The sequence below is a fragment of the Thamnophis elegans genome, chromosome 5 (genome assembly GCF_009769535.1).
Source record: "Thamnophis elegans isolate rThaEle1 chromosome 5, rThaEle1.pri, whole genome shotgun sequence".
Classification (NCBI taxonomy): Eukaryota; Metazoa; Chordata; class Lepidosauria; order Squamata; family Colubridae; genus Thamnophis; species Thamnophis elegans.
In genome coordinates, this window is record NC_045545.1 from 45,498,090 (window position 1) to 45,570,178 (window position 72,089).

Here is a 72,089-nt window from a genome sequence, read left to right on the forward strand (position 1 = left end):
CATTTCATATTCAGGACCTGGATTTTTCTATCTCTTTGTGCTACAGAATTATCCATCAAGATGGCTACACAGAAGAAGAATGTCTGGAGTTCAAAGCAATCATATATAGCAACATACTTCAATCCATCTTATCAATCATCAGGGCCATGTCTACTCTAGGCATAGATTTTGCTGATTCAGGCCGAGCGGTGAGTGTTACCCATAGCACACTGTACTTGTAACATGTGTTCTCCAGAAAGCAATGACAATGGCTACAAATCAGAATGCAATACAAGAAGGCTGGTTGGAGGTGTCAAAAAAGTGAAAATTATGGCATAATTGAAGTCTTTATTTTTTTAATATTGCCTCCTACTGCACATACCTAGCACAGAGCAATTATTTTTTCCTTTTACATAGGAAAAATGTTTTCAATTTGATCAGGCTGAGGTTGATGTGTGGGTGTTTGCATATAGCTGAGATAAGGAGACCGATTTAAACATTTTAAAATTTGAGTCCAAGAGTGATTACAGGATGTTTAAATGATAGTCCAGAATGCACATCATGCTGTTTCACTAAAATTTATTCCATGGTTTATACATATTTTCTGTATAGGTTAAAAATAATAGAAAACCAAAGAATGTACCTTTATTTTTTTTTAAAAAAAAACTAACATTGGAGGACATTCTAAAACAGGGATGTCAAACTTGTGTTGTCATGGCATTGTCATGTGACATATCACAACTTTTTTCCCTTTCACTAAACCGGGCATGGGCTTGGCCAGCATGTGACTCATCCGGCCCATGGGACACGAGTTTGACAGCCCTGTTCTGGAAGCTTAAAAGATGTATTGTGTTCAGATGCAATATATAAGGATAGAATACACAGAGAGAGAGAGCCAGCCAGCCAGCCAGTGTTCCAGAACAAGGGTATCAAGTGTGCAAATAGTGATAACATGCATCAAATACAGGTGGTTTGTGGAAAACAACCACACTCAAAACTGCATTTTGGTACCAATACAACCAGTACTCAAAAGTTTATGCCACACAAAATCTCTTAGCCTGGAACATACCATAAGCAAAATGAACACTGCATTTTAATATAGTGTAGTATGAACTGTGTAGACTAATATGAACTTAGACAGTGTGGTTTGCTCATGGTTCAGTGTTCCAAACAACTCAATACATTTGATGGACTGTTTAAACCATGATTCAGTAACCATAGGTAAGTGTGTTGTACAAACACAGCTGGTCACTCTTTTGGCTACACAAACTAAATAGGTGTGCATAGCGCCACCTGGTGAAAAATGTTGGAGAGCATTATTTGTTTCCTATCCATCAATGTGCAAGAGCTGATTCATAGAACAATTATACAGCACTGATCGGAGTTATTCTCAAAGCAGTCTTACCTCTTACAATTCATAACAGAAGTAATGTGCTTTAAAAAAAGAAAAAAAGGGGGAAGATACGGCTGAAAATGTATAGGACATCAACTAATCAACCACATAGTACTGAAAAAAATGCCACTTTGGAAGAAACACTACCCAGTTGTGCCAGAATAGCAATACACAATAGCACTTCATTAGGGGAAATACTTTTGGTGGACAAGCCAGGACCAACCAAAGTTCTCCCATGATGAAAAAAGCTCATATATCATCATTTGGAGCTGGATGTATTACTTTCTTCTATTTTTTTTTTCTGCCAATACAAATAGTAATAGCACTTAGACTTATTGTATATACCACCCCATTGTGCTTTACAGCATTCTCTGGGTGATTCAAAATGTCAACAACAATCTGGGTCCTCATTTTACCAACCTTGCAAGGATGGAAGGTTGAGTCAACCTTGAGTCCCACCCGGATCAAATTCCAGGTAGTGGGTAGAGTTAACAGCCTGCAATAGTGCATTTTAATCGCTGCACCACTGGGCTCACTGTTCTTCCTTCTATCTACTTCTTTGCATTGGTGTTTTCTAGTTTGATGCATTCAGTCACCTAGTATTCAGCCCTAGAAAAACCTGATACAAATACTGTAGCAAAGCACCATAATTTGAGAATACAATAGAATAACAGAGTTGGAAGGGACCTTAGAGGTCTTCTAGTCCAAACCAATCCAATTATGCAATGGTCATGTAAAGCCTGTCTTTGCAAGCTAGAACTTCACAAGTGAAAACCATGGACTATGGTGCCCTCATAACAACATGAAGATGAATATTGAGCCTTGAATTCCATATCCAGCCCCCAAGGAAAGCTTATGGACTGTGTTTTCAATAGGATGAGCAACGGCAGCTGTACAGTTTGGCCGATTCGATTGAAGAGGGTACCATGCCCCCAGAATTGACGACTTGTATAAAGAAACTATGGGCTGATGGAGGAGTTCAAGCCTGCTTTGACCGAGCAGCTGAATATCAGCTCAATGATTCTGCTTCATAGTAAGTCTGAGCCGACTATTGCATCTGTGAAAGATTACCTTATTGGGAAGGCAATTAAGCCCCCTCAAAGGATTGTGATCATCAGATTGCACAAATAACATATCAGCATATGGTATTGGTGCAATCACATTCTCACAACCCTTTTGTTATAATGAGATTGCAACTCAATAATATGCAACTTGATAAAAGGAATTTCTCCTTGCATAGATTGTTGTCTGTGCATGCTCCAAAAATGATTTGGAGAAGTGGCTCAGAACATGTGGAAAATTAGATCAGTGTCTCTTTAAAGCAGACATATGTATATGTATTTCTTAAATCCTGCCAAGAATACTGAAAAACTTGTCCAGGCAGTAGCCAGGAGTCCATAGTGACTCAAAGACATTCCCCCCCACCCACACACAAAAAGAACCTTTTCAGTCTAACCTGATTTAGAGACAGAACTCTGTTGAATTTGGTTGACAGCATTTTTTATGCTGTCAGTCCCCATATCCTCCTGAACCATCTTCCATAAGTTTGGCAGGAGAAGAGTTGGGGGCAGAAACAATATACTGTGGTAAAGCAATTCCACTCCTATTTATAGGGATGGTCCTAGAGTGTGTCTCAGTTCCTGGACAGCTTTTTTGTAGCATAATAGCAAGATTTACTCTAATCCCAATTAGCAAGTTTTGCTGATCATGTTAATGCTCTACTATTATGCCTGAGTCAAGAGATGTGGTATTTGTTCTGGAAAAATGGATGCTATGGATGAGGATCAAGAGGATTGAACCCTGAAGAATTAGGGAGTCTTATCACTTGTGATTATAGCTGTATAGTTTTTGAGTTTCCTGGAGTCATTATTGCCATGGGATCCACACGTGATTGCTTGTGGATCCCAAGCAAAAAACATCTGTTAGCAGATTGATTGATATACCAACTTTTCCCTGCTCTATATACCCAGTCCTTCTGTGAATGTTGTGTTTAGCTTTTATTTATTTTCCTTTACTCTGTCATGTTTTTAAATGAATGTCCTATTTTATTCTGTTTAATCTATTGTGTATGCTATAGTTTACTAATTGTTTTCAATTTATAATACTGTAGAAAGTAAAATATAAATAGTAGTAACTACACACTCCCTGATAAGATGGATAAGGTTGATCATATTTATTCCGACATCCTCTATCCTCATTAGTCAACTTATTATAGTCCTAAACTGCTTTTGCACTAGTGGCAGATTTTGTACTTTTGAAAGCGTGTTATGTGTGCTTTCAGGAAAAGGCCTTCGCAATGAGTACAGAGAGAATCTACTACTGGTTCCAGCAGGATCCCCAACACTGATCAGAACTTGCATGGCTTTCTAAATCCTCTTCTGAAGATCTGTATTTTGATTTCTCAGGGAATAGTTGATTAAGATAAAGGAGAAAATGTTTTCTTAGATTTACTTTCAGTTTTCAATTATTGGAGTGTCATTATTTTGAAGTCAGTTACCTAACTAATAATTTGCAAGGTAGGAGAGAATTCAGGGAGGAGACAACCAGTTAATAGTATCTTGAATGAAGTTAGTGAACATTTTGAATAAATTATCCCATAGCCCAAGGACTCCTTATTACTCATATCTGATTTAGAAGAAGGAAACATGTACTGTAAGGAAGCCTGCTACTTTTCCATGATATGATAATCTTCTTTAACAATCTCAGTTAACGGTGTCAGTGATTGCAACTCCTGACTACATCAGCCACTGAATTTCATTGTGCACTTGGTTTTGGGTATACATATCTGCAATATTACACTTACCTGATTGATCAAACATGATTCAAACTATTTACTTGCATAATTCTGTACTAATATTCAGTTCAATTTCAAAGGGGAATTTAGCATTTTGGGCGCAAATATTGCTACAATATATAAATATAATATGGGTTGTATACACCTCCAAATTCCTACTGGACTGGCTGACTAAAAGTTGAGTCTCTTTTTCCCAATTAACATTTTGCATCAGAAGTCTACTAAATCCTTTCAGGCTTCATTCCTAAGCTAATACCTTTCATATGTAATGGACTATAGTTCCTATATGACAACAAGCTTTATCATCTAATACATTTAGAAGGCACTGGATTGACAAGGGCTGCATTTACAAAATGTTGGTGCAACTATAAGGGTAAATAGAGTCAAATATATTAGATAAAACAATACATAGGAAAATAAATGATAAAAATAATCTGTTAGCATTAACAATAACTTGCCATTGCTATGCAATCCTAACAAAACCTCAAACAGCAGATGTTTGCCATTTCTGCCCTTGCTACATTAGCCAGGTGTTAACCAATGCTTATAGTACATTTTCTTTAATGGTATACAAAGGAAAGCAGAATATGTTGAGATTAAATAGTAGTAACTTCAGTTTACAGCTGAAAGGCTGAGCGCCAAAGAAGTGAAGCCTTTGAACTATGGTGCTGGAGAAGACTCCTGTGAGTCCCTTGGACTGCAAGGTGTTCAAAACAGTCAGTCCTACATGAGATCAACCCTGACTGCTCTTTAGAAGGCCAGATCCTGAAGATGAAACTCAAATACTTTGGTCACCTAATGAGAAAGAAGGTATCACTGGAGAAGAGTCTAATGCTGGGAAAGATTGAGGGCAAAAGAAGAAGGGGACGACAAAGAATGAAGTGGCTGGATGGAGTCACTGAAGTAGTTGGTGTGAGCTTTATTGTACTCCAGGGGATGGTAGAGGATAGGAAGGCCTGGAGGAACAGTTGTCCATGGGGTCACAATAGGTCGGACACGACTAACAACAATAAATTAAGTTTGATATTTCTGGAAGATATACGAGTTCAAAATCTTTCTCAGGCTATTAAAGCTTTAGGAAACTTTGCATAGTTCTATCAAATTAAAATACAGATGGCATATAACACATGCTATTATATAATCCTATGCCATGCTACGAAATTATATTGCATCTCATTCTTCTGTAGCTATCTTAATCAGCTGGATAGGATCACTGCTGCTGGCTATCTTCCCAATGAACAGGATGTATTGCGATCCCGAGTTAAGACCACAGGTATCATAGAGACAAAGTTTTCTGTCAAGGATCTTAATTTCAGGTGAGCAAAATCTCTCAATATTTTCCTTGCTCTAAAATGGTAACTTTTCTTTCTGTTTTCGCTAATCAACTTTCAGAATGTATAAATCCTATTTTAGTTCTATTTCACCTTTCCTCTTCTTGTATGCTCAGGGCATTTCAGCATCCACAAGTCTTTTTCCCAGACTTTTTATACCTAATGTGTAAAGCAGATCATTAGCAACAGGGCATGCTTAGGAATAACATTAATACCATGCCTCTTTGTGCCCCTAGAAAAAACTTAACTTTTCAAGGTGTTTCTATTTCTACTTTGATATGTATTGTTTCAGGGTTTTTTGTTAAATATTTGACTGAAAAATGGGAAGTACTTTTCTGAATTATAGATTTCCCCAAATTTGTGTCTTCTGGATGATTTCCAGTTCAGTCTCATAATCTCCAAGGTCCAGGAATTTTGGAGTTGAAAGCCAGCCTACACATGTGCAAATTGTGGGAGGCTGAATGCATGCAACTATCTTTGCCACATGCCACATGCATCTTTAATCAGTGTGATAGACTGCAAATGTGCATCGCTCTAAAGTTCTAAACATCTGTCCATTGAAACTACATTGCTTTGGGAAGGTTTTTCCCTGGTTTCAAATGTTCCGACATCGTTGTTACATGCATGTTTCTTCTTTCTCCAGAATGTTTGATGTAGGTGGGCAGAGATCAGAGCGTAAAAAGTGGATCCACTGCTTTGAAGGGGTGACCTGCATCATCTTCTGTGGCGCTCTTAGTGCCTATGACATGGTCTTGGTAGAAGACGATGATATGGTATGTTTGTTAGCTCATAATGTATGATAACAGTTGCAAACATGGTTCTGCTCTGAAATTCATCAGGCCCATAAAGACAAACTTAGTTCAGTCATCTTTTCTACTCCACGCTCATAAAGAATGCCAGTTTTATAATTACCTGATTACAACTAGAGAAGGGAAAATTAAAGGAAGTTTAAAGGTAGCCAGTGAAGTGGTTTTTTTTTTAAATTGTGCTGTTCTCATTCAAGATCAAGTAACAAAATAATCTGGAATAAGAATTCAATTCCTAGTTTTGCTTAAGGAGTTGCTGCAGGGATCAATTTTTGTCCAGTTTCAGAAAGTCTTTGTCATTTAAAAATATTGATGGACTAGATGATGATCTAGACTCTAAACCAAGTATTCCCTTTGTTATTTGGAACAAACATTGGAACAAACATTTGTGAATGTGCCTCACAGAGCCAATTTAAGCTGGCATGATCTCTTCATCTCAGTGTTTTCTAAACTTCTAAAAAGTTGCTTAGCCTTTGAGATTAGGATGGAGCATTTCCCTTCCTGCATTAGAATTAGGAGTGACAAAGCAACAGCTCTCAACAGCTCATTTTTATCTTCCAGCTAGCATTATAAAAACTGTGATAAGATGCACCAGGTTGCTAAGAAGATCTAAAACCAATTTTGTGATATCAATATTATTTTGTAATCCAAAACCAAAGTGCACTGGGGGTGGGGGGGATACAGCAAAGGGAAAGGCAGGGGCTACTCCCTTGAGATCCAACACACTTGTTTTGTCTGGATCCAACCCACTTCTTGCAAATTGTCTGAAATGTTGTTTTAATGTTAGCAATTATATATGATGCTGTTTATTTCTTGGTAGTTTTTTGCATTTTTCAATGTGAGATGTTAATATTCTAAACACAAACTACACAGCTCTTAGGAAACCATCTCTAGGAATTTGACTTTTAATGCAATCACTGCTTCCCATCACCGTCGATTGCATGCCATTTATTTTACATATTTATTGAAATGTTTATTTTTGCTTAACTTAACAGTCTATTTAATAAAATATTAGGTAGCCTCGGGTACCAGTTCATTTTAAACTTAACTTTTTAAAGTTCTTCTCTTTAGAACCGCATGCATGAATCTTTGCATCTCTTCAACAGTATATGTAATCACAAGTTCTTTGCTGCCACTTCTATAATTCTTTTCTTGAATAAGAAGGACCTCTTTGAGGAAAAAATCAAGAAAGTACATCTCAGCATTTGCTTCCCTGACTATGATGGTAAGTTAGAACATTTCCCTCATTTTCATGAAAGCCAAAATACTGTACTTTTCGGACTGTAAGATGCACTGGAGTATAAGATGCGCCAAAATTTTGAAGAGGTAAATAATTAAAAAAGTTTTTGCACTCTGTAGGCCTCCCAAATCCTCTGCATGCCTTTTTTGTGTGAAATGAGCAAAAAATAACCTGTTTTTCACACACAAAAAGGGTGCGCATATGCTTTTGGAGGCTTGCAGAGTGCTCCTGGGGAATGGGGGGGGGGCAAAAATGGCCCTTTTTGCTTGTTTTTTTCCTCCCCAGCCCCCAGGAGCACTTTACAGGCCTCCCAAAGCCTATGCATGTCCATTTTTGTGAAGGGGGCGGCGTTTCAGGAGGCCAAAAATACTGTATTCAGTGTATAAGACACACCCAGATTTTCACCGTCTTTTGGGAGAGAAAAAGGTGCATCTTATACTCTGAAAAATAAGGTAATTTGCTAAAAGAGCTAAATGAGAAAAAAGCTTTTCTCTTACCCCAGTGTACAGTTGACTGGGACAGTTTCCCAACTAAGTAACTTCCACACATGGAATGGATTAATTATCAATATTCCCAAACAGCATGTCCAGCAGTTTCGCTGGCTTGAAATTACAGCAGCTCAATACATTTGGTGAGGATCAGATTGAAGAAAACCTGTTAAGAACATAATTAATGCCCAGAGTTGTTGAATATGAGATGGGCGGCAAATAAATTTCGTAATAAGTAAATGATATTTTATACATTCATGAACAAAGTGCTAGGTTTGAATTTAATTTACTATTGAAACGCATCCATGCAATAAGAAATTCCCATACAGCTTATTTAATTGATTTAAAATTGTTCTATAATATAACACAATATAGAAGGTATTACACTTAAGAAATTTAAGCTTTAAAAGTGACTACACTTACATTCTAAAGGCTTGTCAAAGAGAACTACCCATTTCAATGTACATGTTTCATTACTTTCTATGCTGTATAACATTCATATGAAAGAACCTGGGAACATGAGCACTTTTATTGGGTTCTTTCTGCTTAAGAACTGATTAGAACAGTTGTTGGTCGACACACCAAAGTAATGTAACCCTAATATCACATTAACAAATCATATTCTGAGATGCAGATGGAAATGCATATACCTGGACTGAAAGATCTGTGGGATATTTCCATTGGTGCAAGAAATCTATTAGTGATTTTACCTGCCCCTTCAATAACTAATCAAAGGTTGGGAACAATATAGGCAAATTGTTATATTTACATGTTACGTTTCCTTCGGGAACTCAAGGCAACATACCACTTCTTTGTCATTTCCACCAGGAGAAAATGTTAGATCTAAGGCTCTTCTTGTAAATGAGTAACTTGGGATCCAAACAATAAGTGATACTTTTTAGCACTTGTTTAGTTTATATTTTCCTGTTTCTTTCTCCCAACAGGCCCCAATACATTTGAAGATGCAGGCAATTACATCAAGCTTCAGTTTCTTGATCTAAACATGAGAAAAGATGCAAAAGAAATTTATAGCCACATGACTTGTGCCACAGATACACAGAACGTCAAATTTGTATTTGATGCAGTAACAGATGTAATCATCAAAGAGAACCTAAAGGACTGTGGTCTCTTCTAAGATTACAGCTTTTTTAAAGAAAAGGTAATTATATTCAATTATCTGTTCCTAAAGTAGGAATTAGGCAGCAAGTATACTGTAGCATTTCCTTACCTATGCTTGTAACTATACTTACTTCTGAACATTAGTGCTTAAAGTCAAATGTGCATAATAACTAAATGCAAACAGTAGCCAAGTCAGCTGGGCTACATATGTAATAGGAAGTAGCAGTTAAATTGCAACAGGATGCTTGCATTAAAACTATGCAAGTACTCTGCTATTTCAGTTCTTTTGCTACAATAATTTGCAATAATTATTATATCACCATTGCCAAATTCTTTGCTTAGCAATTATTTCTAAAACAGGTTTGAAGATACTAATGCAACAGAAGAGGAATTTTAAGGAAATCACAGGTGATTTCGAAACAACCTCATGCATTACTATAAGCAAAATCAAAGTTGGTGCTCAGTACAGGACTTGGGAGTTTTTAAAAGTAAATAGTCTCTCTTGAATAAACTTATAGTGACTACATGGTCACATCCATGTGGGGTGGGGGGGGGAGAAAGCAGGATTGAAAAGAAGGAAGTGGTTGGCCCTTGTCTTATTTCAGGATGTGTTTTTTTTCCCAATATACCTGGGATTTCCTAGTAGCCACCCCAGCCAAGAATTAGCCATGTACAATTCTATTTAAGCTTTTTCAAGTGCTTACATGGTATTAAATGTATAAGGATGCAATTATTTCCAAAACATCTGCAGAATCTGTAGATATTGGCAGACTTCACATGCCATGACCACTGAACACAATTAGTAGGTTAGGGTTTAAGCTGAAAAACATTTGAAGGTATGCATGCAGGTATGTATATACGTATGTATATACATAAGGTATGCATGCATGCATGTATGTATATATGTATATACATAAGGCATGCATGCATATATGTATGTACATAAAACATATATCTACATCTTTGACATTCTTTTGACAACTTGTAGTTCAAATGTAATTTGATTTCATTATTTAAAATATCTCATCTTCATCTATCAGGAATGAGGGCTTCCAGTGAGCTTCACCATTCTGCTGAGCAGAGCCAACGGAGCCAGCAGTCATTCGGGAATCTATACTTCTCCATAGAAGATAAACAATTCTAACAAGATAACAGTTCCCACCCAAGACAAACAATTCTAACAAGAACACGCCATCAAAAAAGTTAAGAGTCTCCAATCTATGAAAGTGGAAAGTGTTACATACGGGCAACAATGAAGTCAAACTGGTTTACAAACAATGAATTTATGTCAAACACTGATTCTCTGCATTTAACTATTTATAAATAAGACATAATTCTTTCACAGGAAAAACACAATCAGTGTTTTGGGGTCTTATTTAACAGAACTGTTCATTTTAAAAACAATGGTGTGAATGTCCAAGTCTAAAAACTGTACATTGTATATAGAAATGAGGCATTTTCAAAATTTAAATCTTTTAAAAATAGATCAAACACACAATGTATTTGCAGTTGTCTGAAACAGGTGCAATTAGAACCCAGTGTCTTAAAAAAAAGTTTTCTAGTGTTTAATTCAGTGAACCTAGAATGGGTCTGTTCCCCCATGCTCATAGAATACAGCAGTGTTTTAATACCTGCTGTGAATACATCTTGTCTACCTGTCTTCCTAATCCTGTGGTAATGAACATACACATATACAGCTTCAACCCACTGATATCACAGGAGCAGATAACTTCTCAACACCCGCATAGGGAACAGAGGGATACAAAAATAAAACAGTTGTATCAGGTGTTTCATCCTCTTTAGAGCTGTATTGTTTCTCAACATTTGTAAACAAGTTGTATTGTTAGACAAGGTACCACTTGTGTTAAGATGCACTGCAAGTAATTGCTCATGCAGCTTCAAATAAATGTAAGAGATAAAAAATAAATTTGCATTAAAAAGTATGGGTGCATAGTTGAAAAGTAATTTCTTCCATTCCTCTTCACATTCCTTCTCGCCATAAACATTCCTCTTCACATTTTCTTTTGAAAAATATCTGCTGTGATTCATATACCGTTTACAGGAACTGAAGTGGTGGCTCAATACATTATTAATTTATACAATATATTCCCCAGATTTGAATACATGTTCATGCTTGTATGAAATCGGTCTTAAACTAAGTAACCTGTAATATGCTCTCATTATTTTTTTAAAAATGTACAGGTCACCTTAGATGATTGATTTATTAGATTCATGCATTTATGAAGCGTGTTCTCCCACTTGTACACTCAGAAACCTAGTAAGGTATTTATTTATAGCATCTTATTTATGAGTAGAACATTATCACGTCTTTTGCTAAAATACTTTTAATAGTAGCAAGAGACCTGGTTTGGTGTAGGATGGGAAACTGGGAGACAGAGTTCTAGCCATGCCTTAGGCAAGAAAGCCAACAGGGTGACTTTGGGCCAGTCACTCACTCTCAGCCCAATCCACTTCACAGGGTTGTTATTATGGGGGGAATAGGAGGAGAAAGGATATTAGTTATATTTATTGCCTTGAGTTATTTACCAAAATAATAAAGCAGGATATAAATAAACAGTCACAATGTATCATTTTAAAGTAGCCATTGTAATACCTTATTGATGCGACAAATGGTAAAAACTGAAAATTGACTTGCCACCATTCTCAGATGTTATTATTACTCTTTGTAAAGGTTATTAGTACCAATAAAATGGTATTAAATTGGTTCTGTCCTGCCAGCAATATCAATTTTACTAGTAACTGGATTTGCCCCATTGTTTTGCGATACCATAACTCTCTTCTTAGGGAACACACAGACTGCACAGTCAAAAAAAGGAAGGAAGAAAGGAAAAGAAGAAAAGAGAGAGGGGAGGGAGGGAGGGAGGGAGAAAGAAAGAAGGAAAAAAAGAAAGATCTGTTCAGTGAGGGAAGGTCTACCTGAGTATTTGGTGCAGTCCAATGAACGTTTGATAAAATATAACCCTACGTTATTTATATAAAAGTTTAGCAATAGCAATTAATTAATCAGACTAACTAACATTTTTATTTGCAAAAGTCAGAAATGCAAGTAAGAAACTAACAAAGATTTGTAGAAATGGCACCAATAAAGTTAGGAACTTTTAAAGTTTTTTAACTCACCATTTTAATATTGCCAATAACTACATCATCAGGTTGAAACTGTACATGAAAATTGGGAAGAGTCTTAGTGTAATGGTTAAGCATAGAAATGCCCTTACCCTGCTTAATTTTCATTACAAGAAAAACAATGGCAAACAGGAACTTGGCACCACATTTACATGCTGTTGGTACATTTCCAAAATCTCTTAAGGATAAAAGGCCCTGGTAAATGCAGAACAAATTCCACTGTCTACAAAACTCCCCACTGCTTTAAAACCAAACACATACACAACAATTAAGTGGTTGATACAATAGCCCTGTAGCAGCGTATACTCTCCTCTCCACATCTCCAGCTTGGAATTTTATAAATCACTTTGCTAACTGGTACTCACTTCAGAAATTTCTATATAAGAATCTGATTTTTACTTGCTATACCAGCTGCATATTCAGCAAATTGGTACTCAGCATTAACCAGGCTAAACCCTCCCAACCTATAAGCCACACATAATTTGTTAAACCTGCTACAGGAACTCTTATCTTTAAGGAAGGGGAAAGCCTTACAGTATATGTAGCAGAATGTTGACATAGTATATATTAGAAGAAAGCCACAGCTTTAACCATAAGAATTCTAAGGCCCTTTTAAAGTAGTTGCAATACTAGCAAGTTCTGACCATACCAAGTTTTAAAAACAAAAAGGTTCCTGCTAAGAGGAATACTTTCTGCATGATCTGGTCACATTATGTGCATAGTTAAGTGTTTTTTTTTGTTTGCGTTTAAAATGTAAGATTCATTGCGAAGAAAATAAAATTTAATCAATATATAGTTTGATGGAAAAACTTTAAAAATAGAGCAATGATGACTTATTAAAGAAAGCTACATATTGAAGTTCTGGGATGAAAACTTCATAACAGCTGTACATATTTCAAATTATGCAATCCAAGTGATGCCTGGATGATAAAAAAAATCACACTTAACAATAGTTCCATTTTTGGAATCTAACTTCAGCATCCATATCGGTAAAATATCCCTAATATAGAAGATTGTGCTAAAGAATGCAAAGGTTTTGCATGCTGTTTTCATTTTCCAGTCCTGTTCATGCTTGCAGCTGTCTCACAAGGCAGCAAAGAAACAGTCCACATCCCGAAATCTAAAGAAAGAAAATTCAAAAATTAGCACAAGTTCATATGAGAGCCTGGCACATATTTCTGCAACGCTACAATTCACAATTTACCTTTCTCTGTTTCTTTCCTTTTAGTAAAGTCCACATTCCTTCAGATTGTTTTTAATTATAACATCTGTAACAGCATCAAACACAAACTGCACATTCTTGGTGTCGGTGGCACAGGTGAAATGAGTATAAATTTCCTTGGTGTCTTTTCTTCGGTTCAGATCTTCAAACTGGCACTGAATGTATGCAGCGGCTTCTTCATACGTATTAGAACCTAGAAAAATGATACCGAACGTAAGAGCAGCTCTAATGAATTACATCAAAATCTTATCTAGTCCATCACTTTACTTCCCACAGTTTCCAACCACTTTATTCTCGAAAGTAAGATGCACAAGGACTAACTCTGCTGTTGTTATTTCCCAAAGCTGATACTCAGAGAAATGCATCATCATGATTAATATGGTAGTCTTTCACCACTTTCAATGACTTTCCAAAAGTTCCCTCCCCAAAAATAGCTTTTTTTCAGTGCTGTTGCAACCCTGAAACATTGTTAAATGAATGGTTGTAAGTCAAGAACTACCAGTCTTCTTACTTTTCTTTCTTTTTTCCTTCACATATCTTTTACTCTTTCTATTCTTTCATCTTTTAATTTATAATAATTTTTATTCATTTAATTACAATCTTTAATGAAATTACTATAATACACACACACCTGTTGTGACCTTCTGTTTTGCCGTAAGAAAAATCTCACCTGGATACTCCGGATAGCAAATTGTTAGTGGACTCCTCCGTATCTTTTCCTCAAACAAATCCTTCTTGTTCAGGAAAAGAATGATCGATGTATCAGTGAACCATTTGTTGTTACAAATGCTGTCGAAGAGTTTCATGCTCTCATGCATTCGATTCTGAATTTTAAAAAAACACTAATGAAAGACAGCACTGACACTTCATATAATTAACAACCCCAACCAAATTACTAGTGCAAAGTTTGTCAAAAAATAATCCCAACATTAAAAGTGCAAACATCCTGTCAAACGTGCTAAATTATCTGTGCATTTTTGTAAATGTTACAAAAAGCTTCTGAAATATCACTTTTTTTTTGCAGTTTTATGTCAGAAACCATTTTCTCCATCTCAAATCATATATGCAAATTTATTCACACTCAATTATGAAGAAGAGGCAATTTTACTCTCCATAATCTCCCAACTTCAAATACATTCACTGCACAAATTGTGAGAATGCAGACAAGAAAAGCTTGCCCCTAATCTCTATTTAAATATTATCCTTTGTAATGTTCAAGGAATAACAATAACAAAACATTTGATTAAATTATATTATGCCAAGTTTAAGGTGAATTTCTGTCGCAGTCCATATTATTTAGAATGTTAACTATACAGCAACATACCATTTCTTCATCCTCAGCAAGGACAAGGTCATAATCGCTGAGAGCTACGCAGAATATAATTGCTGTGACTCCTTCAAAGCAATGGATCCATTTCTTACGTTCTGAACGCTGACCACCAACGTCAAACATCCTGGCAGAAAAATAAGGACTTGAAGATTCATTTTAGCAAAACGAAAACTAAATCCATCTGTTTAGTTATCACACACATGCACAACAGGGGCTCTTTAATAAGCTGTAAATGACTTTGCCAGCCCTGCGATCTAAACGCTACAGTTCATTAAAACAGCCACTGCTGTAATATTAGTTTATCACAAAAATTATAAAAAGCTATTAATAGCTTATATTCAAATCTGTTTGTACACATTACTTTATGTAGCATTGGTTATTTTGATGCTATTTTTGCTTTGTTCATACTTTGCAGTAGACTATCCAGAGTTATATGCTTGGGGCAACTAGCAAAAAAAAAAAAAAAACCACCCAAGGCTGAGGTTAATCATCAAGTGCTAAATCATTATTTTTCATTAAGTGCTATAAAGGAGGGGGGCTATGATATAAAAATAGGATGCGGGAAATAACATAATGATATCATCCTAAAAAGCTCTGATACAAACCATACCCCTTTTAGCCCTCTTTGCTCTAGGCTCAAAACTTTTGTAACATTTTGAGGTCTTCTCATAAACAGGATATATTACACAAATAAAATAGTTCAGGCTTTTGTTCCAAGTGCTCAGGGAAGAACCAGCAAACAGCTGGAAGTGAAGAAACAATATTGACTGGCATTTCTTTACCATTTGACATTGCAGAGCTGGACACTGTGAAATATCTAGGCCTCCCATGAAAAAGCCTGAGATAGATTATGCCAAAAGAACTTGCCCCTCATTAAAAAGATAGGGGGAAAAACTAAGGGTAATGGAAGAAGAGCATTGGTGCTTTTTCAGTGGGACAGGCTGAAAAGATTATGCAGTACACAATTATGCTGCATTTATGTTGTTTCCAGTACATATATTACATAAACTCTGTCTTGTTCATCTTTGATGCAAGATTATTATTTCATTATACACAAGGGGTACAAGGGTATCAAAGGCTCAGCCAACAGTGATTTTTCCACAACTGATTTGACTTACGAGTCCTTGACTTACGATCACATCTGGCACCAGAATGTGATGCAGTTGTTAACTGAGTCAAGCCCCCTTTTACAACTATTTTTTTGCCACTTTTGTTAAATGAATCACCACGGTTAAGTGGGAGCATGCAGTTATTATGTGAACCCAGCTTCTTCCATTGACTTGGCTTGTCAGAAGCCCCCTGGGAAGGTCATCAATGGAAATCACGGGAACTGAGACATTGGAACCATTGTAAATATTGCCAGTTGCCAAGCAACAAAATTTTGATCACATAACCGTGGGGATGTTGCAATGGTCATGTGATAATAAATCATTTTTTCAGTGCTGCCATAATTCAAAGAGTCATTAAATAATGGTTATAAGTCAAAAACTTCCTATACAATTTCAAGCCCAAAACCTATCTTTCCCAATCGCAATTTATTCAGATTTACTTTTAGATTTTATTACAGCTTTAAAATTATAATCAGTAAGATAAGTGTGGTGAATGCTGGAGAACTCTTTGGCTTCAATAGAACCTAAAGCTGGCATGAAAAGATGACTGTGGAAAATTCAGTCAAAGAAATACTACCTAGGTCTAACTAAATAACACTGGGAAGAGTGTACCCTAAACAGGTGAGTGTGCTCTACAGTTTCATTATTTGATTCATAGACTATATAACACTTTGGAGCTCCATGAACTGTGAAAGCAAAGGTTTCTTATCCCACCATGAAACATGAAGGCATTGTGCACCACGAACAATCTGAATTTTTTTTTGTTCTCATTCATTCTGCATTTTGCTGTAATTTACAAATCAGATACAGTAGTAGCAGAGCCAAGATGTTTGAAAAGAGAACATCACAAGTCCTAGAGGGATCAATCAGGAGACGAGGTGGCAAACTACATGGAGGTAAATGGTTAATATGTCATCAGGTCATGACATAATTAGGTGTATCACAGTGGAAAATAACACAGCCCCATTCTACATCAAGCACTATTAATGATAAGCATTTAAACAATTATGCATGCTCCTTGCCAATGTTCTGTACTATTGACTGGTTAATGCTATGTCTATTGTTTTGCTGAGAAAGCCATGCATTGTTCAGAGAGCCATGTTAATTTCAACTCCCACTGCAACACCAGAAAATAAATGCATGGCAAATTATAAAGTCTCTATGTGGGGCTTTTATATTTTACACTTCCAATCAACAATATAAAACAGAAGCCAGTATACCATTAGTATACATGCTCCTGTAAAGCAAGGATTCAGTACCTGTGTTTGTGATCCCAACATAAAAGCAGCTGAAAAGAATGAAACAATGAAAATAAAAAAGTGGACTGTATCAAGAATCACTAGCAAAAGAATCGGAAAGATACTACATCATGTGAACCAAAGTCAAAAATTGTACCACAAGTGCAGAAGAGCCATACATTTTACACCAAGAAATTATGGTTTAAGAGTATACATAACATGGTAGCCTGCAACTCTTAATGCTGCTTACTTGAAGTACAAGTCCTTGAAGGTGAAATGTGTTTCTACAATGCCTGTTGTTTTCACTCTGGTTCGTAGAACATCTTGTTGGGTTGGAATGTAGCTCTGCTGCGATATTCTGTCCAAATCATTTAGGTAGCTAAAAAAGAATGGGAATGAGGAGGGGACAAAAAAAGGGAAGAAAATATTCAGGAACATCTTGCAAACTGATCCTCTAATTGAGTCTGAATTGAAGCTGGTGCTATACAGAATATTTCTTTAATTCTATGTTAAGCTACGGCTTAGTTCAAATGGTCTAGAATAATGGTCATATTTTAGGTTCTTATTGAGATCTGCTTTAGAATATAATTTATAAATCGGGAGGCCCATACTTCCAATTCCTCACCCAAAACCCCGCTGAAAATATCACCTAGTTTGATAATGAAATGCCTGGGAGCTAAACAGAAAGCTCGGCAAACCAAAACTGTCAAAACCTACAACCTAAGCTATGAATATTCTCAACAATTTCTAATCCATTACTTTCCAGAAGCCATGCTAGAGTTCTCTATTTTTAAAGAGATTAGGATCTAGTACTCCTTGCATTAATGTCGTTCCTAATTTTATTTTTATTTAGATCAGAGAAAATCAGTTAGCTGTAGCTGTAGCTGTAGCTGTTGTTAGATTCCAACTCTCATTACTCCAAGCAACATGGGCAATGGGAGTTGCAGTATAATAAGATTTCTAAGCCTGTCGGTTGCCTATTTGTAAATTAAATACAAAAAAAAAAACTTACTCGTGTACTCTTTAAAACAAGTACATTCATGGTGCCATGCAGTATATTTTTTTCTGTTATTTAACTGTCCCCATATTAACTTTCAAGAAACCATTCCAATGTTCAGTGGGAAAGTCTTTGTCATAACAGACATTAAGAATATTCTTTTCTATCTAAATGATCAGCAGCTTCCTGTATATTGTTGATATGCTTCCAGTTTACCCTTTTTATGTTTTTTTTCCTACTTTCTTTTCTGGCTGGTTGCTTTCCTATTTTTCTTATTTCCTCATATCTTAAACTCTTACATATGAGATGATGAATCTTATATTCAGCTATCCACAAATAGTTACAAGTTATGTAAGAAATGTAGTGCAGAAAGAATGGACAGTTAGTTTTATCTGGGTGAGTGGGCAAAGGGAAGAACAACATGTACAAACTGAAAATGCAATCCTACCAAACTCCTATTATAAACACTATACACAGCTGGAGTTACATACCACTGCCTGAGTTGATGAAAAAAACTTCAGAGAAATCAAGAGTTCAATGCCATGCAGTGTTGATGAACAAAATCCTTTCTTAAAACCTCACTAAGACACAATTTATCTAGTTATATTCCTAACCTTTAGGCTTGCCAAATACATATATGAATTTCTTAGAAAATGTAGAATAAAAACAGTATAAATATCAGATATATGAGAATCGGATGTTATTATAAGGACCATTTACAAAGACTCCAAAGTTTACAGATCATTCTAAAGATGCCTTAAAGAATGAACAGATCTCTGTCTGACCAAAGATCATAGATCTTCAATTGTTAAAATTCAATAAATTTGCTTAATGACCAAGTGATTCACTTGAGGATCACTGCAAAAAAAAATGTCATAAAACTGGGCCACTTGATGACCCACTAAGTGACTTGTATTAATAAAATCGAAGTCAATAATGTATGAGGAAAGTTATGCATCTTTTACTGATATAATTAGTTCCCTAACACCAGTGAAATTACTGGTTTCATTTATGATGGAAGTTGTACATTATAATTGGTACTGCAAACTTTGAGAATCTCTATATTAAACTTTTAATGTGCAATTCATAATGGAAATATTATTTAGCATTTTGACACCATGGCTTATAGATTAACTTTCTTCTTTTATTTTTTGTTTAAATCAGAATGGTCCATCTCGCCAGAAAGGCTTGGAAGAAAACCACAATTCTCTAGCAATCTGAGTATTCTAGAGCTGGGGAGAAAATATGACTTTACAGTGAAACTCATTCCCACCACTTCCTTTTGTCCATCCATTCTTTGATCACACTATGCTCAGTGAGCCAGAAAGCCAGAAAATGTCTATTTATGCCTTCCTTTATCTGTATATATACTGTGGTTGATGATCAATGCACAACCAAGAGTTCTTCCTTTATTCCATTTGAAAACAGATTGTGAAGAGGGAAAAGTTGTATGTATGTATGTATGTATGTATGTATGTATGTATGTATGCTGTATGTGTGTATGTATATATACATACATAATATATATACACACACAGCATGCATGTGTGTGTGTGTGTGTGTGTGTGTTTGTAGATTTTCACGGGTGTAGGTATGCTGGTCTTGGCCTATTCGGGTCTTTTCCCGTGTAAGTCGAAAACACCAGCTTGAGGATGGAAAGTGAGACCTTGCTGAAACACACACACACACACAGACACATATATATTTGTTTTCATAGATTGTCACGGGTATAGGTATGCAGGTCTTGACGTATTCGGGTCTTTTCCTGTGTAAAATTGACAGTATCTTAGCATCGTTTCAATGAGGTCACACTTTGGCATCGTTTCACTGAGGTCACACTTGTCATCTTGGCTTCGTGCTTGTGTGAGCAAAGCATGATTGGAGCTGCCATTTTTCCATAAACATACATGTGTGTGTGTGGAATGTTGGCTTTGTTGCTTTAAACGGATTGGTTGGCTGTGTTGTCACAGCTATTGAAATAGAGAAACACCCCCACAACATAAATAAACGTGATGATTCCTCCCGCCTACCAGTCATCTAGAAACTAGCCCTAGTCAATAAATGAATCCCAGCCACAAAAACCTACACAGGACCCAGAAAAACACAGGACACCATCACCAATCACTCTTACCAAACATCAATTCCATCAACCAATCAAGATGTGACAACATAGCCAACCAATCCGTTTAAAGCAACAAAGCCAACATTCCACACATGCCCATCTATATTTATAGAAAAACGGCAGCTCCTATCATGCTTTGCTCACACAAGCACAAAGCCAAAGGCACCAACCTGAAGATAATGAGTGTGACCTCATTGAAACGTCGCCAAGATAATGTCAATCTTACACGGGAAAAGACCCAAATACGCCAAGACCTGCATACCTATCCCCTTGAAAATCTACAAAAACAAATATCCTACCTCTATGGGAGGGAAACCTTCCTGCTGACCAGGACCTATGAAAAACTCGAAGTCCGAAGAGCCACCATCTTATGTGACCTCACATTCCTGCATAACTGCCGAGGCAAAAATGTGATCCCCACATGCTTCCAATTAAAATTCCATTCAAAAACCTCAGCCACCGAAAGGATCCTGAAAAGAACTGAATTAGCCGTAATCAGAAATGGACTCCACAGGAAAAGATTCCTACTAGACCAAACCAACAGGGACCTATTCACTCTTCATCTCAAACTCAGCAACAAAATCCACCCAGCACTCTGGGACAAATCCAAACAACTAGTCCTCTGAGAGCCAAAAAAGAAACCTCCCACAAGACAGATACACAAACCAACAAACTCCACAGACTAGAAAAACGCCAGAAGCCCAACCCCCCCTCCACAGCAACTCATGAAACAAACATTACATAACATATCAGACAGGACCCTCACCATAGCAGAAACCAATGTCCTTTCCAAAGGATTCAACTTTGCAGTCGCCCCCATACGCACTGAAAACATCATATGCAGAGTTGAAGCTACCCTAACCAATATCACCCAGATGAAGCCAATAAAATCAGACTTAAGTCACCAACACTCCTGCTCCAGCAATCCACCCAGAAGCAACTTACATAAAGAAGAACAAAAAGTACTCACCAACTTGATGAAAAACAACAATGTAATCATTCTCCCAGCAGACAAAGGTAACACCACTGTGGTGATGAACACATCTGACTACCAAGCCAAACTATCCAACCTACCCAAGACCCTGCTTACAAACCTCTAAACACAGACCCCACCACCTACCTGGAAAAAACCACCAAATCCAAAATAAAAGCTTCTCCCATTAGTGAAGAGATCCAGCAAAGAATCATCCCCAGAGAAAAATCATCCAGATGCCCCAAGCTCTATGGCCTCCCCAAGATACACAAATAAGGAACACCACTCAGACCCATAGTCAGTTCCATAGGCTCACCTCTACAGAATCTTGCCAATTTCTTGCCAACCCTACGCAGAATCCATCACCTCACATGTACAAAACTCAATCCACTTCATAGAAACAATAAAGAAATAAACCTACAACCAGTGACCTACTCGTGAGCTTTGATGTCATATCCTTCTTCATCCAAGTGCCTATTAAAGAAGCCTTGACAGATATCCAAAACAAATACAACCCCCCCACCCAGCACATCCTAGATCTGACCAACCACTGGCTAACCAACACCTACTTCATCCATAATGGACAAAGAGTACAAACAGATAGAAGGAGCACCTATGGGATCACCCCTCTCACCCTCATCGCAAACCTATACATGGAACACTTTGAAACCAATGCCCTAGATAAATCTGAACACAAACCCAAACTCTGGCTTAGATATGTGGATGACACTTTTGTAATTTGGCCACAGGGGAAAGAAAAACTGGACAACTTCCTCACACATCTCAATAGCCTACACCCCAAAATACAATTTACTATGGAAATAGAAGCTAACAACCACTTCCCTTTCTGGACGTCCTAATCTACAAAAAACCCAATGGCTCCCTAGGACACACCATCTACCAGAAAAAAACACACACCAATTGCTACTTAAACATACAATCCCATCACCACCCCGCATAGATCAACTCCGTAGCCAAGACCCTGATCTCCAGAACCAAATGCCTAGCTGACAAAGACCACCTGAAAACTGAATTACACACCCTTACAAACATATTAATTTCCAATGGATTAAAAAAAATACAATTACCAACCTAATCCAAAGGGAGACACCCCCCTAAGAACCAAGACACAGAACAGGACAACGGCATCGCCCTCCTCCCTTACATCAAAGGCACCACAGATAAAATCAGCAAAATTCTCCACAAACACAATATCAAGACAGCCTTCGGCACTGACCAAAAAATAGCCAACATCTTAAGAAACCCCAAAGACAAGATCCAGCTAGAAAACCAAGGAGTCTATGAAATACCATGCAAAATCTGCCCAGCCACATACATTGGATAAACTAATAGGAGAATAAATGTACACATCGCAGGAACACAAGAACACAGTCAGAAAAGAAAGAAAAAACTTCCTGCCTTTTCCAGTACCTTAAAGCAACAGGACATGAAATTGATTTTGAAGGAGCCAAATTATTCTCCCAAAACTGAACACTTCAACAAGAGAATAATTATGGGGAGGAGGAGCCAACGTCACGATAATATGGACATGCGGGCTCGATGCTGAGACCGCAGCCATACTTTTGCCGCTGGTGGTCCAATCGGACCTAAACCGTCCCCGCAGAGATGGTGAACAGGAAGAATACGTCTTGCTGACCTCAGGGACATCGCAAAGTCCTTGATTGATGCAAGAGAAGTCTTCAAGCCGGCGACAAAAAGTCCCAGCCAAGGCTGACGAAGTCGGGGCGGCTCCAAAACTGAAGGATACGGAAGAGAAAGTGTTTCCAGCTGGTGAGAAACTTTTACTGTTTTAAAAAGAGACTGCCTATAAAAAACTTAACATTAATTCAAATTGGAGAACAGTAGAATTAAGCGACGGAATTAAATTTGGAATAGTTTTGGACAGTGATTATCTTACTTTTTAAATGCTATCTTCATGGATGGAATTTATGCAAGCCTTTTGAAACTGATGGATTAAGCTTTCTTCTATTTTTTCTTTTATTGTTCTCTGCAACCTATGGAGTAAAGTTCTCCTCTTTCATTGCTGTGGGTGTTTTTTCTAATTCAGTTAAAGATTGGACTCTTTTTCTAACTTGAAATACAAAAAAGATACAAAAGAAATAAGAGTTGTAATGGTAACACTGCTGCTCGGAGGCTGGAGGGTTTGTTTATTGGAGTTTGTGTATTGGAAATGGAACATTTTTTTTTCTTTGCTGATTGTTTTGGCTTGGTTATAGAGAGAGATAAGAAGGGAAGCACACAGATGTCCCTTTGAAATATATCTCTAACCAGAGAAAAGTGGAAAACAAACGTTTTTGTGAATATATGTTTTAATTTTTTTACTTTCCAAGCTAGAGCAGCTGTGTTTGTTAGCTGAAAGAATGGCACAATTTCAAATGCAAACAGAAATCTTGAGCTTGCAAAAGATATTTTCAGAAATACAGAAACTATCAAATACATATGAAAGGATAGACAAGAAGTTGGAAGACTTAGAGCACATAACAACAAATATGATGAAGAAGTTGAAGATGTTTATCAAATGAAAAACTTGAAAAAATCGAAGTGGAAAATGAATATAAAGAAATTAAATTTGCTGATATTTATGGTGTTTTGCCGGTCTCTGAAAATGGAAAGAGTGGAATACTGAAAGAGGAATTAAAGGAAGGGGAAATTTATCCCAGAGGGCAGATACAGAAGAAGAAGAAGAAAAGAATCTATGGATTTAAAGAGAGAAATCTCATTAGCAATAGCATGGATAACACTACTGACAATCAAAATAAGCTGATTAAGGAAACAGAAGAAGGGCATCAAGATTACATGAGAGATCTTATAAGCAAGGAATTGCTAAGAGGAGTCCATACAAAGTGATCAAGGAGATGATTAGAGGACTGGCACCACAAATGGCAGAAGATATGAGACTGTTTTGCTATTGGAAAGATACAGGTTGATAGATGGAAGAATAATTTAAAACTAGTTAAACTTAGTGACATTATTGACAATAGATATAGTATAAATAAATAATCGATAATGTTACTAATGTATACAATGTGTAGTGTTATGATGAATAATTGGATATGAATATGGAATGGTACCCATGTAAGGAAGATTAGAAATCCCTTTGGATTATACATAAAGGTTAATTTTTTAAAAAGGGAACCAACTTAGATACAGCTAAAGTTTCGATTATAGGGGGAAAATGTTATGATACAGGATATAGTCAAATAAAGGAGGGATAAGAATAACAACGTATGTATATGTGTGTAAATATATATATACGAAAAAGTATTCTACATATTAAATCTTCCTTAGCCAATTCCATGATAATAATATTAAAAAGTTTTTAGAAAATCAATACTAGCAAAATAGCAAAAACAATGCACTACTACTGAAAGCATTTGGAAATTTCTAAATTCAATTTAAGGATATATATTCAGGCATATAAATATCTGCAGGCATATTCCTAATTCTATTATTGTCAGAATAAAATAAAGGAGGGATATGATTGAAGAAAGGCTGGGACAAATAGCAGGTTAAGTATACATAGGTTCAAGTATAATCTATTGTGATTCACCCAGTGATATGAATATATTCTTAACAGAAATAATTTTGTCACAGTTAGGTTGCAGTTTCAGAAGCAAGAAAGATCAAAATGTAATAGCATGATGCGTAATTTGGACTATATCTGAAACAACCTAAGTTTCTGAAATCTAACCCCAACTGCCATTAGATCATTCTGGCTTACTTGTATGATTCTAGATTTCAGAAAAAAAATAACTTACAGCACTGCACTTTAATAATGAAATGTTTAACCTAAACCCTTTAATGTGCGTTATATCCCCACCTGTTTCTTTAGTCTTTAAATCATTAAGGAAATGTTAAACTAACTTAGTATAACTGTCTCACCATTGAGGCATATTCTTAATTATAAATGTGATATTATCTAATTCCATACAGAGAGGATAGAGTATGCTTACTTCCACTAAAAAACAATAATCTTTTGTTAAATAATACTAGAATAGTTACATCATTCACATTTAATACTCTGGCTTCTATTAGAAAGAATACACTGATTTGGCATTAAAAGGAATAGCATATTTTCCTACTTAAAGACTAAATAACAGACAAGAAAGATAACAATTTAACCAAAGTTCAAGCCTCACAAGGTCTGAAACAAATTGCTGGTATAAAATGCAAGAACTACTCCAAGTCCTAAGAACTGCTTAGCTGTCAGCTATGTTAGTTTAGTTCATTTTTTAAACATAGCTCCTTATCCTTATTCTATTTTTTAGGATTTTAAACTGTTGCTTAGAAATGCTTCTCCACTGACAAAATAATTAAAATTGTCTCCCAGTATCTTAGCAATACAATTATTATGGCGTAAACAAACACTTATCCTATGTAAACAAGATACCTTACTGTGGATTTCCCCCATTTCAGTCAAGATAATAGGATGATGGAGAATAAGGAAGATGACAAGTTTAGCAAGAGGAAGAGGGAAGAATCAGTATCACTTTGTTCTGTTGCGCACTTCAGTTCCAATAGGAAGATCCCAAAATTGCAATTAAAGAGCAGTTGTCCTAATGTCCTTTAGAGCAGATGATAAGAGTGAATCTTTTTAGACTTGACAGTGCAGCCCTTTCATGTGACCCACAGAACTTGCTTTGATCAACTAAACACAATCCAGGGAATCTTCACAGCCAAGCCTCCATCAACTGTCCATTTATTAAACAATTTTCCTCAAATTAATTTTTATATCCTCACATAGAGAGATTTCACATAGCCTGTTGAGAAATACCACAACAATTCTTTAGAGGTATTCCTTCATGTCATGGTAATTCTGCAAAATAAATAGTGGTTTTCAGATTATAAAAAGTATTTATAAGATATGAAGAACATGAGGCGATCAATTTATCTACTTAAAATCTATTAGAAGGTTTTCTTACTAGGATGCAGAATCATTAAGCTGGTATTCTCTTGATCTGCTGAAACATGCGTGAACTCCAGGGTCTCTCCATAGGCGTTTTATCACTCCTGCTAACTCAGGAGTCATAACTCCTTCCTCTGCACTTCCAGCTAGTACAAACAACTGACGGGCATCATCCTGCAAAAGAAAACAGCTTAAATACTGATATTCAATGGCATAATACGCTGCTGAACTACCAGCATCAGAAGTACTTTTCAGGCAAAATGTAAAATTATTGGAAACATTATCTACTATCTACCAAAATGGTTTTTATCTCTTCTCTGTAACACTTCCCATCGGAATAACCAAGTAATACTGGAGAATTCACTATTCAAGACATAAATTTTATATAATAGGATTAGAACCACCAAGAAAATGGCAATTGTAATGAACTATAGTTTCAGCAAACTCTTGGCAAGCAAGGTCATTCAAGTTACTATTACAAAATTGTTACAACCTATCATTGTCTTAATACTTCAAAAAAAAATTCCTCTTTACAAAAAGTGATTTTCAAAGGTCCAGGCCCGGACTGGGTGAGGATCACCCAAACACACAGGAAACCAAGCAGCTCAGTAACCCAGACTTTTATCCTCAACAGCAGGCCGGAGCCTCAGTACAAAATGAGTATAAACACACAGTTCTGTGCAAAGTCACTGGGAGCTCTTGCCTCCAGCACACTTTATAGTCCAGGGCCACACCCTCCAGCCGGCTGGCCATGACATGCCGCTGGCCACCCATATCCAGCCACCTGTGCCAAGCATTAGGCCGCAGCGATGTGGCCCGGTCAGCAGTGTGCTTCAGGGCACCTGTGAATACCGACTGGAAGTGCATGCATAGGGTGATCAGCTGGCGAGCGGCTATGTGGCACTGCCATGGAAGTCCCGTCGCCACAGTCACCCTTCTCTCCATGCCAAGCACCCCCATTGCCTGCTGCCTAGTGTAGAATCGCCAGGAGCGGCCGAGTAGCTGGTCGGCGGCGCCCTGACATGTCCCGCCGCCATCGCAGCCTCTCCGTGTGCTGCGATCGCTGTCTCCGATGTGTGCTGCTCTGTGCCCTTCCCACCACCACATATGCGAACCCCGGATCAGGGCTCGGCCAGAGATTCAATATCTCTGGAATGTATTTTCTTGCCAATGTGCAGAAAGGCAAATTGCCAGAAATTATATAACCGACAAACACTAAGAAGCACTGTATATGGACTACCCAGTTAAAACAATTAAAAACAATATTAACAGTAGTTTTAGAAACCCAGCAGAATACATTAAAAAGTTAATGTAAAAGTGCAAATAAATTGAAGTTTTTTCTAACACCTATAAGAGAGTATCAAGTTTCCAAGCGTACATTTGTTACTGGGGACAATGATGAAAAGGTCTTATTTCCTTTCACACTTGTCAACAATTTCTTGGTGCATGATCATGTCCTACAATATCCTCATTTTTCCCAAGAAAATTATAATAACTGCAACAAAATTTTCAAAACAGATTATCCTCAATTTTGTGTGTTATATCAGATGTCTGCCAAAACTGTCTTGTATTTTTTTGCGCTCTAATATTTATACAAAAACAATTATCTATACTCACAGCTCTGGCAACTTCTCCAAAGTCAATCTTAGTCTTCCCATTGCTCTATTATGCAATGATGGATTGAATTGTATTGCTGTAGACAACTACTTTATTACTGCTTGCATTCTTCCTCTGAGTAGCCATCCTCATGAATGATTCTGGAGAAAGACAGGGAAGTAAGCTGGAATACAGATAGTCCCTGACTTATGGACTGTCACTTAATAACCGTTCAAAGTTGTGATGTACTCAAAAAATCTACTTATGACAATCCTCAAAGTAATGACTATCTATGGTCATTTGATTTGCATTGTGGTGCTTGGCATTTGGATAAATTAGATTCAGACTTATGATCCTGTATATTCATTCATCTTCATTCATTTCATTATTCTATCTATCTATCTATCTATCTATCTATCTATATATCTATCTACTATCAATGTATCTTATATACCACTCACCTCGTGATTTGAGGTGGCACTGAATGGCTTACAACATATGAAGCATAGTAAATGAGAACAATTATAACATAAAAAACTAGATGAAGCAATTATTCACTTACCATCACTTGATTTGCTTAATTACTATGGTGACTTGCGGCAACCATCATAAAATCAAGCACTGAATTGAGTCCAATCATGAAATGACTCAATTTATGACCACAATGGCTTACAACTAAAACTCCAGACTCAATTGTGATACTAAGCTGAAGACTACCTCTAGGAAACTTCCATTTAGCCATGAATCCCAAAGTGATTATGACAGTCATTTTTGAAGATCTTAATCTATATCTCATGGGATAGCCATATGGCATGTGTTTGACCATGCAGTTTCAACCATCTTTACTAGCCTGGGAATGACAACAAGAATACCAGGTTGTTATATACGGATATATAAGAGGAAATAATCCTCTTAATCTCTCGTAGGAGAGAATCAAGAGGATTATTTGGAGAATGGTCAAATAAAATAATGATTACATTTAAACCTTTGTATAACATGGCAGAGAGTATGAGGGACTGTCTATCTCCCATAGTATCTGCCCAGCCAACTTGATCAAGTAGGAGCACTTCAGGTTCTTTTGATTATACAATACCATTTATCAGAACCCCTGAAATGTGTCTTCTCTAAAGCATCTGACCTTTGGAATGAGTCCCCTCACTGTATCCCCCCATCCCCAATTATTCCACCCTAGTGTTTTGAAAGGTCTTGAAGACCTGGCTTTTCACACAAGCCTTTAGTGAGGATAAGCCCATTTGGGTTGTATGGATCTGTTTCTTTTTTATTTCTGTCCAGCTTTTATATTTGCAATCTTCTCTCCTTTATTATTGTCTATTCTTATGTTTTCCTTCCTTCCGCTTGTGAACAGCACAAAGTCATTGGGAGTCAGATATACAAATCTTACAAATAAATGAATATATTAGTTTGATTTCAGTTATGGTAGGTTTTTACTGTCTTTTTTTCTGATTCACTCATATGATCTCTGAAAAGTTAAGGCTTGAGCCAACCAGAATTATTTGGTACATGCTATGTACAGTAATAGTGAAGCCGCATCTGAAAAATAAAAAGGGAAAGGGGCTTGCACAAACTGAAATACCTTTTGTTTACATAATAACACCCATAATAATCTCCATTGAGATCCCAATAGGCATGTTTTATACTGTATCCATGATAGTTCAGGTACTGTATAATGGAAAAGGGGGCTCTTTCATATGTAGGCACTATACTTCAATTCAAATGAATTGTTTCAATATCATATATTGCATATTTTACTTACTTCATCTGCTTCACTATGGTACTTTTACCAGATTCTCCAGCACCTGAAAGGACAAAGAAAAACTGGGATCATTTTGATGTACTGTCTGAGCAAAAATGATTTTTATCCTACTAGTCGAGGATCCAGAAACATCAAAGCACTATACATAATTTAAGCAACTACACCTCTTAAGAAACAATCATAAGTAATCTACTGAGAGTTTAAACTGAAGAATTCTACTTATTCTCCCACTAGACAGCTATTAGACTTATGTGAATGAGTCCTGACTGGCTACAGACAGGAAAATCTGAGAGGATATAATTTCAGGCAAAATCTATCTTTATTCGTATTTGTAGAATGCAAAAAAAGAAAAGAAAAAAAGATGACAAAACTGGCCTCCATAGCTATACAAGACAATGCCAGAACTCACAATGCCACTAAGTTCCCCAATTATCACTGCTAATAGATGGAAGTGAAATTGCATCACCTAATATTATCTGTACCAATGCAGAAGCAGAATAATACAGTAAAAATTTGCAAAGCACTTTATAAGCATCTGATAAAATTCATCATTAAAGTGGGTCTCCACTTTGATTTGTGAATCTGGAATGATGTGATCAAATCTTCACGGAATGAAGCCTCGTTTAAGCTATGCACAACCCTAATAACTACTTAATTCATCACACACACAAAATGTTAGCATTCTCTACTGGAGTAATCATGTTTTAAATCAAGTTGAAATTTAGAAAACTCCCAAAAAGTTTGCATATCTCACTGCTGAAGAGAGAGAATTGAGATCCAAATCCCTAAATAACTTTGTCAGATCTAACAAGTATTTCTTGCATGAACAAAAGTTCTTTATGTGTCTGATCAGCTGTGGATTTTCAGACTCTCAAACTGTATAACTGACACACGTACGAAACACAAATAATGGGGATAATTTTCTACTGATCTGAATCAACAGAAAGAAAAAATCACTTTCTAGTCCGCAACAGATGAACTGAAAATACTTCTGTCGTTGATTCCTTTCTCTACCTTCCCTTAAATTTACTGTGAATATCATATACTTATATAACCTATATACTTGAATTGTAGCACACATATTTTTTACATTGTGTATTTATGGGTGGGTATGTTTCAAGTACCAGGGTATATACACACACAACAATATACATCTTTGTAACTAGAATTTTTTTAGCAAGGGATATCCACAGAATAAATTCACCTGGGATAAAATTAATCACAAAGATCTATTTAACTTTCTAACTGGAGTCCATATATCTATATAAATTTCAAATACTAGAAATTTATTCAACCCTTTTATCCAGTTGTTTGAATCTTCTCTGATATCTATCTTGATAATTAGTATGCCCTCTAGGCCCCCCACACCAGCACTCCTTACTTGGGACTCCCACCTCTTCCACATCAAGTTCTTCCAAGAGTTTTAGGATTATGAATCAGGATTGTCTGAGATGCTATTACTAACCAATGCAATCAAGTGACATTGTTCTACGACCAGATCACTTAGTGATGGCAATCCCAGTTCAACTGCCATCATATCTGAGGACTACCTGTAGCTAAATTAATTATTTACTGATATTTTAAGTAGAAATCTTATTCCTTGGAATGATAATTAGTTTTAATACAGGTGGTCCTCAACTTACAGTAAGTAAGCCCAAAATTTCTATTAATTGGGGCATTTGTTAAATGAATTTTGCCCAGTTTTCTTGCCACAGATGTTAAGTGAACCACTGCAGTTGATAAGTTAGTGATCTTGTTGATAAGTGAATCTGGCTTTCCCATTGACTTTGCTTGTCAAAAGGTTGCAAAAGGTGATCACATGATCTTAGAAAACAACAATGGCCGTAAGTATGAACCAGTTGACAAGCATCTGAATTGTGACCATGTGATCATGGGGATGCTACAAAGGTTATAACTGCGAAAAATGGTCATAAGTTAATTTTTTCAGTGCTATTGTAACTTTGAATGGTCACTAAGTGAACTCTTATAAGTCGATGACTACCTGTAATCTTATTTCTTTTTATCTAGTTTTTCCTAATGTAAACTTCAAATAATGTTGACGCAACATAATATTTAATGGTGTATCTAATTATTGTAAGACAACAAAGTGTGTGTGTCGTGTGTAATTATACAATTTAGTATAGTGAATTATCAATGCACAGCTTTGCAAAGTAGGCTTCCTTCAAAATCCTCACAGGACAATCCTATACATGTTATTCAGAAATACCCTTCAATTCCCAAGTAAGAGGATGAACAGAGTGTCATGCAGCGTACAAGTGTAAAAAGTTATTATTATTGCACAGGATTGCATTTATTACAGTTATGTACTAGAAACGGAATGAAGCAGAAAGTGTAGAGTAGCTTAGCTTTCTAGCTCCTGTCTTATCTTATTATGCAATTCTTCCACTGCAGCAGACTTCGTAACACCCTACTGTTTGAGCAAAGGGAGAGATCATGATAGTGTACATGTACCCACCCACCCAAATCTGTATATACTGATATAAATTGTACATCTTTAACTGTAAGTTTAAATGTAAACTTTAAACTCAATATACTGATGTAAAGAAGGAATTACATGCAATATAAAACGCATGAAGATAATAATTTTGAAAGTATACGGTATTGAATGCATCTATGCAGTATTTTAGAACCAAATATTGCTACTTGTTTACATACGTTAGAATCTCCTGGGAGTAATAATCTATCAATTACATTTTCCCAGAAGAAAAAAAGGTTATCTCTAAGTATGTTACACAAACCAAGTACAAAGCCAGTCCTGGACTAGGATTGGTTATGGTTTGGGATCAATTCTAAGCTGTGACTTTTCTGAACCACTTCTAAGCAGGAATATATAAGGCTTAAAATAATAAGTAGCATACTTAAATCAAACAAACAGAAAATATTTACCAGGAATTGTGTTATCAAACAGTTAAGAACAATAAAAAAAATAGCCTGAACATTAAGCTATCAATATAACAATTAAATTTGCTATGGCTACCATAAGCCAAATACAAATGCCTCAAATGTGAGGTCTTCAATTAATTATAAGAATCATAAAACTTTTTTCTGAAAAGCTGTACCTGTGCTGGGAGTAGTACATCAAGACATGATGAAGAAATTAAAATAAAAACTAATTTTAATTTAGTTAAAATTATCATCAGTGAAATACACTATTGGAAAGTAATCATGTTTAACGTCATGTTAAATATTATTCTGGTTCATCACACAGTCAGGTAGCTATTCAGATTGGACTTGGCCTTTTTGTCCACCTATCAAGTCCTTCCCAATGACATGGGATAGGCAGATATTGGGGGTTTAGAGGTATCATTGCAGGATGCAAGCTGTTCCAAGTAATTGCCTTTTGCAGTAACTGATGGTGAAATTGTCAATGCCGATGATGTCCGAGTGGTATTCTAGTTGTTTTGGGATGGCTCCCAAGGTGCCTGTGACTATTGGGATTACCTTTTCTTTCTTTTGTTAGTCATTCTATTTCTATTTGTGGATCTTTATTTTGTTATCTTCTCCAGTTTCTGCCTTCTATTCTGCTGTCTCCAGGTCCATCATCCAGAGTCTTTATAACTGACTATTGTTAAGTCTGGTTTGTTATGCAGCAGATGCCTGTCTGTTTGAATTCTAAAAGCCCAGACCACTTTAGCTTCTTCAGTTTCTATTAAACAGACAGAGCAAAGGAGCCACCTGCTGACCAGCTCACCTTTACATGTAGAAGGGAAACATTCTGAAGGGCTGCAGGAACAGAGCTCAGGTCTTCAGGATCTGACCATCATTTCTGTAGCCTGCTGGAGGAGTTCTTGTCTTCCAGCAGGCAGCTCTTTCATTCTCAAAGGACTGCCAGCAGGGAGAGGGGGAATCCAGCTCCATGCCAAGTGGACACAAATAGCTGCCTGCCGGAAGGGAATCTCAGCTTCACAGCAGGTGGCAGCAGAGATGATTGCAAATGGCGATCACAGGATCCCGGCAACTATTCATGTCAACAGACTGCCAAGCATCCAGATTGCTATCATGTGACTATGGGTTGGTGGTATAACAATTTGTGACAGCTATTCCATGGCTGTTGTAATTCTGGACCATCTAAATGAACAGTCATTAAATCAAGGACTATCTGTAGAGGTATCCTGACTTACAGCCATTCATTCAGTGTCTGTTTGAAGGTACAATGGAACTGAAAAAGTGATTTATGACTGTTTTCCACACTTACTACCATTGTGGCATCCTCATAATCACATGATCAAAATTCACTCTTAGCAACTGGCATGTATTTATAACAGTTGCAGTATTTCGGAGTCAGATAATAATCTTTTGTGATCTTCTAACAAGCAAAGTCAATGGGGAAATTGACTTTGAAGATTCACAGAAAGATTCATTTCAACTGTGTTACTAACTTAACAACTGCAGTGATTCATTTAACAACTGTTGCAAGAAAGATCATAAAATGGGCAAAACTCACTTAAAACTATCTTGCTTAGCAATAGAAATTTTGGGCTAAGTCAGGAATTGTCTATATAAAGCACTTGTCTTGAACCAGATGAAAAAAGATGCAACCTAGCATCACTTTTCTGCAATACAGAATTTGAAAAGGGTAGGAGTAGACCAGTGGTGGGTTACAAACGGCACCCCGGTGCGGGCGTACTGAAGCCTGCTGGGAGCACCAGATACCATTCCGGTACAGTGCTTAGGGGGGCCCATTCGCCTGCCCGCACTTCTTACTGGTATTTGAGGTTTTCAGGGCTTCCGCATACGCACACAAAGGGTATGGCGCTTGTGCAATGCTCTGTCGAGCAGCTGGAGTGTTACAGAGGCGTTGCGCAGCATCACGGGCATTCATGTGATGGACACCCTGCCCTGTTGCACCGTACTGGTTGCAATGGGATCTGGAACCCACCACTGGAGTGGACTCCCTGCATCAAAAAGCAGGGCATAAATAACAAAGTCCTTCAGCCGTTCAAATTTTCCAATGCAATTTTCCAGGAAATATTTACCACAAACCTGAAACCAGGACATAACATGGGGAAAACAAAACAGAAAAAAGCAGTGGACAGGGAAAAAGTTAAATTATTTCTCTCATACTGCTACTTTTCAACTCTATTGCTGAAATACTGTAGCAGTTAAAGTTACATCACTCCAGATATATTAAAATATGCAGTTCTTGTACTGTTTGTAAGTTCCACCGCAAAAAGAAAAGTACTCTAACCCCCTTAATAGCTCTGTTTTGTTACCAGGAGGGAGGCAGACTTAGAATTGAGGATTTGGCAGCATTCCAAGCTTCTGCCCAAGTGCCTCTCTGATTGGAAAGTTTGGGGCAGTTCTCCAAAGCTTTCAGAGGGATCTGGGCCAGTTTTGAACTCAACCTTTCCTCTTCTATGTATCAAATGTGTTCAGCTTCTGCTTAATTAATGTTCTGATAGTCAGATTCTAAGCCCCTTTACAGAATTTGTTTCCAGTATTATGTTGGCTTGGAGAGAAAAATAAGGTAGGTACTGCATACAGCGCAAAGCTTCTGGGTTCTTTCCAAATTCTACATGCCTGAGAATTGGTTTGTGCACAGATACATGTAGACATATTTTTTCTTCAGGGTCTAATCAAGCTCGGTGTATCAATGTTGCCTGCATTTGGGGTATATATGTGTATGTAAAAGACAGGGGTAAATACAATTCTTTTGTGCATATCTGTATGAGTTTCTGCATAAAAGAAGCACAGGGTGGGTTGCATACACTCTAATCTAGATCACACTACTAGGATGAGATAGAAGCTTAGACTGGAATAGACAGCAGTATTTGACATTGTTGCCAACTGTCCCTCCTATAACGTGCACTGGGGAAATGGTGTTTCTATGCAGGCTCCTGCCCGGTTGATTAAGTTCAAACTTTCTTTTGCTGGCTTCTCTTGTACTGTTTGTAAGTTCCACCGCAAAAAGAAAGTAATAAAAGTATTCAAAAATCTCTCAATGAGCAGCAATTTTCATTAATAAGAACAATTATATAAGGGGTAAACTGTCCCTTCATGAAAAGAATGCTGACTTTAGCTTGTTTCTCCATTCTTTTAACCCAGCTAAATATTATTACTACTCAAGTTCATCAAAAATATTTTAACTGCAATAATTTTATCCCAAGTAAGAATAAATGTCTTTCTAACTACAAATGGCTTTGGGACTTCATATACATGCAAAATAAGGTTGATTAAGTTCAAACTTTTTTTGCTGGCTTCTCTTACCATACCAAATTTAGTTCTGTTCAGTTTGGTTTTTAGAAAGTTATCTTGCTGATGAACAAACTGACAGACTAACAACAACTGCAACTCTCAAACTCACACAGACCTAATATATGTTGTCACTTGCAAAATTCAGATAGAAAAACAGAACTGGACAGATTTATTTTGACTGGAATTAAACAGACTTAAAAGTACTCTAGCTCAACTGGTCAACGGATTGTAAGGTTTCTCCAAATAATAGTCAATAAGAAAGAGAACTTAAATATAACAAACATTCAATGAAGGGGTACCGGTAGATCAAAACAACTGATCTCAAATTTCCAGGCACTTTATGTAATAGGAAAATCACAAAGCACTTCACGTCAGCTAACTAGAATGCTTCTCCTAACAGCATTTTTCCTGGAAGGCTTCAATAATGGAACAAAAGAACAATAGATATGTTGTCTAATGCAGAAAAGAAAATACTGAGGAGAAGAATAGAGGAGGGGCAACCGCATTTTATTAGGAAAATTGACAAGATTCCAAGGCCTACATCAAAAGAGTGAACATTGGCTTTTATTTTAGCACCTGAACCAAGTGCCACAGTTTTTCGGGCAGTTTTTAAAGTTATCTATTACACAGCATTATATCAAAAGGCAACAACTCATTTAAACATACGCAAGGACAAAGTTCATTTTATATTTAGAAGTTCTCATTGTAATATAGACAGGGTTATTGTTTGTGGGGAAACATGTAGCCTTTACATGAGTTAAAAGAAACAGGGAAAAAATATAACTGATTCAATACTTTATGTAATTGCTTCCTTCACAAAAAAGCACAAAGTGATCAAAGCATGTATAGAGAAGTTTGCTTTCCACTATTTCTGAGAACAATATGCAATCAACATACAGAACAAGGATCATGGTAGAAGTATAAATATCAGATATTCCCAAACACATTTTTCTAGTGAAAGATCATTGTATTTTTATTTAGTAATATCACTTTAATATTTTTCTTGGTTACCTCAGGAAACAACAACTGAATGAAAAATTGCTGGTGACCTTCCACCATTGCACTATAGAGAGTATTTTAACTTACTGCATACCTGTGTATGGTTTGCTAATTGCACAGTGGCAGATAAGACAGCGCTCCAGAGTCCAGGGCAGTGATGGCGAATCATTTTTGGCTCGTGTGCCAAAAGCGGGGGGAGTGCAGGGGGGTTGTGCGGGGTGTGCCACACCCATACTATGCACACGACCCCAATGCGCATGCACGAATGTGCAGCACTCCCCCCCCCTTTTGGCATGCTTTTTTTGCCCTCCCCAGGCTCCAGAGGTTTATAGGATCCTGGGGAGGGCGAAAACAGCCTCCTCCACCCCCCCCCCCCGAGGCCCTCCAGAGGCTTCAGGAGCTTGCCTGAAGCCTCCAAAGTGCGAAAAACGGCCCTACAGACAAACCGTAAGTTTGGGAATGGACTTCCTGTTTGTCCGTAGAGCAGTTTTTCCTCCTCTGGAGCCTTCAGGAGCCTTCCGGAGGCTTCCCTGAAGGCTCCGGAGGGCAAAAAAACGACCCTACGAGCAAGCTGAAAGTGACTTCTGGTTTGCTCATAGGGTCGTGTTTTGCCCTCCAGAGCCTTTAGGGAAACCTCCTGAAGGCTCCGGAGGGCTAAAACCGGCCCTATGAGCAATCCAGAAGTATGTTCCCAAACTTCCTGTTTGTCCGTAGGGCCAGTTTTTCGTGCTCTGGAGGATTCAAGGAAGCCTCCGAAGGGCAAAAATGGCCTCAAAAGAAGGCCGAAGTCAGCTGGCCAGTGCGTGCATGCGCACTGGCCAGCTGACAGAGCAACGCCTCACATGCCCTGACAAATGGCTCCGCATGCCATAGGTTCTCCATCACAGGTCCAGGGGGTTAATGTCATTGCCCAGAGAATCATTGGTTGCCCTCTCCCCTCCTTGGAAGAGCTTTATAGCTCCCTGCCTTAAGAAAGTTCAAAACATTCTTAAAGATCCATCTCATCCTGGGCACCCTTTTTTTTTAACTATTACCATCTGGCAGATGGTACAGGACAATAAAAACAAGGAGAAATAGGCTGAAAAACAGCTTTCATGCCACACAGTAATTATATTGAATTCTACTGTATAGTGTAATACTAATGCAGTATCAGGGATTTTCAATTCAATTGTATAGAATGTGAAGCATATGTGTTTTTGCTTCATTTTTATAGTTTTCTTATGTATGATGTACACTGAAGATGGCATTTAATTTCATTGTACGAGGTGCAATAACAATAAAGCAAACTAAACTAAAACTAAGATGGATTTTTCAATGATAGATTTCTTAAAAATTCTGTCAAGCTATTTTCATAACATAGAGAGAGCAGTGATCATTATCCAGCAAGCTATCAGCCAAATAATAAAAGCTGTATTGAGAATGACATAAATCAGCCATTTTATATTATTTGAAATTTAAAACTATAAACTAAGCTACATTTGGTATTGTGTAACACCCTAAAAGATTGCATCAAAACTGTAACATACATTGGAACAATATTTGCTTTATTTTCGTCAACCTTAAATCCAATACCTAGAATAGGATGGAAAATCTGACACCCTCAAATTGCTTGGACCACATTTTCCACAAGATACTTACAACATTAGGGAGACAGGTATTGATTCTGAAAGGAGGTAAGCCAAGGCCAGGAAGTACTGTTTGATGTAGCCCTGGTTTATAAATGTTGCCCCCTACCTCAGAATTAGAATTGCCCCTTCTTTAACAGGATCTGATAGATGTAGGACTGAGTACTTCTGGAGGACAACCGGTAACTACTTAATTTGTCATAAATTGCTGTTGCTATTATCATCTGCTGTGGTTATTCTTATTGGATTACATTTTGATGATGGCTCAAACAGATCATTATATTATTTCTGAGGATTGTATTTTCAGCGGTTTAATAGGCTTACATTATTACTGCTGATGTTTATTAGTGGCTTCTTATAAACCATCAGGAGTCCTTGGCAGATTTAGTGGCATACTGGCCGATGCGTAACCCATTGGGTCATCCTTTGAGAACTAGTTCCTTACTAAACAGAGAAATTGAATAACCATGAGTGGATTGCTATTGTTTTGGTTTAAAAATAAAGAAGAAAGCTTCATTTTATTAAAGAAGAAAGCTTCATAGCAAGATAATGCTTTTCTTTTAACAACGTATGCTTTTGATGATAGCATTTGTGGTTAATCTGCCATTCTTTAAGAATGCTCTAACATTTTCACTTCTTTCTTCTTGGCTTAAAGTGACATACAGCTGACCATGCTGCAATACTGGTTTTTCCAAATAAATCAGCACATTCTCCACAGTTTGTCCTCACATTTTATGTATAGTGAGAGCAAAGCATCGCTGAAGGATGGCATCCCCACCTTCTGATAAATTAAGTGTAATTCTGGAATCATAACCATGTAATTCTTGGATGCACTAATGTTTACCTTTGCTATAACATGATACTTGTAAAAATTTTCCATGATCATCCAGATTTCATTGCAAAACCTTGGAAGATCCCTTATTAAAATGATGGGAGATCTTATCTACAATTCCTGTTTATATGGTGGCAATCCAGAGAGCTCAATTGTATCAAGGAATTCTGTTGAAAAATGAAGAGAATTAGCTCCTTCATTGACAGCCTTAAAGAAACAATATTCTTTCAACATTCGGGAAATATATCAAGCATATGGAACTGATTTTTCTTATCATTTCATTAAGAGGATGAGGGTAGAGTTCTTTGAGAACACTTCTTCATGATTGTCGAAATTGGGTAGATAAAATTATTAGTCTTCCATAGCAGAAGCCTATCTTCAGATAATTCTATAAGTAATCCTCAACTTGCAACTCAATTGAGCCTGAAATTGTGGTTGTAAGTCATTGTGGTCATAAATTTAAGCATCATATGACTGGACCCAATTTTTCAACATTAGCATCATTTCCTCTTTTCACAACTGGTAGAAGCGGATGGAAAGCACCACAGCAAATAGTTAAAAGTTAACCCAAAGGCCTCATTCTTGCAACACATATTGTGAGAGCTCAGTTTATGGTTTCAAAGCTCTCCCTCCTAATATGTGGCTCTCATCCAAGACAATAAGCCTCACATGCTAAAGCAACCCTGCAGTATTGGAAGGATTTTTTCAATGTTAAAAATGGCATTTTCATTCACTTTGAGGAATATCATGAATTTGCTGTCCTATCACCAAGCATCAATGTTGCTGCAATAATAAATACTATAGCAATAACAACTATCCAGAGATTGAAAATTGGAATGCACAACAGTAAGGGCAAATTTTGGCACCAACATTATCAGAAATATTACATTAGGCAAGCCATGAATTGTGTCTCACTCTCTGTTGAGGTCTTGCTGTTGAAGGAGGGTACTGTCATGCTGAGGTTCTCTTATACTAATTAGTATTTGCTGTATATTCTCAAGTTGATCTTCTCTTTCCTCCATTTTTTCTTATCTTCTTATTCTGTACCTTTCTTTATGATTCTGGAGAGAGCAGCCCTTTCCTTCCTCCATTCCTTTATCTCTCCTCTTCCTTATCGCATCCCACTGTCATTTGGTGTCCTCTCTGATCATGTTACCCTCTCTCTCTGCACATGGAATAATTATGCTAACAATATGCTATTTTAATGTACTTTTTAAAGCCACAATGTTGCACATTGCCCTTCTCACCACAGAATAGTTTAGAATCCCTGATAGCTTCTTCAGTGTGTTATGGGAAACTGTCAAAGACATTTTTTTTAAAGGATCATGTGACCTCCTGAGGGCTAGGGTGGATCTGCTCTACCTGATCTCCAGCAATCAAAGAAGGAGCTGGGTTACACTCAATTTCAGAGTAGATGTAGTCAAAAAATGAAACAAGATGAAGAAGAACCAAAGTATAATGGCTAATGTATTTGACTGACACCAGAGAGATCCAGTTTACATTTCATTTGCTGCCACAGCAGTCACTTGGTGATTTTTAGCTCAACCTACGTCATAGGTTATAAAGAAATACAGGAGGATGCAGCAATATATGTGCCTTGAGTTCCTAAACAAATAGAGATGTAAATGCATGTTTATGTGGCAGAGAAGGGGAATAAAGCAATAACAATATCCAGGCATTTCATCATGCACCTTAAAGCTGTTGCTTCTTTAAGAACCATATGATGAGTCAATTTCTTGTTGCTGGGTGGGGGAGGAAGCAAGGGACTGTGAGACTGGCTTAAACTGTCACAGAACATTGAAAAGGAAGATCACATGAGCACAGTGCTGATATGCTGTGGCTGCTGGAAATCAGTAGCATTGAAGTAGCCAGTTTTCCCAAATTTGATTCCCTTCTGAGTCATGGGTCTCAGATTCTGGACACATTCTGTAAATTAGTCCATTTGAGATAACATATTTCAAAAATTGTTACTTTGTGATGCACCGTTTCACCCAGGTGAAAGTATGCATGACATAAAGAAATAAAGGCTGTCCCTTGACCATGCAAGCTATAGGAAATATCTGAAGAGGGGTTGCTAATACTTAGCTTGCAAAAGTCTCTACTAATAAATTTACTATGCAATTTGGACAGTCTTTAAGACCTGAAAAGGTCTCACCAGGAAAACCCTTTCTTTGAGAATGTGCCAACATTAATTTAACTGTAGGTATGGATCCTCAAATAAAGGTTTTACCAATGATCATAATAAATAGCATAGCCACCTATAAGTTCTTTTTCTGATAATTTAAATGAGAATTTCTCCTAAACTGATCTTTTAATTTTTAAAAAATAATTTTTCTTTTATTTAAATTAAATAATTTAAAATTAGTTTAAATAATTTAATTTTATTTAAATTGATTTTTTTAAAAACATGTAGGTGAAGAGACATACATTTTGTTTTAAAACAATAAGTGCAGGTAGACCTTGACTTTCAACCATTTGTTCAGTGACTGTTCAAAGTTATGATAGCGCTGAACAAAAGGACAAATTACTGGCTCCTAAATTTACAGCCGTTTCAGCACCCCTGCAATCAAGGATCAAAATTTGGATTCAAGGCACACTTATGACTGTAGGGGAACTTTGACTTCACCTATTTATCCATCTACCCCCAGCCATGCGTACTCTTTCCAGTGGGATACTTTGGCCCCCGCCCAAGCTGCAGTTTCTTCTCTTGCTCGTGCTGATAACCAAGCAAGTCCAGCCTGACTCTACATGAAGGAGCTGCTGGAAGCACGGTCAGACTCGTGAGTTTCTCACAAGACCTGAGAAAGCGGGCCTTTACTTGGTCAGCAACTGACATCTTGAATGGGTGGCATGCCTCATCAGCAGAAGAGCAAGGAAAGAGTCAAGGCCAGCTACAGCAGTGCAACCCAGAGTGGTGAGGGATACTGCGGCTGGACCTGGGAAAAGGGGAACAGCTGAGACTTTCCCAGCTGGGAGTGCCTAAGGCTTCCCGGGTGGCTGCAGCTTCAAATCATGCCACACTGCTGAACTGTGGCCTAGGAGCTTTTTGCAAAGCTTGCTGTGCCAAGAAACCCCTGAACCACAACAATGGCAAGCTGCCCCAGAGTCTCGGATGAGTCCACAGCTAATAAATGGTGGAAATCAGTTGACAAGAAAAAGTGGAACTGGCCAGCATAATATGATTGCTATTGCTAAGCGATGCAGTTACACTTTACAACTACATTGCTTAGTGACAGAAAATTCCACTGTCCTGTACTGTCAAAAGCCAAAGTACATCTATACTTAGGAGGAAAAATAGCTAGTGTCTAGAAAAGATAATAGAGGTATGGGGATTTATTCACAAGTCAAATAAAACTTTTAATTCAGAAATGCTTATATCTTTCCCAAATTTTATACTTTAGTGAATTCTTAGTGATCAAAACCATATATTAATGCATAATTTATCACCTCTACATAACCTTTCTGTATTAAAGGCAGGGCTGAATCTTTATATTAACAGTATCCTTACAGAGAATATTGAAGAATAATTAACAAAGAAATATCATTTATGAGCTCAGTTATTATGAGCTCAGATATCACATTACTTAAACTTGGCTATTATATTACCAAGAAGTAAATGAATTGCAATTGTGGGTAAATAATTGCAAACAGGATTGTAAATTTGTGCCAACTCCTGGAGATAATCTAGACGGGAAACTAACGCCATGAGTACTGATCACTGCAGGGCTACAGTAACAGAATCTTACAAGTCTGAAAGCGCTTTTCCCCACCCCTTCCCCTGCCTTTGGTTTTCAGAGAACTAGGAAGGTCCCTTTTGAAGTGCTTTCTCTCACCCCCATCCTTCCTTTGGACTAGGTTTCTCTTTAGCAGATCAGGCTGTAGCTTCCTCTTCTCTCCCAAGGTATTCTCACAGCCCATTACTGTTTTTCTCTTTACTGACTTTTTCCAAAATGCTCAGATGTCCTCTGAACATTAATAAAATATTATTTTTAAATTACCATATATCATGTTTATAAGATTCTTTATCCAAATCTACATCTTAATTACTTTAATATACTAAAAAGTATATTAAAAAAGGAGGGAGGAAACCACAAATGGGAAGAAAATATAGTAATATACTTACAGGAAATCATTGCACCTAAGTTTTAATATACAATTAAACCTTGATTATAGGAATACTTTTGTTCAGATCTTTCCAGTATACTGACAGAGAGCCAGTTCAAAACAGGAAGCAAACATATAAATGAAAGAGTAATATTTTTCATTTTGGCTGTTTGTTTTTTTCATCACTTAACAACATATAGCTTTTCAATTTGCCCAATTATATATTTAGCGATTTAGGTAACATATAAAGTATACTAAACGACATTAGTAGAAATACATAAGGCAGCGGGGCTAATAAAGCTGCTCTGAAATAAAAGAAGGTGATGTAAATTCGAACAATGTATATGTGGATAAATATAGATTGCTGTAATTTTTTATTCATAATGTAAGCAAATAGAAATCAAGATAGACCATAAACTTAAATTAAAACTCATTCAGAAAAAAACAATAAATCATAAACTTAATTAACTATGGAAATAATTCTTACTCCATAAAATGAAGAATACTTGATTGAAAGCAAGGGAATATTATGTAAGACACAATGCTATCAACAATTCCTAAGCCCCAGTATGTAAGAGCTTGCCTCAAAGAGTGACCTTGAATCACAAAAATGCTTGAGTTTTACTAATTTAAAACAGTAATTCCAACCACTACATACGGTACATGACCTTATATGAAACACAAATACTGTGTATAAACAAACTTCCCCTAATGAAATCTTCAAAGAACTATCTCTCTAAGTGAAGTGGAAGGCTTGCTTAGTCCATTGTTTTATTTCAACTGTAACTAGTTAAATATTCTTGGGGCATAATTTTGATAAGGTATCACTGTTGTTATATCATATAGTAAGCAAAATAACTACCTAGAATACAGAATTCTCATTTTTATCTACATCTGCTAATGATAATTGAGTTAGATTCAGGCGAACAGTTATTTTTATTCAGTTGAATATAAATGAGACCAAGCATTATCGCATACAATCCACGGTTAATAATTTTTAACAGATGCTTCTCTGAGATAAGCCTTATGATGTTGGAAAAACAAGGGTTGACAAAAATCTACCCAATGATTTTTCATGGCACTATAAGGATCATAGCATACCCATCAAAGATGGTAGGTCAGGCCAAGGGAATGAATACTTTTCTGTTCTGAACCTATAATCAATCATTTGGACTGCCTGAGCCAAAGATAATTTTGAATAAATATACAAAGCCACTGCTGTATTTAACTATGCTTAATACTTCATATGAAAGTGATTTTGTATCTGCATTATCCTTTTCCTTCTTTTTTTCAGCTCTAAAATGTATTTTTTGAGATTGGCATGCTAAAATGATTAAAAAAGAGCAACACAGAATTCTTAAAATCCTCCAAAGTTTTTTTTCCCCATTTTCACTACTTCAGCATTGATTCTACATTGTGAACTACATTATTATACCTGTGTGCATAAGCCCATAGTTTAGAAATTGATTTAGCATAAAAGAAATCTAACAATATCAGAGTTCTGCAAATGGTTCAAATGTGAACCATTTTGAACCACGTTATTTTGAGCATAAAACAGCTGCAATTTTTTTAAAAGTTTGTGCTAAGAACTGGGATGTTTTAAACTTGAAACAATTAGTGTTTGAAGTCACGCATTTTTTATCTGAGGTAGTTTTATAAGCATTTGACAAATTAAGAAACTAAACAGAGGAAAATATGATATACAAAGCATAAGTTGCTGAACTGAACTGGACTGTGTTTTTTCACAACAAGAACTATTTAGGGTTAATATTCAGTGTTTGCAAATAAACTTTGCATGCAGATGTTCCTCAATGTTAAATTAAGTTTTATGTTACTTGTAAGACTATCCCACTTTCTACTGATATTCCCAAGGAAATCTCAAAGTTTCTTATTTCTGATTTGTTGACCTCCATTCACTAATTTATAATTCTTTACTTCATGGGTCCCCAACAACTGATCTGCAGACTGTTATTTGTCCATGGCCCGTTGGGAATGGGCTGCAAGAGTGGCAGGCGAGAACACAAAGCTCCATTGGTGCAAATGGTGGGTGCACACGTGAAATCATTCTCCACCCCCAACACTGCCAATCTGCTGAGCCGGAAAGGATGTGGACCACTGCACTACTTGATTTCATGACTTCACTTTGATTTCATGATTTCACTTTTGTATAACATAGTGATATGGACAATAACTTCTGATTAAATGTTTATAGCTATGGAAATTTTGTTGTTATTATTTCTGAGTTTTATTTTGAAGTTTTTTAAAAAAATTGGACAGAATGGCAGCAGCGTTGGCTTTACTAGGTGCTTGCTTATTTTGCTTGTAAAAACAGTTCCATTTCAACAAATAAATTACAAATTCATACCATTTGTCCCTAGGATTTTTGTTTTAATTTGTCAGTGTTTTGCTTCAGTCACCATTCTCTAAATTTACTTTAAAGGACCACACACAAAAAAGAAAGAAAATGTAGTAGCAGTATTGGTAATGGTAACTCATTACCAATTTTTTTGTCATCCCCTTTTATAACCAAGACCATAGAAACCTACTACAATTGGAATTACCATTCTAGAAGTTAGCCTTCTCTCATGATCCCAGACAGTGAAAAAACAGTTATGCTGTCACTTATATACACACATATCTTGACATAACCTTTTTCTTTAGTTCCTTTTCCATTTAATAGTTGACAAGTAAAGAATGTAATCCTCGAAGAAAGTACAGATAGTCCTCAACTTATGACTGATGCTTAGTGACCATTAGAAGTTATAACTGATCCAAAAAAGGGGATTTATGATCCGGATTTGAAGTCCTGCATCCGTTTCCCTCTGTGGCTCATGACCAGACTTTGTGTGCTTGGCAAAACAGATGCATTTATGGCAGACTCTATTTGCAAAGTTGCTTGATCACATGGCCATGTTTTACAATATTTTTGCCAGAAACTGCCAGCTCATTTCCATTTTTCGCAAAAATGGACCATAGCAAACCATTGGTTTGCATAAAAAAGTCATAAAATTGGATTGATCACATGACCAATCCATTTTATAACTGTTATGACATATTGGCTCCTTTATGGTCATATGGCAATAGATTTTCGACATGTCAATTTTGGACATGAGATGCGACACTTGGAAAAATACGGCATACTTCACTTAATCCTCTAAGGAAAGACTGAAGGCAAATGAGGTCCAGGCAGAAGAACATCATGGCTTCAAAATCTAAGGACTAGTTTAGACAAAACCCAACGCACTTTTTATGTGGCTGTTGATAAAAATAGGATCGCCAACATCCAATGAGAGATATGGCCAAGAAGTATCAAGGACTACCTGTAAATGGACTTTATTAGACTGTTACATAGGAAATAAAATGGCAACCCTCCCTCTGCTGTCCAGGGTGCTAGGGTCAGTATCTTTGTTGAGTAATCGGAAAACTCATCCTGTCTTCTTTATCTTAGCTTTTTTTTTCTTTTAAAGATATATAGCTGTATAAATTAAATAGTAAGTGTCTTAAAAATCCATGTACAGAGGTGCCCACAGATTAACTGTAACAGTAACTCTTTTTACACATTAACTGTTTATGTAGTAATTCTTTTTTCAAAAGGAAACATGAATAGAGAATATAGACTAGAGTAGAATGTAGAATATAGACTAGAGTCAGTAGAGAATAGAATATAGAGTAGAGAAGAATAGAATAGAGAGTAGAGTACAGTAGAATAGAGAATATAGAATAGAATAAAATGTAGAGTAGAATAGAGAATATAGAGTATAGAGTATAGAGTAGAGTAGAGTAGCGCACACAAAGAGAGAGAATAGAATAGGAATAGGATAGAATGTGGAAGGGTCCTTGTAGGTCTTCTAGTCCAACCCCTGCTCAGGCAGGAAAGCCTATACCATTTCAGGTAAATGATTGCCCAATCCTTTCTTTGCTCATTGTCTCCTTATTCCATATACTCCACCATCAACCCAGATCCGACTTCTCTAAAAAATCCGAAAGCGAACGCCTGTATCTCTCTCTGCACTAACGCTCTATTCGAGGAAGGCCCGGAGACCTCTCAGCTTCCTTCAAGACTTCCCCTAAAACCGTCGGGCTGAGCCGTTCAGACAACGCCTTTCAAGCAAACCTTCCCACACCCCCCGCCTCTTGCTCCGCCAAAAGGAGGCATCGCGGATCCCGAGGATACGCCTGGATCGGGCCGGACTCCCTTCCTCCGTGCCTGCCTGGGGCAACGGAAGACCGTCAGCCACGAAACGCCCACCCGCCTGCTGGGCCAGCCGAGAGCAGCCAGGGACGCGCAACGAACAAAAGCCGCTACAAGCAAAGAGGCCGCGCGGTGCGGAGACTCCAGTGGGGCCCCTGACAGCCGCCGCCGCCGCCGCCTTTCCCCTCGCTCTCTGCCCGGGAGAGGCTGAGCGGGGGCAGGCCCGGGCCCCACCCCTTCTTCCTCCTTACCGAGCAGCAGCAACTTCACCTCCTTGGCCGCCTTTTCCCCGTCCTCGCGAAGGTTGCGGTCGATCATCCGACTTCGCTCGTCCGCCGCTTTATCCGCGCGCTCAACGTCAGCCCATCGCGGCGACAGGACGGGCGAGGCGGGCGACTGGCACCCCTAGCGCTCCTCAACGGCCGCAGAAGTCGGGAGGGGAGGAAACTGGATAGGCGGAGGGGGGAGGGGGGAGGAAAGAGAAGCGCCACCGGAAACCTGCCTACTTCCTCCTTTCAAATCACAGCCCGACCAAGAAGCGAATTGTCCTCTGGGAAGTGTAGTAAAAGCGGCGGGTCTCTTGCCTCACCGCCGAAGCACGGGAAAAGGAGTGACTTCTGGACGCCCTGCCGCGTCAGGCGCAGGGCATGATGGGAGCTGTAGCCCATAAACAGTAAACGATACCTGAGATTGAAGCGGGAGCGTCTCGATTGGAAAAAACATTACATTTTGTCCCCCCCCCCCCAAAAAAAACAACCCAGGAGTTTAGCAATACCTTTTCCGACTAATCAGTGTCCCAAAATTTAACCTTAGACTGTCTACTGTTGACCTCACCCCATTCCTAAGAGGTCTTTAAGGGGCGTGCATAAGGCCATAAGCGCACCAGAGTGCTTACCATCCCTGTCCTAATATTCCCTTGTATTTGTACTCATTTCATGTATACATAATCATGTTTATACTTATATCTGTTATCTAATTCATGCTTGACAAAATAATTAATAAATAACAATAAATAAATAAATGAAAAGTGCTTTTTCAAGAAGCAACTGGACTTCCTGGATTTTCTCTGAAGACGTTTGGCTTCTCATCCAAGAGGTTTCTTCACTGTGGAGAACCTTCTTGGATGAAAAGATGACATGTCTTCAAAGAAAAATCAGAAAGTCCAGCTGCCTCTTGAAAAGCACCTTGGGACAACCATGACCTGGATGACTGATATCTTCATAGACATCTGACTAATCAATGTTATTAAAAGGCATCAGTTTTCATGAATTGCAGTGCAGTTCACAACAGGTGCATACAATGGCTAAGCTCACTGGCTGCCTGTTGATCTCCGGGTGCGCTTCAAGGTGCTAGTTGTCACCTACAAAGCCCTTCATGGTATTGGATCTGGGTACTTGAGAGACCGCCTACTGCCAATTACCTCCACTAGGCCAATAAGATCCCATAGATTAGGCCTCCTCCGAATTCCATCAGCCAGCCAATGTCGACTGGCAACTACCCGGAGGAGAGCCTTCTTGGTGGCTGCTCCGACCCTCTGGAACGAACTCCCCGTGGAGATTCGTACCCTCACCACCCTCCAAACCTTCCGCGTAGCCCTTAAAACCTGGCTGTCCCGACAGGCCTGGGGCTAAAGACTTCAACCCCGCTCGAATGGTATGACTGTTGCGCTTCTTTTAACGATGTACTGTCTTCATGTTTGTAACTTGTTTGTCCTTCCCTCCCCTTGAATTGTGAGCCGCCCTAAGTCCCCTCAGGGAAAAGGGCGGCATACAAATAAGTAAAATCTAAATCTAAATCACCAAAGTTTATGCTCTTTTAAAATGGTTAGTTGAAAAAGATGCTATTAGGCTCCTGATTTTTTATGACACCATAGACAATATGCCTTTTCTCCTACAAATCTTTTGTACCCCGATCCAAACTCAGAGAAGAAAACCAAGGATTTGTTAAACCTTTGTTATTGCTAAGAATCTGTAATTAATACCATGTTTCCCCAAAAATAGACAGGGTTTTATTTCCTCTTGATCCCGAAATAAACACTTGGCCTTATTTTCAGGGAGGTCTTATTATTTTTGAGGTGCAGGAGGTGGCGAGCTGCTGTGTTGCAATATTTTCTGGGAGGGGTTATTTTCAGGGGAGGGCTTATTATCCGGGAGGGCTTGTTTTAGGAGAAACAGGGTATACAAATGCAGTCCTAAACTCATGCACATGAATATTATAAATTGCATCATTTTGAAATTTAAAGGTATTTTACAAAAACATCTGAATTGCAAAAATCTGAATGTCCACTAGAAGTTGTCAAAGAGTTTAGAGAGTTGGATATATTTATTGGTAATTTAGTGATCATCTGGGTATTTTCAGCCTATATATGGCAGCTATAAGCCCCAATCCTATTAAATATTTGATAGATTTCAATCCAATATGGGAAAAAATACAAAACCCAACACAACATACTAAGAAATAATGGAATATATTTGGTTTTGGCTTAGACTTTATGGTGTTTGTCAAAAATCAGCTGTTAACATTTACGAAGCCAAAGAACCTATCCTTCAGGTGTTTTCCTCAGAGAGTTGGCAGATTCCCCTCAAAGGTTGATGATACTTTATAGACTTGTAGGTAAGCATTTCTGTTCCACAACATATTTTGAAGATCATATTGTTATTATTATATATGCAACAGTGTGAAATCACACCTACCAGTTCTTTAGCTGGGGTTGGCCTTCATACCCACCAGCCTTCTTCCAAGAACCTAGAACAGGACTGTCAAGCTCCAGGCCCACTGGACCAATGCATGCTGGTCACACCCCTGCCCAGTTTAGCGAAGGGGAAAAAAGTCCCGATACATCATGTGATACCGCCATGATGACGTGAGTTTGACACCCTGATTTAGAATGTTGTAATGTATCAGCATAGTATCTGTGTGGATTCAAGTAGTATGGCCTTTTGTAACTGACAGATAGAAATTTTGTCAATGCACAGATTTTTCTAAGCATTGTTCATGACATTTTGATATGGTCCCAAGTGGTAACCATAGGGGCCACTATGGCCAGCTTACATCCTAAGCCAGTGATGCAAAACCACATTCATCTGGGTGTTCGATGATGTGCACGCTCGTCTGGGCTGCAACCCAGAATGCATGCGCATGGCCAAAAACCAACTTCTGGTTTCCGGCGCAGGCATGCGTGCTGGCCAGCTAGTCTTCCGGTGAGCATGCATGTGGCTGGCCGTCACACATGCTCACGCAGGAAAAGGGAAACTCTTCCAGTTTCCAGCACTGTAGTATGCATGAAGGCACACCAGAAACCCAGAAGAGGAACGGGTACCGTTGCACATGCCAGGTGATATGGCCCCCTGTGCCACTTTGGGCACACGTGTCATAGGTTCCCCATCATGGTCCTAACCTTTGATTTTCAGATCTTGATACTTTACAATCTTCTCCAATTCTTTATTTCTGTCCTAATGTAGCCTGGAATTGTCAATCAATTATCTGCACTTTCTTCTTTTCAATTATATGTTGAAATTATTTGCAAAATAATAACTTTATTAAAATGTACATGACGTCCAACAGCCAGTGATTCTGAAGTCTGAAGTTTAACTTCTGCTCATCTATAATAGTTTGTGCTTTCTGCCTCCTGGCCTAATCACAAAATATTTTTCAGAAAAAGAAACTATATACACAGTTTCCCTATTATTTTAGCTGGATAGCTTCCCAATCTAAAAAGTACCGTGCTAATTTTTGCAAAAAAAAGTCAACAACGTGAAGAGTGCTGATCTTTTAAATTTTGGGATTAGAGATACTAATCTCTAATACTGTTTATTATTTTCTAACACCTTTGACGTTTTGCAACCTAAAACACAGGCACTATTCATGGAAATTATTCGTTTTCTTTTTCAAAAGGATATTTATTGCATAGATTTCAAGAGCAATTCACAAAGGAAATAAAGTTTGTTGCTGCCTTTTCACAATCTGGTTTCCAAATAAGGAAGTTATCTATACCAATGTTGCCCTCTAGCGTCCTCTATGATGTATTTCTGAAGTATCAAACATAAGTGGACGTGATTGACAAGAAATAAGATGCAAAATATCTTCTACTTCCTTTAATGAAATATTTATTTCTATAATATTGGAATCATGGAAAAGACCTCTGCAGAAATTATTTATTATCATATGTTTTATTTGTTAAAAATGAATGCAAATATGTTGAGGATAACTTGCTTAAAAGGCAAAAAAAAAAAAATTTCAAGCATTTTAAGCACTCAAGAAAGGTATAACAAGGACTGTGTTTCCATCTCTGTGTATTAGATATGCAATGGGTGGGAGGGAAATTGTGAAATGTCTATAAGGACACAAACTACCTTTATTAAACTGTATTTTATAAAAGGGTACAGGTAGTCCTTGATTTACAACTATTCATTAGTGACCATCCAAAGTTACAACGCACTGAAAAAAAGGGACTTATGACCGAGTCTACAACTGTTGCAGCATCCCCACAGTCATGTAATCAGAATTTGGACACTTGGCAACCTGGATGGTATTCACAATGGTTGCAGCATTCCAAGGTCATGTGATCAGCATATGTGTGACCTTCACAACCAGCGTCCGTCAAGGAAAGTCAATGGGGGAAATCAGATTCACTTAACAACTACACAATTCACTTATGACTGCAGCAATTCACCTAGCAACTGTGGCATAAAAGCAGGGGTGGGCTGCTATGGGTTCGCCTGGGTTCAGGAGAACCTGTAGCTAACGTTATGGCTGGTTCGGAGAACCTCCAAATCCCACCCCTGGCTGGCCTCGCCCACCCCATCCCACCCCTCCCACTCTACCCCACTCCTCCCAGGAGTCTCCATACAGCCTGTTTTGGATGTGAGGTAAGTGCAGGGCCCGCACAAAGGCTCAGGGAGGGGGAATAATGGGCCTCCCGGGGGAGGCAGATTTAGCCCTCCCAGAGATTCGAGGAAAGCCTCTGGAGCGTGGGGAAGGTGAAAACACTCCCTCCCACTGTGGTGCAGGAGGTTGACTAGGCCATGCCCACCATGGCTACACCCACTGGGCAAAGAACCTGTTGCTGAAATTTTTGAAGCCCATCCCTGCATAAGGTCCTAAAATCAGGTGCAACTCAACAATTGCCTTCCTCAGCAATGAAAATTCTGGTCTCAATTCTGGTCATAAGTCAATGATTACCTTGTCTCTATATCATGTCTGTTTAAGAAAAACATGATTTTTCTCGATCATGTTCACAGCTCCTTCTTCAGTACTGTACAAAGAGGTTGTGTATTATTTGCTGCTGTAGTTTTTAGGAAGAAGGGCTTCCCTGAAATGGAAACTAATTTGAGAAAGAGACTTCCCTGCCACAAACATCACTAATTGTAGAAAATTCTTAGAGGCATTTGGAGTGTCGAAAAGTCAAGACAGCAGTTTCACTCATGTGATAGAAATCCTCCCCTTTAGATAGATAGATAGATAGATAGATAGATAGATAGATAGATAGATAGATAGATAGATAGATAGATAGATAGATGATAGACAGAGAGAGAGAGAGAGATAGATAGATAGATAGATAGATAGATAGATAGATAGATAGATAGATAGATAGATAGATAGATAGATAGATATTGAATCTATGCTACATGTAATTAAGGGCAAGACTTTAATCACACAAGTTCAGCTGCCATCTTTTTTCCTGCTGCTGCTGGACCTAAACAACCTCCTGTAACTTGTGAATCAGCCTTTTGAACAGATGGATTTAAGAGGTACAGTAGATATTCATAAGGTTATTCCTATTTGAGATTTGAACCTGGACAAAAGTAAAGCAGATGTTTGGGAAGATCAAGAGTCCTGAAGCCATCTCTGGTTCAAACATGGACAAAGTCTTTTGATTGGAACTCCCTACTAACAGTCAGTAAAGAAATTGAACAGAACTACAGATGGACATGGGATTTCCCATCCTGTTGATCTCTAAAAACTTGCATTTTGCAATATTAATCCTGCTTGGTTTTTACAAATCCTCTTACATTTTGAGAGAATGGTTTCTCCACGTGAAGGGCTTTCAAAAGCAGATGAATAAACTGGCGATGCCATTCAACTGAATAAAGAAAAAGGATATTTGTCAGCAGATTGTGTTTTGAAGAGGTGGCGGAACTAGTCATCTTCACAATCCTTTCCTCTCAGACCCCATCAGTTTCCAATGATCCTTAAGTAAAGGAGAAAATATTATTGTGTTACCAATTATAGAGAGAAGAATCAACAGTCAGTTTGGCATTTTGGTTGTCTTCAGTATGTGAAATGGTGATATCTCATTTTGAGATGGATGGATGGATGGATGGACGGACGAGACTAGACAGAACGTTCAGTGTTACCACTATCACAGGACAAGAAAGAGGTTTATGTCAGTGTTTGCCACTTACCGAGTTTGGAAAGGATTTAACAGAACATCTGAATTCTTCTGTGAGATTCTTTATATCCAAATGTGTAATGAATGTCAGTGTGGCTACAGAATTTAGTTCATATCTGGGGCCATATCCAGATAGACATTAACAGCAGCAGAATTCTTTGCACTCATCTCGCAGTCCCAATCCGATAGTCCCAGAGGAGAGCAATCTGCAAATTTTAATATGGATTTTAATATCCCTGTCCACTGTCTGAATACCTCAGATCTGCCCTTTGTCAAAACCACTCCTGAACATCTGGATTTCATACTCTTGTTCAGCAAGGCTGGTTATATAACTTCAAAAAGTAAATAGGCAAGAAACCAAAATTCTCCGGAAAAATTGTCAGGCTCCTATATGCAAACTGGAGCTCCTCTGAACCCCACTTCTCTTAATCCCTAAGGGCATTCATTAAAATGGATCCGGAAACCTGAAAAAGAGAAAATAAACACTAGCAGAGAGAAAAAATAATGTTCTCTGGAATAAAACTCTGCACTGTCACTCAAAAATAAAGCTGACATATCTTTCCTATTTGAAGTTAGGCAGTTTTGAAAGAGCATCTGTTCTGAACAATATTATTGGGACAATGATTTTCTTAACTGAAACCTTTTGTTCTTATTTGATCGGCAGAGAGCCCATCTCACACATAGGCCCTGAACATTATCAAATAAATAATCATTTTATTTGTTGCTCTAGGCTTCAATTGTCCTACATTAAAATAGCCTCCTTTCTTGCAAGATGAAGCCATGAAATGTTATATATGATCCAGAAAGATTTTGGAGAGTAAATGTATTCTGAATATTGGGCCATTTAGCACAATTTTGCATAATTTAGCAATGTTTGAATTGTGATATTTCATTTACAATCCCTTCTCATTGGCCTTGTATGAAGGAGAAAATGTTACAGTGGAAAACAAAGAGATGTGTATTATTGGGAAACACCTCGCCCATCCCGGAAAGAATTGAGAAACAGAGAGATTAGTGTGGATCTGTCTATTGTGTCAATTTCCAGTGAACTTTTGGTTCAACTTTCTTTGGCTTCCTCAGACCCCTAAAGCCCCTCGGGGAGTGATCTGTTAAGATACAGCCTGTTGTGCCTTAAAATGGCTTCTACTGTACAGTGCAGTGGAGTTGCCATGGTAACAGCTTCACAGTACTCCACAAGGGGGCTCCCTCTGGTAAGTGGGAAAATCCCACATTAGAAATTATGTTTGGTCCTGACATTTTCCCCCTATAAATAAATATCTGGGCAATGTCGGGTTATCAATTAGTAGTATATAAAGGAAAAATGAACACAGAGACAAGGGAAAAAACAACTCTTGAGACACATACACATTACTGGAGAGCATCTTTAGGTCAGAAAAAATTACTCCTGGTGGGTGAGATCTCAGGGTTGAATCATTATATGGGAGTTAAGGAATACTCTTGTGCATTGCAAATTTCTGGTGTCCATTTTCTATACTCCCTGAACTGACCAGTTTTGCTTTCTTAAGAGTTGTTACTATATTTGGCATGCCATGTAGTTTTAATATCTCCATCTGACACCCTCTGAATCTAGAGAGAATTCTGAATAACCATGGCCATTGCTGGTGGGGAATGCTTGGAATCTATTTTCTTACATAGATGGAGGATACCAGGTTATGGAAGGCTTGTTTTTGAAGTCTTTGGCTACTGTATCCAGAGGAACTGAACCAAAGGTAATTGCTATTGAAAATAAAATTTCTGCAGCTCAAAAATATAGCAAACATAATGTTTTGTTTCCTCAAAGTCCCTTCTATCAGGACTCATGCAAGATCAACAACAAACTTCAAGGGGAGGGATGCAATTGAACTAGTTGTTTCAACCTACTACTTAAATCTGAAGAAGGAAGTAGGGAAAGATTATTATTTCTGAAGTGCCAGCAATTCTTATAGTAAAATTACTCCAGGTCAAAAGGAGGCACGAGGATTCACCCAAATGTTTTTGAACTATAGCTTTCTATGGATGGGTATAGTTTCAGGGCACCCCATAGACAGCACAAATTAAAACAAAATGTCTGACAGCAGGAAGGATGTGTGGTAGGACTGAATACACAGAAGGAGTTATGAAGTTTTCATTCATCCTGGAATCCTAAACTTCTAGGCCAAAATTGTGATATGTTATCAAAAGGCCAAAGGGACACGATGGCTCAGTGGCTAAGACACTAAGCTTGTCAATCAGAAAGGTCGGCAGTTTGGTGGTTCAAAATCCTAGTGCCGCATAACAGAGTGAGCTTTGGTTACTTGTCCCAGCTTCTGCCAACCTAGCAGTTTGAAAGCATGTAAAAAATGCAAGTAGAAAAAACCTTTGGTGGAAGGTAACAGTGTTCCGCGCACCTTCAGCTTCTAGTCATGCCAACCACATGACCACAGAGACATCTTCAGACAGCACTGTCTCTTCGGTTTTGAACGGAGCTGAGCACTGCCCCCTAGAGTCAGGAACAGCTAGCACATATGTGCAAGGGGAACCTTTACCTTTATCGGAAGGCCATACAGGAAAAAGAGAAATTGTGCTGGATAGGCAATAGAGAAGCATTGATGCTACAACATAGCCCATGAGAAGCAGTGATTACCTTAGGTGGGCATGAAACGAACTAGGGGAACATGTGTTCCTCCAGTTGTTGCTGAACAACATCAGGATTCTCACCCAGAGTAGCCAATAGTGATGCAGCTCAATGTGTTTTTGAGCCACATCTAGAAAACTGTATGTTCCCCACTTCTGATCTAAGTAATCACATATACAAAAACATGTTTTTCTTTGCATGTACAAGTACAGTGTGAAAGAGGCAATAAGCACAAAACCCCAGGCTTCAGCATAAAAAATTGCTAGTAGATTGGGGTGAGGGTTACCTCTAAATGAGGAAAATCACTAGTACATATCATGTGGTATTTTAATCTATTAAAGTCAGTGTTTGTCTTTTTCTGTCAGGTGATCCAGTGCAATTTATTAACTGTTATGATTGGATTCAAAGTTTAATGATACATTGCAAACAAGCAGACTACAGGTAGTCCTCGACTTACAACCATTCATTTAATGACAACTCTAAGATACAACAGCATTGAAAAAAACTGACTTAGGATCGTTTTTTAGACACTGGTTGCAGCATTCCCATGATCACGTGATTAAAAATAGGACACCTGGTAACTGGCATGTATTTAGGATGGTTGCAGTATCCTGAGGTCATGTGATCACCTTTTAAGATCTTCTGATGAGCAAAGTGAGTGGGGAAGCAAGATTCACTTAATGTTACTAACTTAACAACTGTAATGATTCACTGAACAACGATGGCAAGAAAGGTAATAAAAATGGGGCAACACTAACAACTCTCTTGCTAACCAATGGGAATTTTGGTCTCAGTAGTGGTTGCAAGTGGAGGACTACCTATATGTAACAGCTTAAAGCAATGAACCAGATCATAGGCTTCATTTTACTAATGCAATGTAAACTCATTGCAATTAAAATCATAGTTCTAATCTATTTCTGATATTGGCCAGGTTCCATCTGCATTAAACCAAGTGGTTTATTTTATTTTGGCTTAGTGTAACAAAAGAATCCAGCCACTGAGATCATCCATGGCTTGTTTACTTTTAACTACAGGGAAAGATTCTTGTGTCTTCTTTAGATTTGTTGACATCTTTAATAGTAAGACAATGTGTAATCCTTCAGAACAGGAGAAGGTGGAGCTGCAAAATGTATTCCTACAACATAAAGGTCAGTTGTTCATCCAGTTGTTGCTGTTACCTATCCCTGGGCCTTTTTGTAGCTCACTCATGCCTAGGCCAAATAACAGTGGGCTCTCTCATTTATAATCCTACAAGTCCAAGACAGCCTTGATTAGAAGGTGGATGGAAGGAGTCCAAAGCAGAAGGTAACAATTACTAGAGGAGGGAGGGAAGAAATGAAGGAACAAACGAATGAATGAAAGAAAGAAAAAGAAAGAAAGAAAGAAGGAAAGAAAGAAAGAAAGAAAGAAAGAAAGAAAGAAAGAAAGAAAGAAAGAAAGAAAGAAGAAAAGAAAATATTCAGAATAGAGATGTTTCCAACTACAAAGGTTAAGAATGAGTTGATGGGGCGGGTGAGCAATTATCATCCTGTATAAGTCAAAACTAAATGAAATTAACTGGATACTAATAGCAGCTGATTGTCTGTGTGTGGGTTTACTTGAGCAGCACGTTGGAGAGAAAGGGTTCCAATTGCCATGGTGTATTTATTAAATACTCCCCCATATACAAACGTACACATTCTTCCTCAGCTGCTATATTCTGCATTTCACACATCAATAAATCAAGATTGTCAAGTGCAAAAGAAGAAGAAGAAGAAGAAACCTAGCTACAGCTCAGGCTTCGGTGAGCATGCTGCTCTGATGTAGTTATCATAGGCGGTGATATCACTGTTCATGTGATGCTCCAGGAATTCTGAGGTCTCTTCTGCAATTTGTCCTGGGATCCGGAAATCAATGGTAGCTTGGTCCCTTTTGGGGCTAGGCTGGGTAAGAGCATTTCTGGCCTCAGCGTGGCAATCTGTTCCTTGCAGGAACTGCAAGAAGTTCTCCTCAATGGAGCCTTCTCTGCTGGGTAACCTGAGATCCTCCTCTGGTGGTTGCTTGAAGAAACAGGTGAGGTGCTTGCTGAGCTCTCCTCTGATCTGTCGGTTGAGGCATCCATAGAAGAAAGGGTTGGATGTGAAGCAAAAATAACCAATCCAAGTGACCACATTCTCCGTCTGCTGGCCAGGAAAATGGGAGCTCAGCACCGAGTAGAGATGGAAGGAGAAATAGGGCAACCAGCAGAAGAGAAATTGTCCCCCCACTGCTAGGAGGATGATGACGGCCTTCCCACCCCCAGACGTCCTCTGAGGGGTAGTTCTAGGGGCTCCTGAACTAGTCACCATTGTGGACCTACTACTAAGAGATTCTGATCGTTGCCGTGGGGTATCCATCCAAGTGGGGAGTGGACCATGGTGCATGGCAGCTACTCGGGCCACTTTAAACATATTACAGTAGACCACCAAAATAATGGAAACCGGCAGGAAAAAGTAGAAAACAGCAAAGAAAATCACAAAAAACTTGCAGTAGGCACTTTGGCTCCACTGCAAGGAGCAGGTCTGTCCATTGTAGGCTAGGGATCTATTGATATGGTCTTGGGAAAGCCATCCCAGGATGGGGATGATGGACATAACTACAGCCTTGATCCAAACCCCAACCAGGACACAGACCACCAGGCTTACAGTCATTTTGACCTCATAGCGCATGGGGTGCACCACATAGTAGTAGCGCTCTACGTTAATAGCTGAGATTGAAAGGATACACATGGTGATGAAGCAAATACTCAGGAAGAGATAGGCATGACATATGGCATCCTCAAAGGCTGTGCCATCAAAGAAAGTTGAGCTGGACAGCATGGCTAGAGGCATTAGAGTAATAGCAGCCAAAAGATCCACCAAGCAGAGGTGGAACACAAAGACAAACTTCCTCAGTGCTGGGGTTTTGACAATGACCGTCATAATGGCTACATTGCCCACAATGGCTGTCAAATCAATCAAAAGCATGAAGAAGAGACCCACAGACTTGGAGGCCACATCTCTGGGCTTGGTGTCTAGGCTAGAATTGAGAAGCATAGAACTTTGGGATGCCTGAAGCAGCCTCCTGATCCTGGCAGGATTCCGTACCCACGGGGTGGGAAGAACAGAAGGCTCCATGGAGATTAGCACCTCCCTTTACAAGTCCATCACCCATCCTATTCTGGGTCCCCAGAAAGTAGTCAGAGAGAATCAAGAGAGATGGTGGTGTGCAAGCAGCCACTAGCCATATCGTTTGCCAACATTCAAGTCCAGCAGGTCTTTGGAGTATACTTATACTTTCCAGTACCACACAGTTCTGTGAGCCATTATAATCAGGGGATCTGCTTAATTCACCAAATCTGTTTCATCTTGATTGTATGTCCTAGGATATAGTAGCATGGCAGTGTAGAAAGTCCGTAGGACCCAGCCTGAAGAACAGTCCCTTCCTTGCTAAGTGTATAAAGCTTTACTGCATCTTGCAACATGCTGTTTCCGGGGCAAATGTTTGCACCTGAAAGAAAGGCAGATATATTTACAGATTAAACACTATGTCAACCAAAACTGTTCAGAGCTGCCAGAGCTACATTTGGGGCTGACTGAAATGGGCAGTTCTGCCTTTAAAGCAGATTGTCCTTTTCAGGGGAGCCACTTGGACGGTTGCTGTGAAAGTCAGGCCCTTTGAACTTTCTGGAATATAATGAGTATGGTCTGTTTCAGGGGACCTAGAGTGGGTGCGCCCAAGAAAGGAGAGTGAGATTCTGAGTTCGGCCCCCAGCCTACTGAGAGTTGAGTCCTCAATGAGAATGTGCATCTAACCATACATTTATCCTGCATAAAACCAGAGGTTAAGTTGGATTGTTTCTGAATAGGCAATTTTTATTTTATACATTCCCATCCCATTTTCCGCCCATGTTAATAATGTGAAGAATGTGGGAGACATCTCAGCAGTGGAAAGATAGAGTTAAAAGAGAGTAGAAATCCCACTGTGGATAATCGCTAGCAACTGAGAGAGGAAGACATGTAAAAGACAGAAGAGATATACAGCAGACCAGCACTTGATTTGGCTCTTTCCTCTTTTACTCAGCTCTCTGAGTGGAATTACCACATGTTATGATTGTAGATGAAAGTGCTAACCTTGTGTGCACTACTAGAAGATGGGTAACTACTCTGAATAAAGAGTACATACCTTTTTGAGCACAGAATCAGTCATGACTGCAAGAATTGTTGAGATCCATCAAATCTTACTGCCCCAAAAACTTCTTCAAAGATGATGAAAGTCTTTTCCTGGCATTTGGATAAGGATACACTATGCTTACTATTAGTATTCAGCCCACACAGCTGTCTAAATAAGCGGGCCTTGGAAGGATTTCTAAAATGTATGTTTGGGACTGCCCTTATTAAAGAAGCTTTGAATTTCACATGATAGGTTTGTTTTGTCAAAAAAAGAAAAAGAAATAAAACAGGGCATATCCATGGCTTAATTTTTTTTTTCTTTCCACGTAGGACAAATAGTTCAGATACTGCAAAGCAAGAGTTAGCAGTTGCTTGCTATCATAATGTGGGCATCATCTGGTGATGAATGTTAAGGGCCAACTCTTAATATATTATTGTCTTTCTATAGAAAAGGAATCTTTACAAAGACTCTTTGGAATGCCTTGAGTGATGATCCTGTCAAGGCCTTTGTTGTTCTATGTAGCATTGAAATAAAATGGACCACTGAGAAGATTATTCTTAGGATCCCTCTCTAGTGCTCTGGAGAAAAGTTTTCTGTGATACACTGGGTAGTAAAACTATTTAATAGATAACTAGAAGGTAAATGCTAGCTTGCCATTAATTGATCAGATAGACATTCATGTCCATAATTTTGCTTTCCATTGCATCCTCAAGTAGCCACCCAAGAGAACTTTTTAGAATGATTGAAGAGTTATATATCCTATAAAACATGTTAGAGACCTCCAAAATCTGCTGTGACAGATCTGCAAAGGTACTTTGATGGTAAAAGTGTCATCCATCTTCATGCCACTTTTAACTTGGTTTTAATATTGAGGTATAAAGTTCATCTTGGCTTAATCGTAAGGAACCGTTTTCAATATCTGAGGCAGAAGACATGGACAAAATGCTAATATGTATCCTCTTGAACCCTGCCAATCCTGATTTTTCCAAAAAGCCCAAAGAAGGATGACTAAGTGGATCCATAGAGTGGTGAACATGTCTTTGTGTGATCGAGTGATAACAGCCGGTTGCCTATCCTCTCCTAAATAAGCCCTCCCTAGCTCCAAGGATGCTGATACATATGTCCTTTGCTAAGGAAATATGCTTGAGAGGGTGATGTCTATGCTCCTTTTTTGTGTTCTTAAAAGCGATTGATTACACTGACTCTTTTAAACTGAGTTTAGGCATGGCTGGGAACAGAATCAGCCTAAGTGACCTTGGCAGATGATTTCCTGCAAAAGAAAGACAGAGGGAATGTGACTGATTGATCCTGCCTTGTTTTTCAGTATATAATTTTGATCTCATTGATCAGGATTATGCCTGTGAGCTGGGACTGCTGTATTATAGTGGTTCGTTTCCTATTTTTAGTGTTGATCTCAGAAACCAGCTAATGTATGTGCTGCCACGAGGCTTTATCTTGTCCAAAATAGTAACATTAACATATTTTGAGACATTGAGTTATCAATATGCTATGGATACTCGATTCTATTTAGTTTCAAAAAGTTTTTCAGATTTTTTTTTTCAACTTTACCCACGCAAAGAATTTTATTAGCTTTCATTAAAGGAACCCCACTTTTTTCATGTATCCATCTGAGCTTGAAAAACAGGTGGAGTTGTTGTAAGAGTAGCATTAACTTTAATGAGTACATTCTTTAAAACAACAGTATCCTTTTATTTCAGGTTGAAAAAAGTCAGACTGCTTTAATACATAGCAAGGAAGTGATTCACTTATGCCAGATCCAAAGTACTTCTTCCAAAGCACATGGAGGCCTAATATAAACCATCTGAATAACAGACTGCATATTTTGAATTAGTATTGGGACAAAGAGATAAGAGGGTTGAAAGCCAACAGACAAGACAGAAACCATCCAGGAAAATTATCCCTGGAAGTGGAGAATCTTCCTTTCCTAAATTGGGTGTCACTTCTAGAATTCCTAGATAGGGAAAGACAGTGTCTGTTGTTCACCTCAAGTGTAGGTTACTGTAACTGTGTTTCATCCAAAAGCCATAGCTGATGCAAAATATGGTGGCCATAGGAAATTATGTTGTAATCCTAAGAGTGAGAAGGTAAAATACAAATATACTTGTAATTGCTGTTAGGAAGGTTGGAAGATACTTATTTATAATATTTCCTTTTTCTATTTCTTTCTTTGTACTTTTTGAAATTACTTATTACTTTTCTTTCCTTTTTTATTTCAAAATTTTGTTTCTTTTAAAAATGTCTTTAATAAAAATTACACATGCACAAAATATAATGGCCATGTCATTGAGCGAGGCATGCAGATAGCCATATATATTATACCTCTGTTGAAGCAATTGGACTGGCTGCCAATTATTTATTTACTGCAGGATCCAATCTAGTCGGCCACCAGAACCCAAAGATTTAGCCTTTCAAGCTTTTGGGCTTGTGCTGGAGCCCATCATCAGGGAACGTCTCTCTCATTAGAATATGTGCACTGGGCTGTTCTACATGTTGTATTTATATGGTGCCTAGTTGTGTGTAGTTCTTAATTAGGGTATTGGGGGCTCACTATTGAGTCATTGTTTATTTATTAAATTTATTTTTATTTATATCCCACCTTTATTGTTTTTAGAAATAACTCAAAGTGGCGAACATGTTTAGCACACCTTCCTCTTCCTATTTTTCCCACAACAACAACCTTGTGAGGTGAGTTGGGCTGAGAGTGACCAGTCCAAGATTACTCGTCTGGCTTTCATAGCTAAAGAAGGACTTGAACTCACAGTCTCCTGCTTTCCTGCTTTTTGGTTTAGCTTTAACCACTAGACCAGGGGCCTGCGGGCCAAATCTGGCCTGCGGGGTGCTTAGATCTGGCCCACAAGACGACTTGGAAACAATGAAGAACCGGCCTGCAGTCCCTCTGTCAGCAAAAATGGACTCCTGAGCTTCATTTCTGGCTGCAATGGCCTCCTACAACCCTCTGCCAGTGAAAACATGCAGCTCTCCCAAGCTCCATTTTCACTAGCAGAAGGTTGAAGGAGCCCGTCACAGCCAGAAATGGAGCTCGGTAGCCCATTTTCCCTGGCAGAGCACTAGAGCCATCACAGGCACTCCCAACATGAGTGACATTGAGCCAGCCATGCCCACCCTGCCTCCCTGAGGTCAAACACAACCCTGATGCAGCCCTCAATGAATTCGAGTTTGACACCCCTGCACTAGACCAGCCTGGCTCTCAATTAGCTCCCAATCCAGATTCAGTGTTTTAATTCTACATATAACATCCTAAGCAAAGTTTTTTCATGATAGATCGAGGCAAACCTACTTTACAATGTTCTACCTTGAACTGATTTCTGCATAATTTCCTTGCTAATTAATGTGATTTATATTGTTTCAATTTATTGTGCATGATTACATTTTTTTCTTCATTTGGAAACCACTTTTGAAGATAATTATGCAGAAAGCTAAATACTGTAAAAGTACATTAATAATAATGTGATTGCAAATATTTATATCTTAACAATCTGTTTGAGTTCAAATTATAGTAAGTGAAGCATTATTGCATTAAAATATGCTAGCTATGTTTACACATAACATTAGAATATAAACTTTTGTGCATAAGCCACAATGGCTATATTCACACATTGCCTTAAACAAAAACAAAAAAAACCCACACCCCCATTATGTTTTACCAATATCTGTAATTCCAGCAAAGACCCTGGGGACATGGGTATCTTTTAAACAACAATGCTTTCAATACCAGTTTCCCTAGAATAATTTCCATAAAATTCCCTGTTTAGTTGATTGGCAGTTTCCTGCTTCACCATGGAATTTTAGGAAAAGCGTGGGGGGATTTAAGTGTTCTTCACAATTTGCCCAGTTCAGTTTCAGATGATAGTACAGGTAGTACTTGCTTAATAACCATTCATTCAGAGGCTGTTCAAAGTTACGATGGTGCTGAGCAAACAGTAATTATCACCAGTCCTCGAAATTACAGTCATTGCAGTATGACCCTCCATGATTATATGACTAAAATTTGGGTGGCTTGGCAGTCCAGCCACATTTATGACCGTGGCCTTAACTCTCCACCCCACACCTATCTACCCCACCATCTCTGCCATTTTGGCCACCCTGCAGTTTAGTGCCCCTGATGCCCTGTTGCCCTGCATTCCGCCACTCCTGCTGCTCCTGCGCTCCCTGCTGTTCCCCAGCTGACTTCTACCATCATCTTCTCACTACTACTGCTGAGGTGTGCCCAGCCTAGGCATCTGCTGGCCCTTCATGAGGCCTTCATAGCAGCCACATATTTCCTCACCCATCTCTGCTAAATGTGCGAGACCGGAAGATGGCGCCCAGGCGTTCTGCTCCGTTTTGACGAGGCGAGCAAAACGCTGAAAAAAGCCGAAAATTGAACAACTCCAAGCCTCGAGGAGGGTCCTGGGGATGTCCGGAATCCGGGGGACCCGACGAGCTCAGACCTTGGCGGGGGTCGCCGCTTCTGGGCGACCCCGGACTGGACAACTCCGGAGGTCTGTTCTGCTTGCTGGGAGCGGCCTGCGTTGTCCGGCGGTGGGGGGCGGCGGCGTTATGTCGGCGTCTCCCAGCGCCCTAGACGATTTCATCAGGTTTGAAAGGGAGAGAGAACCAGCTGAAGCAGCCCAGACCTTTGCGGGGGTCGCTGCCTTTGGGCGACCCCGGACTGCACAACCCCGGTCTGTAAGCCGTGAGCTGCTTATATTTCTCGGTGGGGGGGGCGGCGCCACGTTTGCTGAAACGGTAGCGTTTCTCGACGATCTGGGCGTTCTCATCCTGTTTATTGAGTTGCCTCACTGGGACTTTGTAAGATCATTATTGCTCCGGAGGGAGAAAGGACGAATTGAACTAATGTGGGGACTGAGCAGATTGGAGGGGCGATTTTTTCTGACGTTACATCGGCCCCCCCGGACGGCTCCTTTTACTATTCAGCCTCACTTCCTTTGCCCCTGCTTGGTCAAGTGGCCCTCTGGATGCATTCTACTCTTTGCCCTCCCTTGGTGTGGTGAGGTTTTTCCTTGCGTTTTCCACCTGCCATCTGACGCCCCCCTACTGTGGCACTTTAACTCCTGGCCACCTCTGGTCGCGGACTTTGAACTTTTAGACCCATCAGCTCAGTTCCATCTGGCTTTAAGCATTATTAACATTACCACCTGCTATTATCCCTGGATCTCCATCTGGGACAGCGCTTGCGGAAGAAGGCCCCCTGTTTTCCTCAATTGTTCCGGACCCTTTGGACCTATTCAGACCTGTAGAAGAGGGGGACGCGATTTACGCCCCTGTACACCTACTCTGGACCATAACTGGACGCTAATTATTGGAACTATTTTAACCATCTCGATTACTGAGAGCCACTTGGCTCTGCCTGGACTCGCACTCTAATCAACTGCGCAATCTATCTTTTCCTTCCTTTCTCTTCCTCTTTTTCTTCTTACTTTGTATGGGATATGCTAGAGGTATGTATGTAATTGAATGGATGATCCCACTTTTATTGCCATTATTGTTGTATTTTTGTGTTTTTTAACTATCACGTGGGGACTGTTTGAGGGAGTGTTTGAGTATGTATGATTCGGAGGGCCTGCCGGAGATGGCGGGGGCGATGGGGGTGGCTGAGGGGACCAGAGACACAGGAGAGGGTCGGGGTATTGCGGTCGTAACAGGGAGGGGCAGATACGGCGGGGACTTTAGGGCAGGCCATTACCGGGGAAGGAGGGTTCGCTATATTGCAGAGATCCCTCCTTCCGGCCCTAGGAGTCCCACTCCAAGACCAGATGGCGTGAGTAGTCAGGACCCTGGTCTCAGGCTGTTGTCGCTAAATGCCAGGTCTGTTGTCCATAAAGCTCCTCTCGTCCGGGACTTAATTTTAGACGAGAGGGCAGACCTGGCATGTATTACTGAGACCTGGCTGGGCCCAGAGGGAGGAGTCCCCCTTGTAGAGCTGTGCCCAGAAGGATTCCAGGTGCTACATCAGCCAAGAGCCCAGGGAAGGGGTGGGGGTGTGGCCGCCGTTATCCGGGAGTCGTTAGTTCCTCGTAGGGTCCCTGCTCCGGAGATTGTCGGGTGTGAGTCATTGCTGTTAAAGTTGGACCTCAAGGGTCAAGTGGGTCTGCTGCTAACGTACCTGCCTCCCAACAGCGTTGCAGCAGCCCTCCCCTCGCTCCTCGAGTCGGTAGCCGAGCTGGCAATTGAGTTCCCTAGGTTGATGGTCCTGGGGGACTTTAATTTGCCGTCGCTCGGTGAAAGCTCTGATGGGGCGCAGGAGTTCATGGCTTCCATGACAGCCATGGGCTTGACCCAAGTAATTCGAGGCCCAACCCATTCAGCGGGACACATGCTTGACCTTGTATTTCTCTCGGAGCAGTGGATTTGTGATCTTGGTCTGAGGGGGAGTGACATCATACCCCTGTCGTGGTCAGACCACTGCCTACTGAGGCTCGACTTCCGGAGGCCAAACCCCCACTGCAGGGAGGAGGAACCGACCAGGTGGTTCCGCCCCAGGCGTCTTATGGAGCCGTTAAGGTTCCAGACAGAGCTTGGGGTTATTCCTGACACTCTCGCCCACAGTCCGGTCGAGACTCTGGCTGCTGCGTGGCACTCGGCAGCGTCGGAGGCCCTCGACCGGATTGCGCCACTGCGGCTCCTCCGAGGCAGCGGATCCCGGAGACCTCCTTGGTTTACCGAGGAACTCCGGGAGATGAAGCGCCGGAGGAGATGCCTAGAGCACCGTTGGAGGTCCAATAAGTCCGAATCGAACCGAGCAATGGTAACCACCTGCACCAGGGAATACACCAGGGCACTTAGGGCAGCAAAAAGATCATATATAGCCACCCTGGTTGCATCCGCTGAGTCCCGTCCAGCCGCACTGTTTAGGATAACCCGCTCCCTATTGAACAAAAGGGAGACGGGGGAACCCTTGCAGGGCAGAGCTGAAGAGTTTGCCCAATTTCTCGCGGACAAAATTGCTCGGTTTCGGTCGGACTTGGACTCCATCCCCGCAGCTCCAGCCGAGACACAGGGGGATCAAGTAGAACAACTCTGGGTTGAGTTTCAGGATGTTACCCCCGGGGATGTGGACAAGGCCATGAGAGCTGTAAATACCTCCACCTGTGTTCTGGATCCGTGTCCCTCATGGCTAGTTACGAACTGCAGTGAGGTGACACGAGGCTGGATCCAGGCGGTTGTGACCGCCTCCCTTCGGGAGGGGAACTTCCCCGCCGCACTGAAAGCGGCGGTGGTGAGACCCCTCCTAAAGAAACCATCTTTGGATCCAGCTGTCCTTAATAGTTATCGCCCGGTCTCCAACCTTCCCTTCCTGGGGAAGGTTGTTGAGAAGGTGGTGGCCTTCCAGCTCCAACGGTCCTTGGAGGAAGCAGACTACCTAGACCCCTTCCAGTCAGGCTTCAGACCCGGCTACAGCACAGAAACCGCTTTGGTCGCATTGATGGATGATCTCTGGAGAGCCAGAGATGAAGGACATTCCTCCATCCTGGTCCTCCTTGACCTCTCAGCGGCTTTCGATACCGTCGACCATGGTATCCTTCTGCGACGACTGCGGGAGGTGGGAGTGGGAGGCACCGTGCTACGGTGGTTCTCCTCCTACCTCTCGGACAGGTCGCAGTCGGTGTTAGTGGGGGGGCAGAGATCGTCCCCTAGGCCCCTAAATTATGGGGTGCCTCAGGGTTCGGTCTTATCCCCCCTACTATTCAACATCTACATGAAACCGCTGGGAGAGATCATCCGCAGGCACGGGATTAGATACCATCAATATGCGGACGATACTCAATTGTATCTGTCCGCCCCGTGCCAACTCAATGAAGCGGTAGATGTGATGAGCCGGGGTCTTGAGGCCGTTATGGGCTGGATGAGGGCTAACAAGCTTGTGCTCAACCCAGAAAAGACCGAGTGGCTGTTGTGTTTCCCTCCCAAAGATCTGACTAGTATACCATCACTCAGGCTGGGGGGTCAAATTGTATACCCCTCAGAGAGGGTTCGCAACTTGGGAGTCCTCCTGGATCCGCAGCTGTCATTTGACCACCACCTAACGGCTGTGACCAGGGGGGCATTCGCCCAGGTTCGCCTGGTGCGCCAGTTGCGACCCTACCTGAATCGGGAGGCGCTCACAACAGTCACTCGGGCCCTAGTGATCTCCAGGCTGGAATACTGCAATGTGCTCTACATGGGGCTGCCCTTGAAGAGCATCCGGCGACTTCAGCTAGTGCAGAACGCAGCCGCGCGAGTGATTGCGGGTGTACCTCGATTCACCCGCATAACACCTATCCTCCGCGAGCTGCGCTGGCTACCTGTCGATCTCCGGATGCGCTTCAAGGTGCTATTAATCACCCATAAAGCCCTACATGGCAGTGGATCTGGATACTTGAGAGACCGCCTTCTGCCAATTACCTCCCTGCGACCAATAAGATCACATAGATTAGGCCTCCTCCGTATTCCATCGGCCAGCCAGTGTCGGCTGGCAACCACAAGGAGGAGGGCCTTCTCAGCAGTAGCCCCGGCCCTTTGGAACGAGCTCCCTGTGGAGATTCGTACCCTCTCCACCGTCCAAGCCTTCCGCACAGCCCTGAAGAACTGGCTCGCCCGTCAGGCCTGGGGATAAGGATAATAGCCCCTCCCGAATGTTGTATGGATGTTGCCTACTATTTTTAGTATATGTCTCTATTTTGTTGTCTGTATCCCCCCCTTCCTAGTTTTATGTGAGCCGCCCTGAGTCCCCTCAGGGAAAAGGGCGGCCTACAAATTCTAATAAAACTATAAAAAAAACTATAAAACTATAAATGCATTGCATGAGGTGATGAGGGCCCGAGTGATTGTGTGAAGGGCTCCCACAATCTAGGAAAGGAAACAAGCTGGGCAAAGGTCTTCCTGGCCATTGCTATCAACTGTTCATCAAGCAGGAACTGTATGTCCAGAAAGATCCCCAAACTGTGCATCATTGAATGGGGATACGCTACCACATCCAAGGACAAAGACAGAATATGTCCAGACCTGGATGATCCAAACTTGGTCTTGGAAGGATTGTGTCAGAGACAGTTCCTTCCCATCCAAACCTGCACAGATCATCCAAAACTGTCTCAGTACTTAAACCTAAATGAAATGGGTCTAGATAATTCATTTCTTCCAAAATTCCCATCAGCTACAAATGAACCACCTTCTTAACATTTCCCACAAAGAAAATTGAAGTCTATAGTTAAAGAAAATTGTTGAATCCAAGGATGACTATTTGAAGGAAGGGGCATGCCACCCACTCCATGTAAGATGCCAACAGGGGTTACCTTCTTAGTCTCTTTAACAACCCTGGACAAACCAGATCCAGTAAGCAGATAGCTAAGCTGATGCCATAGAGAGCCAGTCCACATCTTTAGGAGTCACCAGCTCAAACACATCTCAGATCACACTACCAGATCAAGCTCTAAGCACCTTGGCCTGCCCTGCCCAGACTGAGTCTAAGGTAAAACAAATTTGAGCAACTTTAGTCACCAGATATCCTGAGTAATCCTCACAGAAGCCCAGTAAATGTTCCAGGGGCCCTGCCCATCCAGCAGGAACTGGGTAATCCTAAACAAGGCTGCTGAACAGGTATCAGCATACACAGTAAGAGTGGAGAAATATTGATGTCTTACTGCCTTTGTCACTTTAAAGTAGGCACTAATATTGGCTGTTATATGCGTCCAGTTAGATTCACTTCAAGTCTTCCCACAGCAGTATTCTAGGAATCCCTTCTGGTATTTCATCTTCTGGATTTTCCATTGGGAAAGCAGGGTGAACTCCATAATCATGTACAGCAGAGGTGGGGAACTATGGTTGCTTTATGACTTGTAGACTGCAATTCCTAGAATTCCAAAGCTGGCTCAGGAATTCTGGAAGCTTAAGTCCACATGTCCTAAAAGGGCCATAGTTCCCCATCCCTGATGTACAGGGAGTGGTTGCATAGGAATAACACAAACTAAGGCCCCAGCCAAGACACTCACCAGATCCTCAGAAAACCCCAAGCTCTCTCTAGAACCCCATTGGTCCATTGGCCCTTGGGATGAACCAATCAAATCGGCCCTGCCTTCCTGCAGAAAACAGTGACACCAGTGAGTCAAAAAGCAACCAGGAAATTATTTGTCCATGGCAATGGACTAATGTCAATGACCACTACCTGATCAAATCTCAACTACCCTGGAAAAAAAAATAATTCTAGCATATACATCTCTGGCATATACCTGGGCATCAATAACTTGGGACAAAGCCCACAGTTGCCCTGTAGGCCACAAATTTCTAAGCTGCCCCAGAATCAGTGCCATCAAAGAGCAACAGCCTTGGGGACTCTATTGCCAACCAAGATATTACTAATTCATTATCTATTGCCAAATAATACGAATTTAGCCTTCAGAATTCAGTAAAATCTTCCCCTTTTTAACTGCATCTATGTAAGTTGGTAGGCTGCTACAAGTGGCTGCTAAAAATACAACAGTTTCATGCTGTAAGTGTTGATTTAGAAACTTCAAGCCTCTTTCAGAATTTCCTTCAGCAATTTTCTCTTTTTTTTCAGACTGTTATTGAAGGGTGAATTAATTTTTCTCTGTTGTAAAGATTTTCTTAATGTACCTTCACAATTCTGAGAAGGACAAACCAGTTAAAGGGTTTTGCGTATAATATTTCAGTGAAATGATACCCTCACAGATATAATGGAACCTGGCAGAAAATTGAAGAAGAGTAAATCCTCTAACTCTTTGCTCATTAGTGCTTTTATGTTTGTAGGAGAAATATCACATCTTTCTTAAAGGAAAAAGGTTTAAAGAAAAAAGGTTTGATTTTGTCCAAATTATGGAACTTATCTATAAAGGCTTTTTAAAAAAACTTTGGTACACTATGGCATATGGTAAGGGAAGATGACCAGCAGGATCCAAGAAGTATAAAAGCAAAATCAATGAAGAGAGATGAGGTGAAAGGCTTTTTAAAAATCATTATAAATAAACTCCTGCCAGCGATTTCTGATCTAAGACATAATTCATGTTCTACATATGCTCACAATGTCCACCTGGAACATGACAAGATAAAAGCTGCCTTGTTCTCCTATTGATTCAGTATTGGCTAGGAGCAATCCAGACGGATTTCAGAAAGAAAGATTTCCCTGGTCTTTTGAACTGGATGTCCCATTGACGGATATACAAGGCATGGAAGCTTTTTCTGAAATCCAAGTGCCAGAAGAAGATGTAATTCAGAACAAGCTAAATATGCCTAAATATAAGCACATACAGCTGACTGACATTTATTATTTGAAGCCAATTGAATGCCAGGAAATTAGAAGAAATGATTAAGTCATTATGATGAAATTAT

At 39.3% G+C, this 72,089-nt stretch overlaps 3 protein-coding genes across 3 annotated transcripts in view; 1 reads left to right on the plus strand and 2 right to left on the minus strand.

Moving 5' to 3' along the window:
* Positions 1-10,543, plus strand: part of GNAT2 (G protein subunit alpha transducin 2) — a 21,221-nt gene extending 10,678 nt beyond the window's left edge. Inside the window, exons 3-8 of the mRNA XM_032217619.1 lie at positions 47-188; positions 2,248-2,405; positions 5,354-5,482; positions 6,141-6,270; positions 7,375-7,528; positions 8,976-10,543. Of these exons, the coding sequence (XP_032073510.1) occupies positions 47-188; positions 2,248-2,405; positions 5,354-5,482; positions 6,141-6,270; positions 7,375-7,528; positions 8,976-9,166 (904 nt within the window). The 3' untranslated portion in view covers positions 9,167-10,543. The remainder of the gene's footprint in view (positions 1-46; positions 189-2,247; positions 2,406-5,353; positions 5,483-6,140; positions 6,271-7,374; positions 7,529-8,975) is intronic.
* Positions 10,544-12,267: 1,724 nt separating this feature from the next.
* Positions 12,268-48,036, minus strand: GNAI3 (G protein subunit alpha i3). Its single transcript, XM_032217620.1, is given in 10 exon segments — positions 12,268-13,414; positions 13,499-13,709; positions 14,187-14,340; positions 14,841-14,970; positions 17,444-17,572; positions 26,229-26,386; positions 27,830-27,925; positions 27,927-27,969; positions 29,583-29,625; positions 47,802-48,036. Coding segments are annotated over 9 exon segments (1,011 nt in total). The 5' UTR covers positions 47,869-48,036; the 3' UTR covers positions 12,268-13,414; positions 13,499-13,518.
* Positions 48,037-58,321: 10,285 nt separating this feature from the next.
* GPR61 (G protein-coupled receptor 61) lies at positions 58,322-59,689 on the minus strand. Its single transcript, XM_032217268.1, has one exon. It carries the CDS (start codon positions 59,687-59,689, stop codon positions 58,322-58,324), a length of 1,368 nt encoding a protein of 455 aa, XP_032073159.1.
* Positions 59,690-72,089: the final 12,400 nt, after the last annotated feature.

What these genes read in the sequence shown, in the direction of transcription:
- GPR61 (XM_032217268.1), bottom strand. Translation starts at nt 59,689, where the DNA reads ATGGAGCCTTCTGTTCTTCCCACCCCGTGGGTACGGAATCCTGCCAGG.